This window comes from Candoia aspera, chromosome 3 (genome assembly GCF_035149785.1).
Source record: "Candoia aspera isolate rCanAsp1 chromosome 3, rCanAsp1.hap2, whole genome shotgun sequence".
Taxonomy (NCBI): Eukaryota; Metazoa; Chordata; class Lepidosauria; order Squamata; family Boidae; genus Candoia; species Candoia aspera.
In genome coordinates, this window is record NC_086155.1 from 5,574,334 (window position 1) to 5,646,422 (window position 72,089).

Genomic DNA, 72,089 nt, shown 5'->3' on the forward strand with positions numbered 1-72,089 from the left:
TCAGTTTGGTGGCAATGGTGATGATTCTTGCCTTCTCCGATTGGAAAACCGCCCCCCATTCCTCCATATAGGCTTTCGCATTCGTCAGGAAGAACGAGAGTTTGGTCGGGTCCCCATCAAACTTGACAGGGAAGTCTCGCATGCCGCCTCCCACCGGGCTGCGCCCCACCACCGGGGCTGCTGCGGCTGGTGCTTCCCTGACTCGGGGCGGCACGGGGCCCCGGGGCGATCGCCCAGGCGATGCTGCGATTTCCATCTGGACCGACTGGTCCCCTTCGCGCCTCCGCACCACCCGTCGCCGTTCCGGGGTCAGCCCCTGGGAAGAAGGGGTTGAATGCCTCTGGCTTGATTCTTCCCGGACCTCTCGCAACGAGGTTACATCCAAGCTCAGCTGTTTCAGGATAGCCTCCAACGAATCCATTTTCGACTCCAGCACTCGGATCCGATCCGGAGTGGGTGAGCCCTCCGTTGGCTGCACCTGCACCAAGTTGGGGGATAAGGGGTATCTCTGCCTCCAGGATGGGCCCCCCGCTGCTGTGGCATCTCCTCGGGTCTCATCCCAGGTGAGCAGCTCGCCCGGAGAATTCACGGTGGTCTCCGGGGCCGTTTTCAGCCCCCCGGCTTCGCTCTCCGACTCGGAGCTCGCCTCCTCTCTGATGGCGGACAGCTCCCCACCTTGGGACGGTCGCCCGGACGGCCTCACGGTCGAGTCCGGTTCCCCTTCCTCCATCATCACGATGTCGGGTTCGGTCATCGCGGGCTCTCTCCCTCACAGGTTAGACGCTTGTCTTTCCTGGACAGGGGCCAGCGGAGTTAGGAACTGAGATTCTCAGCTTTATGTAATGATTGCCCTAGCCCCAAATACTCAGACTCACAAGAGGATGCTAAATGAAATCTGATTTATTAGAGTACTAAAGACAAATACAGAGAAAGCTGAGAATGAGCAAAAGCGCGCCAAATACAAACTTAAACCCTTGCTTCAAACGTATCCCGCCTCCCTCGTAACAGCCCCGCCCGGCACAGGTGCCAGCACTCGTCAGAGTTGCTAGCCTGGGAAAGTAACCTTGAGCGCAGTAGATAACACAAATACATTCCAAAGCAAAGCCAAAAGATAATCGTTCCCATCCTCCCTAGACAAATGAAACACGCATCCAATTAATGACATGCGAAATGTTACGATGCATCAAATACATTGAAACGGCGCACATGACAACAACCCCTCCAGCCACTCACATATAGATAAGCAGGGCTCAGCCCCAGGCAAACAATTAGGCAGAGAACAATACCCTAATCAAGGAACTACCAGGAGAAAACCACACCCCCACCAACTCTGGCAGGGCAAGCGACTGCATATAAACAGGGAGCAAACACCACCCTCCCTCGCACTGATGATGTTGCCTAGTTGGGTCATGAAACGTCTGCAAGAAAAGAACCAAGCTCAGAGAGCCCCAAGGACTCCACTTTTTGGACCACGTGCACCTAAGGCTATGAATAGGTCTGTTCCCTTCCTTTCTTCAGCTCTGTCAGCAATATTGGCCACGTGTTCTGTCTGGATAATGGTCACCACGGATGCTGGTTGATAGATCCCTTGCTTTCCTCTTCCCACCTGTGCTGGAAAGCAAGCACCAATCACTTCCCTTTCCATTGGCCAAAGCTTTAAGGGCCTGTCATTTCCATTGGTAAACCTTTGATATGACCTTCTGTGTTGACTCGGCTTCCAGGATGTCCACCAAATCAAGACTGTGGCCATTGACCGTGTGGCCCACGTTATGTGGGTCACATGCAACAGATATAAAAAAGGTTCTTATGTGGTCCTTCAACTGTGGTCCTTCAATTGTGTGGCCATGGCCACCATCTTGACTTTTTTGACTCTCGCTCCAGCAATCTCTGCTCGCCCTCCTATCTGACACCTTCCTGTTTGGTGTGGCCGGAACTGTGGGGAAGACAGCACACATAATTTTACTTCCACCCTTATCCTTTCAGCAGGAGGAGGAAACTGGCAGAACTCTGGTGAATTTCATCCAGTTAATTTCAGGCAAGAGTGGGAATTGTTCACTCTGCAGAAGCTGTAACTCCCATCATCCCCCACCGTTAGACAAGGATGACGAAAGATCTCAGACTGCTGGGAGATAGAGCTCAACAACCTCTAAAAGACCAATAGCCTTGCCACCCAACTTTCAGCATGTGCTCTGTTTTGGATGGGATACACTTCTGGGCCACAGCAGCACTATTTGCAGGATTTTTATTTATTTACTTTTATTGGTTTATTTCAAGGTATATGGCTACTCACGGCTGATCCATGAAGTCACGAAGAGTCAGAAGCAACTGCACGAATAAACAACAATGGCTACTCGTCTCAAAATCACAACTTTGGGTGGCTAACAACAGTTAAAACTACACAAAAACATAGAACAAAACGAAAAACAGCACAAATACAATCAGCAGTGGTGGTAAAAGGAACCACTGGTCACAAATTAACACAACCACTGCATGGGCTCCAGATCTCCAAGCCTGATGACAAAATCATGTCTTTAAGGCCATGCAAATAGCCAGCAGGGTTGGGGCCAATGTAATCTCTGGAGGGATGATGTTCCAAAGGGGTGTGCGTGCCATGACAGAAAAGGTTCTCTTCCTGTCCCCTGCTAGATGATATTCCCTAATAGATGGGACATGCAGCATGGTTCTCCTGCTGGAACTAATGGGACAGATCGACATAACTGGGGAGAAGCTGTCCCTCAAACTTTGCTGGTTTCATCAGAATGACAGAACAGCACTGTGTCATTATTCTTCAAGTTCTGCCCCTTTCCGGTGCATGTGACATTGTGATGCATGAAGAAAAGAGGTGGGGCTTGTGTTGTCCTGCTGCAACATTACTTACATTTTCCTGACCACATGGGGTCAAGGAGATGCCACTGGAACACAGTGATTTGCTGTGCTGGAATGCTGACCTTACTTTGAAATGGACTACTCAGATAGTAGTGTTTGGATGCAACGATGGCCAGGTGAGCCTCCTTATTAATTATTGAAAGATTGTTGGTTCATTCTTGATCAGGTAGGGGAGAGAAGAAGCCTTGTAAATCTCCTGACTAGGCTTGTGGTTGATCAGTTTGTGGCAGGGAATATTGGATTTGATGGGTCATTGGCTTGATCCAGCTTCAAGGCACACCTAATTTGTTCCAGCTGTGTTGCTTGGCTTTCCCAAATTTAGATCAAACTTAGGTAATGCTTGATGGATTGAATGCCATCAAGTTGGTGTTGACTCTTAGCAACCACAGAAAAAGACCTTCCCCACACAAAGAAAATGAGATGTACCAGGATTCCCATTTTCCTAAGGACATTCCACAGTTTAATATAACCAACACAACTGAAGGCCTTGATTTAATCAATTTAATCAATGAAGAACACATTGACTTCTTTTTGGTATTTTTTTTTCAATTATCCAACGTGCACCAGCAATAATACCTCTTGTTCTGCAGCCTTTTCTCAAGCCAGCTTGAACACCTGGCATCACTATTTCCATTAGGGCTCTAATCTGTGTTGGATGATCCTCCTAAGTGTTATTTTGCAAGGATGTGAAATTAAGGACGTATGATAGTTTGCACACTTTGCTAAGTCTCCTTTCCTTGGAATTGGTACATAGACTCACCTCTTCCAATCAGTTGGCCACTGTGTCATTTTTCACATTTGCTGGCATAGTTTGGGCAGAATCTTTACAGACTCTTTTTCTGCTGCTGAAGAAATGCTAGAGAGACATGAAACCTTGCATGGTGTGGGAAATGTGGAAAGAGGGGCATCTTTCTCCCTTTTGCACAATTTCAGACGATCATGCATTGAAAACTAAACGGGGAGGGATTTGGTAACCGTAAAAGGAAGTTACACTGTCTATGAATGCGTAATTGAATGAGGAATTCACCCATTTGGAGGGTTTTAGCTGGTTCTGGAATTTATTCTTTGTTCTTTATTTCATTGGAAGCATAGCTTGCTCCAATTGAAGCTGACTCTGACTGGCGTACTTTGCAACCATTGTAAATTAGATTAGAAACCTACAAAGTGCATTACAACAAAGTAGCAGCAACCACAATTTGTAACTAATAATATATAGCAACACAGAGAACAGAAAGCAGTCATTCAACAACTGCAAAGTAAAAGAGTTTCTGTTGCTGGAGGGAACAGATTGTACCTTTAAACACGCACACACACACCAGGCCTTATGGAATAGCCATGCATGATGAGCCAGTTTGGTCTAGGGTTAAGGTGCTGGGCTGGAAACCAGGAGGCTGTGAGTTCTAGTGCCGCCTTGGGCATGGAAGCCGGCTGGGTGACCTTGGGCCAGTCGCTCTCTCTCAGCCCAACCCACTCCACAGGGTTGTTGTTGTGGGGAAAATAGGAGGAGGAAAGAGTATTAGGTATGTTCGCCGCCTTGAGTTATTTATAAAAATAATAAAGGGGGGATAAAAATAAAATAAATAAAAATTAGTGATGGACTTCCTAAAAGCCAGGAGAGAAAGTATCATTCAGATATCTGGGGGAAGGTCATTCCAAAGAAGAGGGGCAGCAGTTGAGAAGGTTCACCTCCGTGATCTTTCAAGATGGCCATCTCTGAATGAAGAGACGTGGAGTGAACCTACCTTCTTAAATCTTATTTGATGACCAGATGTCAGCAGGAGAAGGCAGTTCCACAGATATCCAGCTCTTGAACCATGCGAGTTCTTCAAGGTGAAAAACCAACCCCTTGAATTGCATCCAGAAGCCAACCTGCAAGCCCTGAATTTCTTGAAGTAGTAGAGTTTCATGGGGGAATTGGCAAGCACCCATAACTAGTTGAACTGCTATATTCTGGACCAGGTGTTGCTCCTAAATGGACTTGCCAAATACATGGAAGAGAGGGCTGTCAATAACTACTAGTTTCATGCTCTACACTAGACCTAGAATCACAGTAAGCCAATTTTAAATATCAGTGGGTAGGGAGCAATCATGGAAGATGGCTTACCTCCTCATGTTCTTTTTATATGCTCCTTGGATATTCATTCGTTCGTCCATGCATGCATTCTATCACTTCTGTGTTCCTCCATTCTCATGTCTCTGGGCTGTATATTCCAGGGTGGCCAATCTGGAATCCAAGTGGAATTGACAATTTGAATCCATCTGCATCTGATTAAAGCTCCCTTTTCTCAGTGAATTACACCTCTCCCTCCATGCCAGGGGTACAGGGCATCTACAGGGGATAGTCAAAAAAGTCGCAACAGTGGCTGTGACTGTGAGATCAATGCCCCATCACTTTTTATGTGTGTTGCATTGTACCTTTAAACACACACACACACAACCCAGGCCTTATGGAATAACTATCTATCTATCTATCTATCTATCACATTTCTATTACCACCCATCTCTCCTGAAAAGGGGACTATGATGGACTTCCTAAAAGCCAGGAAAAAAAAAGGATCATTCAGATATCTGGGGGAAGGTCATTCCAAAGAAGGTAGAAGGAAGCATGAGAAAGAAACTCAAAACATCCCTGTCTTGATTTTGTTTAGCATCAGATGGGACAGGAAGAAACTTGGACTCACTTTCAAGATTCTGTTAATATCCCTTACAACAAGGGAAACTGGGATTGCAAAAATGGGTCCATATATGTGGCACATATAATAAAAGGGATGGGGCTTTGCTTACATGGTTGCAGCTGTCATCTTGATATTTTAGCCCCACCGTACTCTGGATACCCCTGCAAGGTGTTCTTGCATCTACTGCAGACACTGAGCCTTGAACCTTATGCCCCACTTGGTTGATTCCACTTTTTCTGCAGCCTCCTGTATCAGTACAAATCAAAACCGACAGGTGCCACAAAATGAATCACCTCTGTAGCACCGTTATCAGCTGCATGCATTTGCATCTAATGAATACTGATAAGCTGATGGCATCCTTTCAGGTTGTGAGGTGATCCAGAAGCAAAAAGACAAAAAAGTACAGCCAGCATTCTTCTTCTGCTGCTTACAATCCCTTCCCATTTCTGGGAAGTTTCTGGCTCTGGAACATTGATTGCTGGCAGGATCCTACTTGGAAATCCATCCGGCTGATTCTGAAAAGCCCTAACAATCTGACATGTGATGCATTGGATTTCTACAGGGCATAAGTTGCAAGGACTCAGGAGTCTTCATCTGAAGGAGGGCACCAAAATGCCTTTGGAAACTGCAAGCATGGCTGGGGGAAGAAACAGCATTTGAGGCAATGCATTAAAGCTGTCCCTCCCACAGACCAGGGTGGCTGAGTGTGGATGGAGTTTGCATCATTCTCCCAAGGTCCTAGAAAATTTTAATTAAGGCTGGAAAAAATGGACTGAAAAGAAGCAGGAGATACGCGGGCTGTGTTAGCACAATGCATTGAGCTTGGTTCCTGAATTAATTTATTTTCTGGGTTTTGTAAAGGAGTGTGAAATTGACCTTGGGGAAGGTGTAAGAGAGCCATTAAGTTGGGGGGTGGGTGGGTGGGGAGGAAGGTGTGACCAGATAAAGAGGGACTTGCAGAAGAAATTACACACTCCAGAGGTAGAAGGAAGCAGGAGAAAGACACTCAAAGCATCCCTGTCTTGATTTTGTTTAGCATAAGATGGGACAGAGAAGAACGTGGACAGCCTTTCAAGATTCTGTTAATATCCCCTCACAATGAGGCATTTGTATTCTTCAATTTAAAAATGCACCCCCAAATTCATACTTTAGGGGAAATGGGCAGAAAAAAATATGTATTACAGACAATGGGATTGCAAAAATGTGTCCATTTGTGGAAAAGCGTGTATAAAAAATGCATACAAATGTTGGTGAAGAGATCTTTAAAAAAAAAAAAATCACAGGGCCAAACTTGCAATGAGCAAACTGGTACCCAGGGCTGCAACTAGAGTCTGTGTCACCCGGGGCAAACAGGGATCCCACGCGCATTTTGGTGCCCCCCCCACCACTCATTTTGGCACCCCCCCAGCGCGGCACCCAGGGCACATGCCCTGGTTGCCCCCCCTAGTTGCGGCCCTGCTTGTACCCAGAAAATGAGAATTTTGTAGAAAGTAACATAGATTGACTTACTATTGGATTGACCTTCTGGCAAGGCATGTGTAAATATATAAAAAAGGCAGGATTAAAAAATATATAATAATAATAAAAATATAATATAATATTATATTATTATTATTATATAATAATTTATATGATTATAAATATATAATATTTAGAATAAACAATTGGGTCAACTTTTAATGCAGGCTTCTATGATTTTCTATTTTTGAGGCTTTACCTGAATAAAAACTTAGCTGCTGTTCAAAATGTGCATTTCTCTGAATGTTGCAATGCGGATGGGCCACAGTTAATAAACATTTATATTTAGGGAGATGTCTATACAAAAAAAAAAATGCATACATTCATTGAAGTACTGTAGAAAAAGGGTCCACGCTGGGTGGGGGAAGAGGCACGCAGGCTGGAGGACAACAGAAGGCTGATATTGTCTTTTGGGACACAGAGGTGGAAGTAACTTGCAGGCAAAGCCATCTTCTGGAATGTCTTCCACCTGGGGGCCATTCTTACTTGAGTCTAAAAATAAAAATAAAAAAATAAAATGGTTTTGGAGGGGCTCTTTTCTCCCCAGCAGCCAAAGCTTAAATGTCTATTGTTAGCCTTACCAGGTGGACCAGACAGGATGCATGACCAGATAAGCTAGTTCTACTTTATTGTAAAGCTACATTGACAGAATCTTGCAAGTCTGACAGTACAGATCTCCTGCTGTCTCCTTTACAGCCCCAGAAACTAGGGAGGGTCCCTTCTGAGCCTCTTGCCCCACCCATTATGCAGCTGCGGGCTAAGCTGCCTCTTATCTGACCCTTCCCTTGGCAGCATCTCTGGGCCCCATCTCCCAAGGTCATTCCCACATACTATTACATCTATAGAGGCTCAGAGCCCCATAGTTGGATGGGGGAGGTCCTGAAGGAGACCAATTGGACCAATTGGAGCCTGGTTCCAGTCCCACCTGGACTCTCCTCCACGATGTGGAGGCTCTGTGGTGAGAACATGTCCACGACAGACAGTAAGCAGGCCATCGCAGTGGCAAGCAGTGGCATCCAGGGGGATGGGTGGGTGGATGCTCAAGCTGACAGCCACAGCTCTGTGATTACAGCCCAATCCCTTTCTACAGTTGTGCAAATGTGGCTGCCATCTTGACTTTTTGCTTGTCCCCCCACCCTGGGGTGGAGGCTGTTGGCACCAAGCCAAGGAGGGTGCGTGGATGAGTCTGAATCCTCAACACATGGGCTCTGAAGTGAACCCACGACTTGAGATGGGGACTGATCAGTGCAGAATAGAGACAAACGGTTGCCTTCTTTTGTTGATGGGCATTTACCATTTGGCAAGCCTGTCTCGCTGCTGAGTTATATCAGGTGGTGGTCCTATGGGTACTGCAGAGCAGATCTCTACAGAGATCTACTACAGAGGTCTACTACAGAGACAGTTGGTTTCGTTTTCCTAAGTGAGGAAGCCTGCATTTTACTCTATTTTCATGTTCACTCTGCAACTGGTTCTATTGACCTCTTGTTTTGCACTGAGAAAATTCACTTCTAATTCCATGTTGTTTTCTTTAGAATGCTTGCTGTGTTAAGGCGGGAGGCCATCATTCCATGTAATCCTCAATTGTTTTTGGCTTCTCCAGGTAGCCGCTCAGAAGGAGTCCAGTTTGGAATTCTAGGGAGCTACTCAGCGGTAGATTTTGATTGAGGAAGTCAAGATGGTGGCTGTAATGGTTCTACCTGGGGGAATGCGATCTAGGCAGACAAGTCTGCCCATGTTTGATCTAGTAGCTCCAGGGTGTCCACAGGGTATGGTCAAAAAAGTCAAGACAGCAGGGGGTGATCAAAGCTGCACATAAAAAAAAGTCATACTGAGAGGCAGGAAGCTGGCCATCTCAGTTCCAGGCAGGACTGTCCCAGGGGGTGGAAGGTCAAAAAAGTCAACCTGACAGCCACAGCCATGTGATTAAAGCCCAGCCCCTTCCTTCAATTGTCCAGTTGTGGCTGGCCTCTTGACTTTTTTTGGCCATATCCTGCGGACACCCCTGGAGTTACTAGATCAAGCACGGACAGACTTTTCTGCCTCCAGTTGCATTTCCAGGGCAGAATAATCTGTCAACATGTTGTAGTGGTAGGCAAGGCAGAAACAAAAGGAAAACAGAGAAAGAAAAGTCTGCTTTTAAGGGATTCTGGAATTAGAAGACTAAGAAATGCAGACTGCTTTTCCTGCACTGGTTGGATCAGTGTTTCTCAACCTTGGCAACTTTAAGATGGGTGGACTTCAACTCCCAGAATTCCCCAGCCAGCATGAATTCTGGGGATTGAAGGCCACCCATCTTAAAGTTGCCACTGTTGAGAAACACTAGGCTAGGCAAATGTGGTAGAATGCAATATTCCTCCCTGGCACCCCACAGGCCCTAAGTTATCTTTAAATTCTGCTGGAGCTCTTCCAGTTTAGGGCTGCTTCCAGCCCCTTCAGCTGAAGCCCTCAAGATTGGAGCCAAGTTAGAGCCAGTTGGAAAAGAGGTAAAGCCCCATCTCGTTCAAAGCTTGGCTCTTCACCTGGTGACTTGGGAGAAGGTTTCCATTTTCCTGTCCCTTTGGAACCCACCTCCCTCCCCTTTCCCCAACGTGGCTTGCTAAGGAGGCTGGTCAAGCTGTGATGCCATCCCTTGGTTGATCAAAGCACCCATTGCACCAAACATAATAGAAAGAAGGGAAGGAAACAAGAGACCACCTCCCCCCCCCCTCGTTTTCCTTTCCTCTCCCCACCTCAGGTATCTTACACTTGGCTCCAAATTTACTCTCCAGCTGAGCCGGGCTGAAACCGCAAGGCAGCCTCTCTGCAGGAAAGCAGCAATCACCTCGCGAGCTGCTTTTCTTTTGATTGCTAGCAATCCCAGCATTGCTTTGCAGCTTCCCATCCTCCTTTGCCACTTAGGTCAGAAGTGTGTGTGTGTGTGTGTGTGTAAGAGCGAAGCTGTGCATGCGTTCCTCTTCTTGGCATTCCCCCAATACCCCTCCCTCCTCGCAAGTTGGAATTTTCTTCCGCATCACATCCAGATCTCACTGAAGCATCCTTGGAGCCGGCGAAAGGCAGCCGGAAAGGAGATTTCTGTCTCCCGCCTCAATTCGCTTTGTTTGCCTCGGTTGCCTTCTGGACAGCATGGGTGGACTAAAGCGGCCCCGCTGAGAAGAGCAAGCGCGGGGACCTGCGGACCTGCTTTTTCTGAAAAGAAGCCTCCGTCAAGGTAAGGAAGAAGCTGGCGTGTCCTTTTAAGTTTACCCTGGATTGATTTGTCGGTGCAGAAGACCAGACAGGATGCCCCTTTTGCTGCAAATGCACAAATCCGGGCAAAGGAGAATAGCGATTAGTAATGTTCCTTCCTCGACCCTTGTCCGATCGGATAATTTACCTGCTGGCATTGAAAGATGCTGGCTCAGCTGCAGGGAGCGGGGGGCGGGGGGCGGGCAAGGGATGCATTCTGCACATGTACAGATGGAAGGAGGGTTGGCCGGTGAGGGGGCTCACCAAGGCTGCCAAGCTTCTCTCCCCATCCCCCCAAGATATTTGCCATCTCATCCCTTGTGCAAAGGGGTGTGCAGTGATGGCAGGGCACACCGTCCGGCTGTAAAGTACCTTTGGATTGTCTCAGCCAATCCAAGCATCTCCCTTGGGGTCAGCTCAGTGAAGCGGGCAGAAGACCGGTCTTCTGCTGATTGCGCAAGAATGGCTTGGGCTTTGCTGGTGTGCTTTCCTCACACCTGGCCCCTTATGGGTCACTGTGCCTGAAAACTGGTTTATTGTATCCTCCTCAACTCTGTCTTTTTTCCCCTTCCCCCAGTCTCTCTTCCTTCCTAACTCCAGAGCTGACAGTCGTGTGCATTCAGGATGGACCCGTTTTTTCACACCCAAGTTGGGGACGTCCTTTACATGTCCAAGCTGGTGAATGACTCATCCCTGTGGAACTTCAGCTTGGGCGACTGGTTCCACAACAGGACAACTGACGGGTTCCTCCCCATGCAGATCAAGGTCACCATTGTGATTGTTTACTCCATTGTCTGCATTGTGGGACTCGTGGGCAACTGCTCGGTCATGTATGTGATCATCAGGTGAGCACACGTACGCGGGACAAATTCAGGATGCGCGCCGGCTTGGACAGAGCTCCCCCAAAGTGAGGGCACACTAAAGTTCACTTCCGGGATTTTTTCTCAGTGGAGAATTTGCATTCCATGCAGAGTGATTAAAAAGACAAGGGTGCTTCAGAGTATGTGCAAAATTCTTTCCTCTTGCTGCTGAGCAGGGGCAGCTCAGCTCCAAGGCACCTAGACGCCGCGAATGGTGGTGGTGTGGGGGAAGATTTCTCATGGAGTAATGCTAATTCTAATACAATGGAAATAATATGAAATGCTGCTGTAGCTGTAGAAATATAAACATTAGTTCACTGGCTGTGTCTACTCCCAGGTTGTGCTTGAGTTCAGTGGGCGGGTCTTTGTGTGCAAGACCACTCAAATGGAACGGAGGAACAAGGGAGGTGTGAATACCAGTATCCAACTAGGACAGATCTTTGGGGAGGAGGGGGCGAGGGGCCAAAGAGGTCAAGTGCAATGCAAACCAGTAGCGGCCTTATCCCTGTTTGAATCTTTGGACATTAATGTGATGAAGGCTGTTAATGGGTCCCAAACATCTAACCCCAGTAGGAATACTAGAAGGCCATTCCTAATGGGAATGATCAACGCAAGGGACGCATTGCTTCCTGGAAGTCGCACCCCAAGTCTCTGGCTAGACAGGTGCCTCCATGCCCTCTTGCAGTTGACTCCATTAGTTGTCTCCCACAGGTGCTGGATAAAACCTTATCTTTTATTCAGAACAGCTTTCTGGAGCTGCGTGGTTCTTGTGCAGCAGAAAAGGCTCTCAGATGCATGCCAGCCTCGTGGCTTTGCTAGGATCAGAGGACAGTCCTTGAAATCTGTGCTAAAAGGCAAATAAAATCTCGCTCGCTTTTTCATTCACTCACTTTGGTTTGTATGCATCTGTCTCTGTTCTCTTGCTTATCGGAACTGATAGGCAAGCTTTTCCCCCCGTGAAAGTCTACATTCTCTCACGGTTCATTCTTGGGGAGGGTGCATGGATGAAACAGCCCGTGGGTGGAGCAAAAGCCACATTGGGCAGGGACATCCCTTCTTTCTTGGGTACATCCCCTTATGTCTTCTTTGACACTCTTCGCTCCCTTGCAAAGCAGCAGGCTGCAAGGGTAGGTAGGTTTTACTGAAGTTGTGAACCGATTTCTTACAAAGGGATTGGGAAGAGGTGAAATGTCATATGACACTAACATGTGGCTCTAGTTATACTGACATTGTTTTCAAAGCTCATTACTTGCATCTGGCAGTGAGCATAGACTGCCAAAGGATTTTTTGGGTTTGTTTTTTAATGCCTTCAAGTCAGGACTGACTTCAGTGACAGTCCATGGAGTTTTCTTGGCAACGTTTTTTGGAAGACATTTACCACGGCCACCTTCTTCCTGTGGCTGAGAGAAGGAGACGGGTCCAAAATCTTTGGCTAGCTTTGTGCCCAAGACAGGATTAGAACTCATGGATTCTTGGTTGCTAGTTCATCCCCTTTAACCACTACCTCACACTGACTCTACAACACAAGATTAGCCAATTCTATACATCACGAGCAAAGGTATGAATGCAGTCTCTTCAGTAGCTAAGGCTGCACCATTTCTGCAGAAGAACGAGATGGAATCATAGCACCGTCGGATAGGAAGCGGACTTGGCAGTCTTCTAGTTCAGTCCTGTCAAGGGTAGAAATCCTCAAACGATCCCAGGAAAAATGGCTGCCCCACTTTTGCTTGAGAAATTCCCATGACGGAGATAGGCTGTTCCACTACTTCACAGCTCTCACAAAAAATTCCTCCTTTTTCAAGTTTGGATCTCCCTCTGTGAAGCTTCTACTTATCGGTCCTTGTCCTTCTCTTGGGTGCTGTGGAGCATAAATCTATAAGGACTTCTTCCTTGTCATACCTCTTCCAAGAGTAGAGGTATGCTCCCATGGGTCTCCTCAGCCTTGTTAGAACCCTTTTCTTCTGGCAACCCAAGTTTTTGCAGAAGAATAAAAAAAAATCTTTACTCTTAAAATATATATATATTTTATAAAGAAATAAAATTTCAAGGGGAAAAGAGAGGAGTGAAAAATGTCCTAGATGAACTGAGCAAGCTCAAGAGCCATAGAAAATGGATTGTTTTAGTGAGGGAAGAGACAGAAGAGGATGTGGGAGACAAGTAATGGAGTCAACTGCAAGAGGGCATGGCTGCCTGCTTGGGACACTGAACAGGGCCTGTACAATGCAACATCCCCGCATGGGATCCCCAACCCTACCTCTCGAGGGTAACTATGCCCAGCCCCTTCAATTCCTCTCTGTAGGACTTAGCTTCTAGCCCCACTTAATTTTCGTTCTTTGCATCTGCTTCAGTTTACCTGTATCCTTTCTTAAGAAATGTGATGCCCCAAACTGAAGAGAGGTACTTGAAGAGAGGCCCAACCAAGAGAGCAATAGAGTGGTGCTAACCCTTGCTGGGATTCAAAACTCTATTTCTATTTATGAAGCCTCAGTGATTTTGCAGCTGTGCACACATCAGATGCACATTCAGCTTCTGATCCACTGCAGTCCCATGAGCCTTTTCACACATGCACGTAGTCCTTGCTTAAAGACCATTACCGTTTAACATTTGGAATGTGCTAACTTTGGCTCAACTTCAGTCTATGAGAAATAATGTTGAACTTTCCGGTGAATTTCAGGAATAAACAATAATTTGTAAGTACAGGTAGTCCTCACTTAACCATCACAATTGGGACTGGAATTTTGGTTGCTAAGTGAAGCAGTCATTAAGCAAATCTGACCCAATTTTACAATCTTTTTTTGCGGCAGTCCTTAAGTGAATCACTTCAGGTGTTAAGCGAACCACATGGTCGTTAAGCGAATCACGTGGTTCCCCATTGATTTTGCTTGCCAGAAGCCAGCTGGCAAGGTCAAAAATGGTGATCACGTGACCACTGGATGCTGCGATCATCATAAATGCGAACTGGTTGCCAAGTGCCCAAATCGTATTCACGTGACCATGGGGAATGCTGCAAGGGCCATAAGTGTGAGGACTGGTCATAAGTTGTTTTTTTCATCACTGTTGTAAGCCCAAACCATCACTATGGTTGTTAAGTGAGGACTCTCTGTACTCTCACTACGAATTACAGATGTTTCGTTTTCAGATGCAGTGCCCCCCCATCTCTGGAATAAAGCAGAGGAAGAAGTAGCGTGGTGCTGGTTCTGTAGAAGGAAGTAATGCCGTGTTTCCAAGGGTTTGGGGCAATTCTCTTATTTGTCCCAGGGGTTTAATGAGAGAGATGGCTGCTGAGCAGTTTTCTGGTGCCTCCTAAAAGAAACTAAATTAATCCAGAAATTGAAATGAGAGGTAGACGAATAATTCTCATGGGTCTCAATAGGATGTCATGCCTTGAATTTAGAAAGAAATGAAGAAATATGCAGGAGGGATATAGATAGTTTGGTCCAAGAATAGGAGACATACTGTGAATTCTCTGTTCTCGTAATAAACCAACTTCATATCTATTTGTACGTAGGGAATTACACCATGTAAGTGCGTTTAGCTTGTAGCATTAGATAACAGTACTTGCCCATATGCAGAACATGCACACTGAGGAAGGGGGAAGAAAGAGGTACAAAACCAAGAATGGTATAAGGGTGGTAAAGAAAAGATGGAAAGGAAGCATATATAACTAGAACAAAATGGTTTTTAATCAATGGTTGTAAACCGCCCAGAGTCCCCGAGGAGGAGATGGGCGGGGACAAATTAGATAGATAGATAGATAGATAAACAAATAAAAGGAAAGCAAAATTATGTTGCTCCTTTTCCCGTGTTTCTTGCAGTCTTCCACAATCATGGAATCAAGAAATCTGTTCAAACAGAAGCTGAGAGCTACAGAGCTCTGTCTATATTTTCCTTTTGACAATGCAGTAGGACAGGGAAGAGTAACATGTAGCCCTCCGGACCTTGCTGAAATGGAACTCCCAGCATCCCTCATTCCTGGCCATCCTGCTCGAGGGCTGCCTGGTGTTCCACTTCGACAATGCTTGGCAGTCTCTGCCCTGTCTTCCAGCCCGTTCCAGTGTTGTTCCAGTCCAACCAAAGAGACCTACTTTCATTCCAGAATCCGAACCGCATGTCCTGCTGCAAGGTTCCTCTGCGTCTTCCTTAGCCTCCAAAATGAGTCATGCAGCCACGCAGGCAGATAAAACACCGCAACTAATCAAGCTGGGTTTGATTTTACCTACACAATATTCCATCAGTTTTGTGTAGTGTTTTACCGGTGCACACACGTTCTCCCGTGCATTTATCAAGCCTTGGTGCCGTTTTATCAAATGTGCTGTTTCTTGCTGTCCTAGCAATGCAGGAGACAAAGGGACTTCTGTTTGGCTGTTTACTGATGGCCATAATAAAAAGTGCTACAGCATTCAATAAATGGTGAGTGTTCAACATGAAGATGATACTCAAGTCAAGATAATCAGTTAAGTTAAGAGTGCTGGGCTCAGTTAACAACATATTAAACAGAGAGGGAGCCATCTTTTTCTCTTAACTGAGCTTTAATCTTAGCTCTAAGGGGAAAGGGTGGGGGGATGAAAGAAAAAAAAATCACTGTTCTTGAATGTTATTTTTGCCACAAAACTTCCATTCTATGTGCACGTTATCCCAATATATACCATTTTGTATGCCATTAAAAACAACAACTGAGAACTATATTGCAGACCTGGGAGGTATGGAAAAGCTAAGCTCTAACTATATTAATGTTCCTATATTATTCCACAGGGTGCAGATCAAGCTTAAACATAGGGACAGAAGGTATCGTCAGACATCCTTAACATGAAATGCTAGTCTAAATCAAAACAGCTTTTTGCATGCTTCCTGCCAACAAATTCTCTTTTCAAGGCACCAAATACATTTCCTGCAATCTCTGGTGCCTGTACTAATCTGTTTCATTATACGCAGACAGAGGGAATTTGCAAGTGCAAATAAAGAGACAGAGACCGTCTTTATTGTGGGAGCAAAATGCCAGAGGCTTCTAATGGTAAAATTGTACAGTCACTGTGACCTGGTTGGTGTATGATTGTCAAAGGTAGAAGCTTATGTTTACAAGTGGATCTAGTGTTCTTTTTCAACAAGCAATTGGAAAATGAAGGCAGCTGCCTTCACCAAGTTGTATGAACAGCCTGTAAAGTAGCGGTACCATGCTATGAATAAATTGTCCTTTTAGGTATAATTTTCCCATTAAGTTGGGGAAACTTGCTTCAGAGACAGCTGATTGTTTATGCTGATCATCTTTTCTGCTGGTATACTTTTCTACTATACTTTTTCTGTCCCTGCTATACTTTTTTCAAAGCCAATGACGGTGAAAACTGTTTTTGAAGGTCAAAGGAAAAAGATGAATATTATTTTGGTTTAAAAAAATACTCTTTTCTAGACTGCTAGTAAGTGGTGGATTTGTCCAGGAGTGTTTGGACAAAGCACTTGGTGACCACTTGTTCCCTGGGATTGTATTGTGTTGTTGATCATCTGTTATTCTCCTGTGAGCTGAAAATCCTTCATGGTATCCAGGTTTTTGGCTATGGAGTTTCTTTAGATGTTCAGTTTGTTTTGTTCAGGGTTCCAGTCTTTTTGTTCCCTTTTGATAAAAGCAATGAAGTGTAAGGGTTTCCATTTCAGGAGCAATGGTGGGAATGGAAAGTTCTCTCAAGTACCAGAACTTTGAAAGATTTATGATCTGGTCATTGACTGTAAGAAAATTGACTAACTCACTAAATAATTAACTAACAGCCTAAATCATCTTCAGCTTTGGCCAATGGGAAGTCAACAGCATAGAAACCTTCACCAGCACTGTTTTCTTGGAGTGATCTTTGCTTGATATAAAATGGGGATGGGGAATCATTACCCTTTCAGTTACTGTTGGACTACAGATCCAATAATCTCTGAGCCACACGACTGGATAGGATGGGAGCTGGAGTCCATAGATGAAGTTAAGCCACAGATCCCTGTCTTAACTTCCACCCCACCCCACCCCACCCCACCCCATTGTAAAACCCAAGGTTCAAACCAAACCATAACTCATGGCAGCCTGTAAACCTTTGAAAAGAACCCCACAACCTGTTTCCCATTAGAATTCAGGTGCAGATTGCATAAATATTTTGTTTCTCAGGTTTTTTTAAAATTATATAAAGCCTGCTTTTGGATAGTAGCAATGGTTTCTATTATTTTTATGGATTATTTGGCAATCATTGTTTGCCAAAAAAAAGTTTCTCTTTCCTGGTGTCTCTGGGTCAAGTGGCAGGAGGCAATGTCTTATCAAGAGATGAATTATGCCTTCAGATTTCTGACGATGGAAAGAAATGGAGAAAACTTGCCTGCCTCCTTCTAATCCCCCCTCCTTTACAATAGCTGCAATAAAATAATTAGATGAATATAGTTTTATGAGTTGTATTCATTTCAGGGGCATCCGGGAGTTGGGGTGGGTTTAAAAAAGTCAAGGTGATGTCAGCCTTTTATACACAGGCCATGCTTGCAGTGTTTGTAAAAAAAAAAAAAAAGGTGGGTAGGATTCACTTGCTCAGTTGTGACTGCTTTTTTGACTTTTTTAAAGCCCTCCCAATGAATGCCCCTGGCTCAGCTGAAAATCCTCTAGCTCAAATACTGTAGAACTGAAAAAGGAGGGCTGAACCCCCTTTCTCTCAAGCAAATGTTGCCATCTGGCACAATTAAGGCTGGGCGTTTGCTTTTTATTTATTTATTTATTTATATTTATTTATTAATCAAATTTATCACCGCCCATCTCTCAAAAGGGACTTTTACTGCTAAAGGAGTTCATGAGCACTGAGAACAGTCTTTGACATCTCAAAATGTGGGTGCACTAAAAATGTGACTCCAATTCACGGGACAGGGGTTACAGGTTGGAAGGCATTTCAACTTGTCGAAACTTGACGGCAGTGAGGAATGTTTCTGGTCACATAGAATTAGTCTTCAGGCTCCGAATGTCTCTTTCATTTCTCCCAAATCTTGACATTTCATCAGGATTTAAACATTAATTTTGGAACGGTAGCCTATGGAACTCATAGCTCTTGCATTGTACCTGTGACTTTCTCTCCTATCTTCTCAGGCCCTGATGAAATATCCCTAATAAGGGTGGGAATATTCAGTTAGCAGATTTGGTTTCAGATTGTTTCAGTCAAATCTCCAATCCAGTTTGGGTTTCCAAATGGAACCTGCTCTTGGATCTCAACGGTTGAATTGTTGATGCTTCCAAATCAGTTCAGGCAGCTTGGATGACTTCTGAGCCTGATTACCCAGTTCGGGAACCCAAAATTAAATCAGGTTAGTCCTTCAAAGAGTAATAGAGGACTGAACCTGGTTGTAAACCCACATGGAATCAACTATTCAAATTGGATAGCAAACCCACATTGAGTTAACAATTTGATCAGATTACACACCATCACTGGAAGAAGGAGGAGAAGGGGGTGATTGTGTTCCTTTTCCATCTTTCCTGTCTCTTTTGAACTCATATTTTTAAGCTACTTTACAGAGCCACATTCTCCAAAAATGATTTTGCAACATGCAGCAACCTCAGAATCGTTACAGGAAGCACAGAAGGGCAATCGACCTTAAAATATGGGCATAACTGCATACTGTAGCTGAACAGCTACCCTATTCCAAACCTGAAGACTTTAAAAACAAACACCAGCCCTTTCAGTTGAGCTTGGAAACCTTTTGGTAGCTGGGATGCAATGCTTTATCCCTGCATTTACATCTACCGATGCCATAGTAAAATTGAGACAAGGGACGGTGATGATGAGCATCATCTTCAGTCACCCTGAGATTGCTTTGCGTGTGTGTGCACACATTGTGTTCTTTTAAATGGCTGCATTTAGAGAGGTAAGTTGGGACAGAGCATAGGGACAGAACAAATTATAAATGTAATAAAGTACCTGTGCCAAACTGTTGTAAAATTTGGAAATTAAAAAGCAATGGAACGGCAGAGGATTTGTTTCTTTTCTACTTTAGAAACAGAGAGAGAGAGAGAGAGATTCCTGGAACCTTTAAGACAAATCAATGTTATTGTATCATAAGATGTTTTGGATCAAGCCTAAGTCGTCATATGAATGGAGTAAATTAGAGAGATTTTAAAAGAACATATAATTCTAGAATGTGGGAGAAAGGGGAGAAAAAAGAGGTGGTGGGAACAAAATAGCTTAGCAAGAGGTCGTCAATAAAATATTGGTCTGTATCCTTGTCTACTGTAAAGTCATCAAAGAACCCTGTGACCCATTAAAGATTTGGAACTCTATTATGAGATTTGTAGTCTTGATAATGTTCGTATTTATGTCATAGTTGCAGTCTGGAGGGGCAGGAAGGGAGAAAGGTGATGTCATGCATGATGTCACTCATCTCCCCTTTCCCTTCCCCAATGGAGGTGACCAAGCATGAATAGCATAACATCTGATATGGAACTTTTAATACTAAATTACCATTTAATATTTCATTTAACATTTGGAATGTGCTAAACTCAGCTTCAGCCTGCGAGAAATAGCATTGAATTTTCTGGTGAATTTCAGGAATAAACAAAAATTTGCAAATATAGCTGCATCACTTTGTTGTTGTTGTTTATTCATTCAGTTGCTTCCGGCTCTTCATGACTTCATGGACCAGCCCACGCCAGACCTTCCTGTCGGTCGTCAATACCCCCAGCTCCCCCAGGGACGAGTCCGTCACCTCTAGAATGTCATCCATCCACCTTGCCCTTGGTCGGCCCCTCTTCCTTTTGCCCTCCACTCTCCCTTGCATCAGCATCTTCTCCAGGGTGTCCTGTCTTCTCATTATGTGGCCAAAGTATTTCAGTTTTGCCTTGAATATCATTCCCTCAAGTGAGCAGTCTGGCTTTATTTCCTGGAGGATGGACTGGTTTGATCTTCTTGCAGTCCAAGGCACTCTCAGGATTTTCCTCCAACACCACAGTTCAAAAGCATCTACCTTCCTTCGCTCAGCCTTCCTTATGGTCCAGCTCTCGCAGCCATATGTTACTACGGGGAACACCATTGCTTTAACAATGTGGACCTTTGTTGTCAGTGTGATGTCTCTGCTCTTAACTATTTTATTGAGATTTGTCATTGCTCTTCTCCCAAGGATTAGGCATCTTCTGATTTCCTGACTGCAGTCAGCATCTGCAGTAATCTTCACACATACAAATACAAAGTCTTTCACTGCTTCTACATTTTCTCCCTCTATTTGCCAGTTATCAATCAAGCTGGTTGCCATAATCTTGGTTTTTTTGAGGTTTAGCTGCAAGCCAGCTTTTGCACTTTCTTCTTTCACCTTCATCATAAGGCTCCTCAGTTCCTCTTCACTTTCAGCCATCAAAGTGGTATCATCTGCATATTTGAGATTGTTCATGTTTCTTCCAGAGATTTTAACTCCAGCCTTGGATTCCTCAAGCCCAGCATGTCGCATGATGTGTTCTGCATACAAGTTGGATAGGTAGGGTGAGAGTATACAGCCCTGCCGTACTCCTTTCCCAATCTTAAACCAGTCCGTTGTTCCGTGGTCTGTTCTTACTGTTGCTACTTGGTCGTTATACAGATTCTTCAGGAGGCAGACAAGATGACTTGGTATCCCCATACCGCTAAGAACTTGCCACAATTCGTTCTGGTCCACACAGTCAAAGGCTTTAGAATAGTCAATAAAACAGAAATAGATGTTCTTCTGAAACTCCCTGGCTTTTTCCATTATCCAGCGGATATTGGCAATTTGGTCCCTAGTTCCTCTGCCTTTTCTAAACCCAGCTTGTACATCTGGCAATTCTCGCTCCATGAATTGCTGAAGTCTACCTTGCAGGATCTTGAGCATTACCTTACTGGCATGTGAAATGAGTGCCACTGTTCGATAGTTTGAACATTCTTTAGTGTTTCCCTTTTTTGGTATGGGGATATAAGTTGATTTTTTCCAGTCTGATGGCCATTCTTGTGTTTTCCAAATTTGCTGGCATATAGCATGCATTACCTTGACAGCATCATCTTGCAAGATTTTGAACAGTTCAGCTGGGATGCTGTCGTCTCCTGCTGCCTTGTTATTAGCAATGCTTCTTAAGGCCCACTCAACCTCACTCTTCAGGATGTCTGGCTCTAGCTCACTGACCACACCGTCAAAGCTATCCCCGATATTGTTATCCTTCCTATACAGGTCTTCTGTATATTCTTGCCACCTTTTCTTGATCTCTTCTTCTTCTGTTAGGCCCTTGCCATCTTTGTTTTTGATCATACCCATTTTGGCCTGGAATTTACCTCCAATGTTTCTAATTTTCTGGAAGAGGTCTCTTGTCCTTCCTATTCTATTGTCTTCTTCCACTTCCACGCATTGCTTGTTTAAAAGTAATTCCTTATCTCTTCTGGCTAACCTCTGGAATTTTGCATTTAATTGGGCATATCTCCCCCTATCACTGTTGCCTTTTTCTTTCCTTCTTTCTTGGGCTACTTCGAGGGTCTCAGCAGACAGCCATTTTGCCTTCTTGGTTTTCTTTTTCTTTGGGATGTATTTTGTTGCCGCCTCCTGAACAATGTTGCGAACTTCTGTCCAGAGTTCTTCCGGGACCCTATCTACTAAGTCCAGTCCCTTAAATCGATTCTTTACCTCCACTGCATATTCCTGAGGGATATTAGTGAGCTCATATCTAGCTGATCTGTGGGTCTTCCCTAATCTCTTTAGTCTGATCCTAAATTGTGCAAGAAGAAGTTCGTGATCAGAACTACAGTCAGCTCCAGGTCTTGTTTTTACCGACTGTAGAGATGTCCGCCACCTTTGGCTGCAAAGGATGTAGTCAATCTGATTTCGGTGTTGTCCATCTGGTGAAGTCCATGTATAAAGCCGTCTCTTAGGTTGTTGGAAGAGAGTGTTTGTTATGCAGAGTGAGTTGTCTTGGCAAAATTCTATCAGCCTATGTCCTGCTTCGTTTTGTTCTCCCAGGCCATGCTTACCTGTAATTCCAGGTGTCATTTGACTGCCCACCTTAGCATTCCAGTCTCCTGTGATGAAAATAACATCTCTTTTAGGCGTGTTGTCCAGTAGGTGCTGCAGATCCTCATAGAACTGCTCTACTTCAGCGTCTTCAGCATCTGTGGTTGGGGCGTATATTTGGATCACTGTGATGTTAGATGGCTTGCCCTGAATTCGAATTGAGATCATTCTGTCGTTTTTTGGATTGTATCCAAACACTGCTTTAGCCACTTTACTATTAATTATGAAGGCTACTCCATTTCTTCTGTGGCCCTCTTGTCCACAGTAGTAGATCTGGTGGTCATTTGATGTGAAGTGGCCCATTCCAGTCCATTTCAGTTCACTGACGCCCAAAATGTCTATCTTGAATCTTGACATCTCACCAATAACCACATCCAATTTGCCCTGGCTCATAGATCTTACATTCCAGGCTCCAGTGGTGTGTTGATCCTTAGAACATCGGATTCGCCGTTCACCACCAGCACCGTCGGCCGCTAGCCGTCGTTTTGGCTTTGAGCTAGCTGCGTCATCACGTCTGGGGCTAGTTGAGCTCATCCTCTGTTCCTCCCCAGTAGCATTTTGACCATCTTCCGACCTGGGGGTCTCATCTTCCGATGGTATACCGACATATCTCTGGTTGTACTGATCCATTTAGTTTTCACGGCAAGAATACTGGGGTGGGTTGCCATTACCTTCCCCAGGGATCGCATTTAGTCTGACCTCTCTGTCATGACCTTCCCGTCTTGGGTGGCCCTTCACGGTTTAGCTCATGGCATCATTGAGGTGCTCAAGCTCCAGCACCACGACAAGGTAACGATCCTTTGCTGAAGAGCTGCATCACTACAAATGCTTTTTCCCAGCTTCCTTGTCACCTGAGCAGACTTGCTGTTATTAGACAAGCTGCCAATAGACTCACCTTCTGTCTTTCAATTGTCTGTCTCTCTCCTCCCTTCCATTCTTTTCTCGGCCTCTGCGCCATTTCTTGCATCAACCTTCCTTCCTCTCCTGGTCCTGTTAGCAGCTTTTGATATCATTGGCCACGGCATCTTTCTGGGTAGACAACAAGGATTGGGGGCTGGAGGCCATGTTTTGCAGTCCTCCTCTTCCTTCCTTAGTGAAGAGTTTCAGTCAGTTGTTGCACTGGAGCTCAGCTCACTGGCCATTCTTTGGTGGGGTGCCAGAAGGTTAAGTTATTTTCTTCCTACTTAATATTTACAGGTAGTCCTCGCTTAACGACCATTTGTTTAGCAGTGGTTCGGACTTACGATGACACTGAAAAAACCAACTTACGACCAGTCTTGCACTTACAGCCGACTCAGCGTCCCCACAGTCACGTGCTCACCATTTGGGTGCTTGGCTTCTGGCTCGCATTTACGACCATCCCAGCGTCCCACGGTCACCATTGCCATTTTCGACCTTCCTAGCCACCTTCCAGGAAGCAAAATCAATGGGGAACAGTGTGATTTGCTTAATGACCATGATTCGCTTAATGACTGCCACAAAAAGGTCATAAAATCAGGTTGGATGTCCTTAACAAGCACATTGCTTAGCAGCTGAATTTCCAGTTCCAACTGTGGTTGTTAAGTGAGGGCTACCTGTACATGGAACTGCTGGGAGATGCCATCTGTTGATTTTTGCTGAGGTGCACTGATGAATTCAATTGTGTATCACCATCCCAGGTTAATCTGGAAATGCTATAGAAGTCAACGCATGGAAGCTTTGGAGCCTGGATAGGAAACAGGTGGAAGTTCAACTGTAGCAAGATAGAGGTACTATATCAGAGAGGTTTTCTGTCGGCCCTGGTGTTGACTCTGGATGGGGAGACATTGCCTCTGAAGAAACAGCTCCATAACTTGGGGTCCTCTTAGACTCATGGCTACTGCTGGATGGAGGCTGTGGCCAGGGGGTGGTCTTCACTCCCTGGCTGGAGTACAAGTGGCAGCCCTATTCAGAGGAGGAGGAATTTGCAATGGTAACATACATTGACCCCTGTCTGGGCTACTACAATGCATTCTACATGAGGTTGCCTTTGAAGACCACTTAGAAATGGCAGTTGCCACGGACCAATTGATTGATCATTTGGTTACATTTATTTATAAGGTGGCCCATTTACTGGGGGCATGCACCATCATGAACTTGTTATGTCAGATCATGGAATCATGGACTCATGGACTTGTAGAATCATAGGGTTGGAAGGGAACTTGGAGGTCTTCTAGTCCAACCCCCTGCCCAAGGCAGGAGTGCTCATGCCATCTCGGACAAACGGTTGTCCAATCTCTTCCTGAAAACCCCCAGCAATGGAGCACCCATAACTCCGGGAGGCCAGCTGTTCCACTGCTTCATAGTTCTCGCTGTCAGGAAATTCCTCCTGGTTTCCAGCTTGGATCTCCCTCTGATGAGCTTCCACCCATGGCTCCTTGTCCCACCCTCAGGTGCCATGGAGAATAAGTCAACGCCCTTTCCCCTGTGGCAGCCCTTCGAGTATTGGAAGATGGCTATCACGTCCCCACTCTGTCTTCTCTTCGTTAAGCTAAACACACCCAGTTCCTTTAGCCGTTCTTCGTAGGACTGAGCCTCCAGACCCTTATCATCTTGGTTGCTCTTCTCTGCACTCTTTCTAGGGCCTCAGCACCTTTTTTTTGTATTGTGGTTACCAGAATAGGATACAGGATTCCAACTGGGGCCTCACTGGTGCGGTATAGAGTGGTACCGTCACTGTCACACTAGATCAATGAGCTCTGCCTTGGTTTTCTGTAGGTTTTGTAGGTTTCTAGGTACGGTTCAAAGAGCTGATGTTATTTATTTGTTTGTTTGTTTGTTTGTTGCATTGATATGGCCTATCAATTACCCTATCCTATAAAGCCCTCTATGGCTTGGTGTCTAGATATCTGCAGGACTGCTTTCTCTGACCAGAATCGATATGTGAAAAATGCTTCCCGGGGGAAACGGCTTGTGATCTCCCACTTTCATGACATGAGGGAAACAGGTATGGAGGCACTGCTCCTCAATGTGGGCCCCTGTTTTATGGAAGCTGGGCCTCCAGGTGTGTTGGAGTCGCAGCTTTCCAACATCCAGCCAAATGTCCAAATTCCGTTACTAGTTGGGAATTCCAGAAGTCACAGTCCTAATGCACCAAGTGTGGGAAGACTGCTGATAGCAGATGTCTCTTTTTATACATGTGGGTATGTGTTAAGTCATTTTACTTTTCCTGAGATTAGTTTTGCACGGTGAGAATTGTTTTCTCTAAGCATTCAGAGGTCATCCTTAAACTTGCAGTGATGTAATCATTTCATTTACAAACAAACTGTTCATCTGTTTGCCTGAATACATAGGTAATCATCCCCTGTTTCTTTCCCTGGTTTCTAAATACATTCATGAGAAGATAGAAATATACCAACTGCAAGCGTTCTCACTTAGTGGCCGATGCCCAACTTTCTGATATGGTCATTTGACTAATCAATAAAGTTATTCATTCATTCATTCACTTAACAGGGGCAGCTCAAACTGATTCCTCAGTTTGACTCCATAGGTCCTTCCTTCCTTCCTTCCTTCCTTCCTTCCTTCCTTCCTTCCTTCCTTCCTTCCTTCCTTCCTTCCTTCCTTCCTTCCTTCCTTCCTTCCTTCCTCTGTCTTTCTCCTTTAGTCTTTTTAGTCAGGTCTTTAACTAAGTTATCTTGGAAGCAGGCATTGCACTGATGGAATTCTTCTCTTCCAACCTATCCAGCTTGATTGCTTGATGATGACATTTTAGAAGAAGTGTGATCAGATTTATCAGAATAAGGAGCTGAATCTTAAAAAAAACAATTATCTTAGAAAGAAAAAAACATTTCAGTCTCCAAGAGGAAGTAGGAATAGTGTCCAGATCTGGGTCTTCCCAAAGTCTCATGAGTTTGTTCTTCAGTGGGTTGTAGAAAAACAGGCAGGCCATCTAAAAAGTTTCATTAATTTGGTACCAATTGAAGAGAGTATCTCTAGCTCAGGGCTGAACTGTGGAGTCCCTGGTGCTCTCTGAGCCTGGTTGTTTTCTTGCAGACGTTTCATTGCCGGACTAGGCGACACTGAAGAGGTTGCCGAGCCTGGCAATGAAACGTCTGCAAGAAATCAGCCAGGCTCAGAGAGCACCAGGGACTCCACAGGATCATTAATTTGCTTTCACATTGGCGTATATGGAAAATACAAATGTGGATATGAGGAAAAAAAATGAATGGCCCCTAGGGTTACTTTCTAATTGGAGAAAATGGGTAGCAGCGTCTCTCCAGTAACAGTGCTTTGAGATGTATATTTTGCTTTTGCCACACTTCATTTTCTCCTCTCTATTAATTCTGTCTCATCTGAGTTTGATGGATTGGAGTGGGTGAGAAAAAATTGTGTCACTTTCCTCACTTCTTGTTTTTCCAACCAGCCCTGTTTCTCCTTTCAACTTCACTAACATCTTCCTTTTTCCATTGCAATCCATTAATTTGAGATGTTAAATCCCACATGGTGTTGCTTTTTCATCTGTCTTGGGTATTCTTAGTTTTATAGGCAGTGCTATTTTTCCTTCACCCATAACTAAGCGTATAACATCATGCATGGCCTGGAAAAAGTGGACAGGGAGAAGTTTCCTCTCTCTATATTAGGACTAAGCTCACCCAATGAAGCTGATTGGAAGGAGATTTAGAACAGATGAGAAAAAAACACTCTTCATGCTGCCCATAATTGACCCCTGGAATTCACTGTTGCAAGAAAGAATAACAGCTACCAACTTGGATGGCTTTTAAAGAGGATTGGAGGCAGGTCAGTTGAAAGCTATTTGGTGTTGTTTCTTTTTTTTCCCCCAAAAAATTATTAAGTTTCAAGAGAAGGGTAAAAGCTACGAAAAAACAAAAAACTACAAAAAAGCACTAAAAAGTGTGAAACACAAGAGCATTTTTTTTTTCAAAATTACAGAAAGATGTGACTTCGACTTTTAACAGCAAGGATATACAAAAATGTCCATAATCAATCTTACTCTATATTAAACCAAAACCACATTATTTCTAAAAATCATTCCACTTTAGCACAGTATAAAAACCACTAAGCACAGTGACTCCCCCCTTATATTAAAATAAAGAAAAAAAATCATATAGACCCCTAAACAACTTCCCCCCGCAAAGAAGATAATACTTATTTAATTATTCCCTTCCTACTACTATTCTATATATTTCTGTTAAAAGACTAACACAAACTAAGAAAAATATAAAAAGGAAAGAAAAAGGAAAAGGGCAGAAAGAAAGAAAGAAAAGGATAAGGAAAAAAGAAGAAAGATATATAAAGGAATGAGTCCCCCTGCCAGACAGGAACAGACCACTTCAGTAACTTATCACCTTCTCTAATATTTCAATAAAAGATCTTCCCATAACTCATGTCTTATCAATAAACAAATTATAAAATCCCATCATTCAACCCTGACCAGCAAAAGTCCATTAAGAGTTACCAGGAATTATAACATATATATTTTAACCTTAACCAAATCTATCTATTAACCCAGTGACTTACCACTTTCTCTAAAAGTACAGCAAATTAAAAAAACCAACAACCTCTTATTCCCATATCTTATCTGTTATCTATAAACTAATTTTAAAGCCTTGTCGTTCAGTCCTAGTTAAACAAAAAATCCATTAAGAGCTACCCAAAACACCAACATATATATATTTTAACCATGATCAAATAAGTCCACTTTGTATGCCTTCCATTTACTTTTAAGAATCTTAATCTTTAATCCCTTCAAATGGTGTCCCACAAATTGATTTCTTATCATTTTCTCTTTGTCTCTTCTCAGAAACTTCTTTACAAGTTTTAAGATGTCTCTTTTGTAAATCCAAGATAAGAAAGCTATCCACATCACTCTTCTGATTTATTACTTGTATGTATCCCCATTAATTATTAAGACATCTCCATTAATTATTAAGATATCAGCCAGTTTCATTTGTAAGTCCATTGCAACATTGTTTTCCATGCCCTTCTTGTAGCCTGACCTTTTAAAATCCATTTTCAGATCCACATTCAAATTGGCCTCAGTCTGTTTACCGAGTAAAATCTGCTCCTTTTCCATAACTGCTTTTGAATCCATTCTTATAATAGCAGACATTCTTAAAAACAATTTCTGAGTGCACTGTTCCCAAATATTCTTGAATTCTTCCACAGTCAAATATGTTGCTCCATTCTGTATTTATAGGTCTCTTCTTCTTTAATTATAATCTTTAGCTCTCTCTGGTTTCCTCTAGTCAACCTTCAAAGTCCCCTCTTATCATGTATTTATTTTTTCTAATCAACAACATTTTCCCATGGGAAAATTTCTTGCAGTTGGTTTCAAAATCTTCATATAAATTCTTATAAAATTTTTAACAACCCACAGTAAGTATTCTTCTAATTAATTTCAAAAACTTTTCAAGTCCATCTGGCCCCTTCATCTCTTTCTAGCTTTCCAAAATCAACGTTCTAATGACCCTTTTGCTATTTATTCAAAAGTAAAGTTTTTCCTTTTGAAAGCCTCAAACTTGCATAAAACTTCTTTCATCAAGGATAAAGGGAAACTCACCTGGTGTAATGAAACTTGCCGTTCTGAAGGTTCTTAACACCCAAAAAGCCATTAACAAGCAATTTCCTAAGGTGGTTAAGAGAAGTGGCATGATAAGCTGTCTAAAATGTATAATGGGGTATGAAATGTCTGTGGGAAATGTTTACAGGGTGAAGGAACTTTCTATCATTTATGGTGGACCTGTGGAAAAGCTAAGAAATTCTGGAATCAAATATGTATTATTATTCAAAAGGTTCTCAAAGTGGAATTATAATTGAAACCGGAGCTGTTTCTCTTGGGGTTGATGGACCAACAGTTTGAGAAGCAACATGGAACTCTGTTCTTATATACAGTATGATAACAGCAATGGTGTTCCCCGTAGTAACATATGGCTGCGAGAGCTGGACCATAAGGAAGGCTGAGAGAAGGAAGATCGATGCTTTGGAACTGTGGTGTTGGAGGAAAATCCTGAGAGTGCCTTGGACTGCAAGAAGATCAAACCAGTCCATCCTCCAGGAAATAAAGCCAGACTGCTCACTTGAGAGAATGACATTAAAGGCAAAACTGAAATACTTTGGCCACATAATGAGAAGACAGGACACCCTGGAGAAGATGCTGATGCTGGGGAGAGTGGAGGGCAAAAGGAAGAGGGGCCGACCAAGGGCAAGGTGGATGGATGACATTCTAGAGGTGACGGACTCGTCCCTGGGGGAGCTGGGGGTGTTGACGACCGACAGGAAGCTCTGGCGTGGGCTGGTCCATGAAGTCACGAAGAGTCGGAAGTGACTAAACGAATAAACAACAAAATGATAACAGCAGCAAGGCTCTTAGACGCTCAAAGATGGAAGGATGCACAAATTCCCTCAATGGAGGACTGGATGATTAAGTTGACGGAATTGGCACAAATGGCTAAACTGGCAGCACTGGTAAGAGAAAAAAGTGTAACTGGATTTGTTTCTATCTGGAAGCTGCTTTTGGACTACTTGCTTGTAACGCAAAAAAATGAAGTTCTGATTTTGGGTTTTGAGGATTAAAAAAAAAGAGAGAGAAGAAGTGGGCGAACCCAGTGTCCGATCGAAAGTGCCAAACCATGGCTAAGGCAAGATGACTTTTCCCCAGCATCCAGAGAGCTAAATACTACCAGAGACTGTTGTCTTATGGTCTCAATGTGGGAAGCCTCTGTATGGAGCCCTTGTGGGTGAACCTGGTCCCCTCCTTGCTCCAGACAGGATTTCCGAGGACCCGATCCATTTACCAGCTCCTCTTCTGCCGCGCTGTCAGCTCTGCTCTCCACGGAGCCGCCTTCAGTCTGCCACCGCTTCCCCGGAACTCCCTGGTTGACCATTCTGAGAAGCAAAATGCTGGGCGAAGTTGGCCCTGGGCCTAATCCAGTGGGGATTCTCTTGATTTCTTATGCTCTGACTTCTTGCGTTTGGGCCCACAGCTTCACTTCTTTGTTTTTAGAGTTTATGTCGATTCCAATTTGTAGAATTTGAGGGTACCTGTTGGCTAATTTAAGGGTTGATGTTTTGAATCTTGTTTTGTTTTAATCATACAGCGGATATTTTACGGTATAGGCTCAATTACTCTAAGCAGCCAAAAGCATTGCAATCTGGGTGGGTACACATTTGATCAATCAATCAATCGTGCACAATGTTCATTTTTTTCTTTATTAGATTTCTAAATGTCCATTTCAGGAGGAGGCCAAGGACTCAGTCAAACCAACCTGGAAAAACCCTCAAGTTCCTCCTGGAACTCTGCAAGGTCCATTAGTTGGCTGGGGCAGGCTGGTTTAAACAGGTCCCTCCCTGTTGGGACTGGGTAGCACCGGGGAGGCAATCAGAGAATGATCTGACTTGGCAGAAGACTGACAGTAATATCCTCCACTCTCAGATCTCAACTACCCTGAGACAAAAAACTGGTCTAATGTGTGACACCCCCCCCCCCCCAGTCTGTCTTAGGCTCTTAATGACTCGGGTCAGATCCGTGGTCTCCATGCTGGCCACAGACTTCTGAGCTGCTCAGAATCCATGTGACCTGTGGGCAGATTGAGGTCCCCAAGAACGATAAGTCTTCCGCAGCACATATACTAAAATTGGAACGATACAGAGAAGATTAGCATGGCCCCTGCGCAAGGATGACATGCAAATTCATGAAGCGTTCCATATTTTTTATAATAAGTAAATAATAAAGAACGATATGTCTTGGAGACTCCGTTGCCAACTTGCCAACCGAATCTTGCAGCTTAGACAGGGATGTCACTGTGTATCAGGGAGGCTAGTACAGCAGCCACAAACTCAACAGCTTCCTGGAACTCAGGTTCAATCAGAAGGTCTCCTACAGGTAGTCCTTGCTTAACAACCATTCATTTAGTGACAGTTCAGACTTACGACTATGCTGAAAAAGCAGACTTACAACCAGTCCCCACACTTATGATCATTGTAGCAGCCCCATGTCACATGATCACGATTTGGGTGCTTGGCAACTGGTTCACATTTATGACCATCGCAGCATCCCATGGTCATGCGATTGCCACTTTTGGACCTTCCCGGCTGGCTTCTGGCAAGCAAAATCAAGGGGGAACTGCGTGATTTGCTTAACGACCACATGGTTTGCTTAATGCCTATGGTGATTTGCTTAATGACCGCTGCAAAAAAGGTCATAAAATTGGGTCGGTTTTTCTTAATGACCACTTTGCTTAGCAGCCGAAATTCCGGTCCCAATTGTGGTCATTAAGTGAGGACTACCTGTACTAAATTATCTGTAGACCATCAAAGTCTCCTGGATATCATGTGCTACCCAGCCCCACTGCTCTGGGCCTGCAGCGATGCCAAATGTGGTCCTTTCTGTGAGAATGGAACGCCCTCCTCCAGGCCCACTCAAGTCTTGGTTCTACATGTCAGGTCAGCTGCCTCATCTGCAACTAGATCATGGATGCACGTGGTCATAGTACATACAACAACAGCAGCTGGGGGCCGAGTCCACCAAGGATCTGATGCCCTGGCCTTATGGGAATTGCAATGAAACCAAGCACATCTAATCCGTATCTGTGTGGGGGTCAGAATGGAGGAGTCAATAGCTTTCCCCATAGAGATGCATTTTCCCATAGGGAGAATTTTCCTGTTTTAGTTTTTCCCCAATAGCTCCCAGCCCATTTTCATTGTCAGTGAAATTCATCCATCCATCCATCCATCCATCCATTCATTTCAAAGTTTCTTTTTTGGACTTCTCCTGGCACACAGCCTTTGGTCCTGTTCTTTCAGCTTTGGAGAACTGATGGGCAGACAGACAGAGTCCTGGGCCCCTTGACATAATTTTTTCTAATATTCCATGGGGTTGGGAATAATAATAATAAATTTGGAGAAACCTGTAATGCTGGAATTCTTTCCAAACACTTAGAAATAGCTTTGCTCTGGGTCACATGACTGGGAAGGAAGAGGGAAGGGCTTAGAATGAAATGGTCGGCAACATTCTGAGTCCCTGCCTGACTGTTTCTCCTATAGAGATGAATTGGGGGGGTCTTTTGGAAATCTTTTTTTCTCCACAACCAGTCATGGTTCCCAAACAGGCAGAGGGCCTCTTAACATATTTTTTCCCCACCAGTCTATTAGCTTTCAAAAAAATAAAAATAAATAAATGTTTTGCCACTGCTGATTTATATGACGCACAAGATATTCCTAAAATGCTTTTTCCAAAATTTAAAGGAATGTTTGGGAGGTTTGCCTGGAGGAACGCCTTACTTCATTTTTCACTCAGGAATCTTCAGTCCTCAGAGGAGGTTTTAATTTTCCACCATCACGTTTACACCATAAGGTTTATAATCTTTGAAGCTCAGTGCTTCAAAAGGAGATGTCTAGTCTCTAAAGCCTGTTGTTCCTCTTTTCTTAAAGATTTAAGTTTTAAATTTTTGAATTCTATGAATTGGGACCTTCAGCGTATCGAGTGAAAACCAGATCAAACTGGTGAGCCAAAAATTTATGACCCCTGAGAAAGGAAGGAAGGAAGGAAGGAAGGAAGAGGGAGGGAGGGAGGGAGGGAGGGAAGGAAGGAAGGAGGGAGGGAGGGAGGGAGGGAGATGGATATGTACATGTACCCCAGTGCCTTTAACCACTACACCAAAGTGCTCTCTTTAGTCTTATGCTAATGTAATACTCTGGGATGATGCAAATGTGACTTTGGCAAGGCAATCTGTTGGAGAACCTGGCTGATTGTGAAATGTTTACTTAAAATCAATTAATAGTCTCAGATAATGATTTTTATTGTTATACGAAGAACTGCAATAGAAGTATCATTTGCCAAAATGTGCAGAGCAGAATAATATTAGTGTGATGCCTAGATATGGGCTGGCAGCTCGAAAACCCTTGTTAGCACTGTAGAAATTAAAAGATTAAGTGCCACCTTGTGTGCCTACAATAGATATTTGTAAATGGCTGTTTATAATAGCTATTTACTCTAAACAGATTAGAAGGAGGCCAGAATAAAGAATTGAGATGTTTACAGTAATATTAATATTGCTGCAAGGCATTATGTGTCATATTTCTATACAGTAAAATTATCATTAATGCAACTAAAATCATTATTTTTCATTTCCTGAATATTCTGTGTCTTTTTAGAAAGAAAAGAACTTGGTTATTCAACTAACTGATGGCAATGCACGGCTTTGAGTGTAATATTGTTTCTGGAAGGTGATTCCCATCTTTATTTGGACAAAATTATTTCACACGTTAATTCAGTTCCAGAAAACAAATTGGCTTTGTTGGTTTTATATACATTCTTTCAAATTATTTGTCTTTTTGTTATTAAAGCTTTATTATTTTTTTAAAAGTATAATTAAAATACAAAATATAGAGTACAGAACTGATAAAATGCAAGACTAAAAAGAAATAAACTATCTATTCCTGCACTGTTTTAATTCAAATTATATGCCATTTATGTAGAGCTGAACTGTATCTGTCTCAGCCCGATCATGCCTATACAATGTACCAGTGGCACCTTTTGGGAATGGTAAAAAAAATCAAGATGGTAGCTGTGACTGTGTGTCTGAAGTCCCACCCTCTTTTTATAAGCGTTGCATTAAAAATGAGAGGGGCTTCAGATGCACGATCCAGCCAGCATTTTGACTTTTTTTTAACCCTCCCCTGCAGACTCTCCTACAGACACCTATCTCTCTTATACTTCCTTATTTCTTTACTGCACATTTTATTTTTTTTTTGTTTTCCTTTCTTTACTCTTCCACTATATTATTTTATGCTTATCTTTTATTTCGATGAAATTTTTTTAAATAAAATTTAAATTAAAAAAGAAAGGCATATACATTGTTCTAACCATTTCCAGACCGTTGCGTAATCCAAACATATTAAGAACTTCTACATTTATTATGTTATAAAGTTCAGCAGATACAAGGACTACTGGTTTAAGAGTCCTGTTTTAAGATACATAATTTTACAAGTTTGGGTGACATTTCTAAAAAAGAAAAAAGAAGAATTGATAGGGAACTGAAGTACAGAAGGTAGAGACAGTGGTAATTATTGTAATAAAGGGACATTAACAAAACCATGGTTAGGAGTGGGAGAGCATTCTTGCAGAGGTGAGCTGATTTACAGATGGGTTCTGTGTGTGTGTGTGTGTGTGTGTGTGAATAAGATGTTCAGTACAAAATGTTCTGGTCTTGGTTTCATAGAAACACTGCAAAAAGAGCAGGTGCTTCTTTTCATAAAAAAAATGGCTTTATTAAATAGTTAATGTAAGAGTTAATATGTGCCATCTTTATCCAGCAGCAGATACCAGGTTATGGCTTCCTTCTTTTCTATCAATTATGTCTCCCCCCCATTTCAATCCTCACTGCCCTCTGATGATGCAAATAAAAAAGGCTGCCATCAAAAGGAAGACAAATGAAATTAATATTCTTTCGATAATCGGCCAGCTCAATGAAAGGCCAGCGAACAGTAAAAAAATGAGCTAGCAATCAGCCCAATATAAGGATTAAATTAAATTAAACTAAACTTGAGTTTAACACAAGATAAATACTTTATGTGAAGCTTGGGGAGCATTGTGAACTGATCCTGCTTTTTAACTTGCATTCCACGCAGATTCAGACAGAGAACCGAAGGAAATGTAATCAGCACCAAGAATGTGTCTTGATGCCAACTGATCAAAAGTTGGACTCTGGGAAGTAACCCAGCAGGGACAGCATTGGCTGGCCTTGTTCAGACTTAGAAGTTCAGCAAGGATGGACTTTGTTGATTAATCTTTGGATGGGACACCACCAGGAGATCTCAAGATGGGGAAGTTGAAAAAAAAGTCTTAGAAGAAGTCAGTGGCAAACTCTTTGCATATCATTAGGAAAGAAAACTACATGGGAATGACCATATAGCCATCTGGAGTCAAAGCAGTCTTTACTTTTGTTTTTACAAGCAAAATAGTAAATTTATGGCAGTCTAACCATGGAGAAACGAACTATTTTTACATAAGATACCTGAAGGTATTTTCAGATGAACAATTGTATTAGGAAATTAGATGTATGGAGTCAGTGAAAATCATTCAAAGTCTTTTGAAGTTTCTTAGGTATTTCTCCTGGGAAGAAGTCCCTGCATTCATTTCATATTTCATTAAGGCAGCATTTCTCAACCTTGGCAATTCTAAGATGTGTGGACTTCATCTCCCAGAATTCCCCAGCCAGCCTCAGAATAGGAGGTAGAAAAAGACAAGCTGCATTCACAGAGGGAAGAATATATTTGAGAAATGTGAGACAGAGTTTGGCACAAAATCACCAAGGGGTCATATATCCCTCAAGCTGGCCAACCACAGCGGGAAGGAACTCTAGCCCTCCGGCCCTTCTTTGTGGGCTTCTCAGATGCATCTGGTTGACCACTTGACTCAATTAGATGGGTTTTGGAAAGATCCAGCAGGGTTTATTTTCTGGTCTTACAATCAAGTTAGTGGCACCCTGCAGAGCGGGGTTTCTCAACCAGGGTTCCGTGGCACCCTCGCGTTCCATGAGAGGTCGCTAGGGGTTCCCTGGGAGATCACAATTTATTTAAAAAGTCATTTGGAATTCGGCCAACTTCACATAAAAGAGGAAAGTTTCATTCTTTATTTTCAGTATAAGAGCACTGTTAATGAATATATACCATCTTACACATGACACAAAGATAATAATTTTGTAACATCTGGCCTATGTCTGAGCCTGAATGTGCAGGGGTTCCCTGAGTCCTGAAAAATATTTCAAGGGTTCCTCCAGGGTCAAAAGGTTGAGAAAGGCTGCTGTAGAGACTATAGACAGAGTTTGAACAGAATCCATGCCATGTTCTTCCCCAGTTCTCACCTATGGCAGGTAGCCACCATATTGCTTCTGAATGTTCCAACTTTTAATTATAATGATCGGACTGCTGTCATTTCATTTCATTCTGGCAAGAAGTCAAGGCAGATTACAAAATTTAAACCTAAATGAAACGTAATAGTGTAATGAAGACTAAAATCCATGAAGAATTAAAAGCACGATCAAAGAGAATGGCTTAGGAGGGAGTACAGGCCAAATTTAATTCCCAAGAGAGGGAAGGAAGTGATTGGACTAGGATGGAAGAGACCAGATTCAAATCCAGGGATATCTGGAGGGTCAAAAAAGTCAAGATGGTGGCCATAACCATTGTGATTGAAACCCCACCCCTTTTTTACACGTGTTACTTATGCAAAGCATCTAAAAAAGGGGCAGGGCTTTGATTACATGGCTGTGGCTGCCATCTTTTTTTCTTTTGTTTGACACCCCACGCAGACATCCCTCTTCAAATCTCTGTTGAGCGATACTAAATCTCAGCCTATCCTGTCTCTCAGAGTCGTGGTGAGAAGAAATGATGGGGTGAAAGAATTTTTTATTTTCTTGATTTGCTTTATCTCGTACCTTTCTACTTAAGTGAAGACTGGAGGTGGCTAACAACGATCAAAACGCAGAATACAAAACCGCACGTGAAAGGGGAAAATAAACTCAATTAAAAATAATAATAAAATGCAGCCTGGTGATAAAGATGTCCTGGAGACCAGTAAAGGGCTGTAAAATGCATGCATGCATGCGTATCTATATACGTAAATACAGATGCCAGGTTTGGCCATAACATATGCTCGTTGGAAGAGAATTGGGGGATGCGTTTCAGCTGGCAAGATCACAATTGCTACTGAGAGCCAGTAAAGGCTCCCTCCATGGCTGCTTTTGCTGCAGCTAAGCGGCTGGTTCCAGCGAGCTTAGAACCAGGAGGCAGAGTGGTGGCGATGATGCCAATGTTGCAAGTTGCCTTCTGAGGGGGCAAAGCTGCCCCCTCAAATCTTTCAAGCTGGATCTGCCGGGAGGTGACCCAGGCCCCTTCGTACGTGCCAAACATGTCCTGGGCTGTGCTTCCCCCTCCCCTGGTCCAGCAGTGATTTTGCTGGATGACTCATCTGCCTTTTGTTGCTTCCCATATAGATGAACCAGTCAATGCTTATTCTGGATTCAACGAGCATCTGTCATTATCAACTTGGAAGCCGTTTCAGAAAAACAGCCACCGCCAAGACAACATCTGCATACTTATTCTAAGATGCAGCCCTAGGTTCCCTGTTAAATAAACTACAGTCACAGTTGGAGCTGACCCAGAACAAGCATCGCTGAGATCAAAGAGGGGACGAAGATGTCTTCCAGAAATGGCTATGCTTGCTTCCACATTTAAAGAAGCTTTACAAAATACTTTAGGATCAATGCTGCAGAAGTTAAAAGCAAAGCTATTCACGGCCAGGCATAGATTCAGAAGCCGGCTCTCTGCAGCGATGATACTAAGGTTTCTGGAAGCTTTGGATCATGCAGATGAGTGGTGCATGGTTACCTGCACAAGACCTCCAGTTTTTCCTTCTTCATGTATGTGGTCCCTTGGAGTTGAAAATGACTTGATGGCACATAACCAATCAAGCAATCAAAGAGGACCATCATTGGGGCATTTCTATGCTAGAGTTTTCCATAGGCACACCAACAGGTCTTAGACAGGACGTGCATTTTCCGGTGTCAAGTTTCCCTCCCTCCCTCCTTCCCTCCCTCCCTTCCTTTCTTTTTCCTGATCTTCAGCCAGCAAACATAGAATTTCTGCCGATGCTTTGGTTTCATATGTTTTCCCCAGGAACTGTCATTTCGTCATAACAGTAGCGATTACTCAGAGGTTTCTCACCATTTGAGGCCTCAGTAAATGAGAATCCCAGTAACTGTTACACAAGGGAATTGTGCATCTTGAGTGTGTGTCAATGTGTTGAAAGAAATTCCCAACTGATGTGATGCAGGCAACAGTATATAAGCTTGCAAGATAGCCTCTAGATTAGAGATCTTAGCTTGCATAGAATAGCATTGACATGCTTAGATTAGAACTGGAGTTTTGAAGCCCTTGTGGCACATTGGCCAAAATATGCCAGAACTGGCTAGGATTGTTCTTGAAGTTAGCTTGTTGTGGCACAAAGATGATTAAGGCTGTTAACCTGCAGTCCTTGTCCTCTATCCTATTAAAAAGTATTATGTGAAATCCTCAACTGATCAAAGCCACAATGGGTGGTGAAGGTCAATAGCTCTGGGCTCATCTGGTGACAACCTCAGCATTCAGAAGATCACGGCTTACAATGTAAGAGGAGTAAACGGTAAAGAGTTTCAATGAACTAATGAAATGAAAGAAAGGGAGCTAGATGTGTGTGGGGGTGTGTCTGAAACTACCAAAAAACTTGAAAGCATAGGTGTAATTAATTCATTCTTTGGCAAGTCATTGATAAATGTATGAAGCTGTGGAGGTTTCCTCTATGTTTGTTGATTTGAAGGTTTCTTGCTGAGTGAGATAAGAGTGATATATGATGGAAGTTAAGTATACGTAAGAAAAAATGGAATGCTTAGTGGTTCAATGTTTAGAAGAGAATAAGAAAATGATGAATAACCTCCCTTAGCTGTTTAATGTGTTGTTGTTTATTCGTTTAGTCGCTTCCGACTCTTCGTGACTTCATGGACCAGCCCACGCCAGAGCTGCCTGTCGGTCGTCAACACCCCCAGCTCCCCCAGGGACGAGTCCGTCACCTCTAGAATATCATCCATCCACCTTGCCCTTGGTCGGCCCCTCTTCCTTTTGCCCTCCACTCTCCCTAGCATCAGCATCTTCTCCAGGGTGTCCTGTCTTCTCATTACGTGGCCAAAGTATTAGTTTTGCCTTTAATACCATTCCCTCAAGTGAGCAGTCTGGCTTGATTTCCTGGAGGATGGACTGGTTGGATCTTCTTGCAGTCCAAGGCACTCTCAGGATTTTCCTCCAACACCACAGTTCCAAAGCATCGATCTTCCTTCGCTCAGCCTTCCTTATGGTCCAGCTCTCGCAGCCATATGTTACTACGGGGAACACCATTGCTTTAACTATGCGGACCTTTGTTGTCAGTGTGATGTCTCTGCTCTTAACTATTTTATCGAGATTGGTCATTGCTCTTCTCCCAAGGATTAAGCGTCTTCTGATTTCCTGACTGCAGTCAGCATCTGCAGTAATCTTTGCACCTAGGAATACAAAGTCTTTCACTGCTTCTACATTTTCTCCCTCTATTTGCCAGTTATCAATCAAGCTGGTTGCCATAATCTTGGTTTTTTTGAGGTTTAGCTGCAAACCAGCTTTTGCACTTTCTTCTTTCACCTTCATCATAAGGCTCCTCAGTTCCTCTTCACTTTCAGCCATCAAAGTGGTATCATCTGCATATCTGAGATTGTTCATGTTTCTTCCAGAGATTTTAACTCCAGCCTTGGATTCCTCAAGCCCAGCTTGTCGCATGATGTGTTCTGCGTACAAGTTGGATAGGTAGGGTGAGAGTATACAGCCCTGCCGTACTCCTTTCCCAATCTTAAACCAGTCCGTTCTTCCGTGGTCTGTTCTTACTGTTGCTACTTGGTCGTTATACAGATTCTTCAGGAGGCAGACAAGATGACTTGGTATCCCCATACCACTAAGAACTTGCCACAATTTGTTATGGTCCACACAGTCAAAGGCTTTAGAATAGTCAATAAAACAGAAATAGATGTTTTTCTGAAACTCCCTGGCTTTTTCCATTATCCAGCGGATATTGGCAATTTGGTCCCTACTTCCTCTGCCTTTTCTAAACCCAGCTTGTACATCTGGCAATTCTTGCTCCATGAACTGCTGAAGTCTACCTTGCAGGATCTTGAGCATTACCTTACTGGCATGTGAAATGAGTGCCACTGTTCGATAGTTTGAACATTCTTTAGTGTTCCCCTTTTTTGGTATGGGGATATAAGTTGATTTTTTCCAGTCTGATGGCCATTCTTGTGTTTTCCAAATTTGCTGGCATATAGCATGCATTACTTTGACAGCATCATCTTGCAAGATTTTGAACAGTTCAGCTGGGATGCCATCGTCTCCTGCTGCCTTGTTATTAGCAATGCTTCTTAAGGCCCATTCAACCACACTCTTCAGGATGTCTGGCTCTAGCTCACTGACCACACCGTCAAAGCTATCCCCGATATTGTTATCCTTCCTATACAGGTCTTCTGTATATTCTTGCCACCTTTTCTTGATCTCTTCTTCTTCTGTTAGGCCCTTGCCATCTTTGTTTTTGATCATACCCATTTTTGCCTGGAATTTACCTCCAATGTTTCTAATTTTCTGGAAGAGGTCTCTTGTCCTTCCTATTCTATTGCCTTCTTCCACTTCCGCACATTGCTTGTTTAAAAATAATTCCTTATCTCTTCTGGCTAACCTCTGGAATTTTGCATTTAATTGGGCATATCTCCCCCTATCACTGTTGCCTTTTGCTTTCCTTCTTTCTTGGGCTACTTCTAGTGTCTCAGCAGACAGCCATTTTGCCTTCTTGGTTTTCTCTTTCTTTGGGATGTATTTTGTTGCCGCCTCCTGAACAACGTTGCAAACTTCTGTCCATAGTTTTTCCGGGACCCCATCTACTAAGTCCAGTCCCTTAAATCTATTCTTCACCTCCACTGCATATTCCTTAGGAATATTAGTGAGCTCATATCTAGCTGATCTGTGGGTCTTCCCTAATCTCTTTAGTCTGATCCTAAATTGTGCAAGAAGACGTTTGTGATCTGAACTACAGTCAGCTCCAGGTCTTGTTTTTACCGACTGTACAGATGTCCGCCACCTTTGGCTGCAAAGGATGTAATCAATCTGATTTCGGTGTTGTCCATCTGGTGAAGTCCATGTATAAAGCCGTCTCTTAGGTTGTTGGAAGAGAGTGTTTGTTATGCAGAGTGAATTGTCTTGGCAAAATTCTATCAGCCTATGTCCTGCTTCATTTTGTTCTCCCAGGCCATGCTTACCTGTAATTCCAGGTGTCATTTGACTGCCCACCTTAGCATTCCAGTCTCCCGTGATGAAAATAACATCTCTTTTAGGCGTGTTGTCCAGTAGGTGCTGCAGATCCTCGTAGAACTGCTCTACTTCAGCTTCTTGGGGCGTATGTTTGGATCACTGTGATGTTGGATGGCTTGCCCTGAATTCGAATTGAGATCATTCTGTCATTTTTTGGGTTGTATCCAAGCACTGCTTTAGCCACTTTACTATTAATTATGAAGGCTACTCCATTTCTTCTGTGGTCCTCTTGTCCGCAGTAGTAGATCTGGTGGTCATTTGATGTGAAGTGGCCCATTCCAGTCCATTTCAGTTCACTGACGCCCAGAATGTCTATCTTTAATCTGGACATCTCACCAATAACCACATCCAATTTGCCCTGGCTCATAGATCTTACATTCCAGGTTCCAATGGTGTGTCGATCCTTAGAACATCGGATTCGCCGTTCACCACCAGCACCGTCGGCCGCTAGCCGTCCTTTCGGCTTTGAGCTAGCTGCGTCATCACGTCTGGGGCTAGTTGAACTCATCCTCCATTCCTCCCCAGTAGCATTTTGGCCATCTTCCGACCTGGGGGTCTCATCTTCCGATCGTATACCGACATATCTCTGGTTGTACTGATCCATTTAGTTTTCAGGGCAAGAATACTGGGGTGGGTTGCCATTACCTTCCCCAGGGATCGCATTTAGTCTGACCTCTTTGTCATGACCTTCCCGTCTTGGGTAGCCCTTCACGGTTTAGCTCATGGCATCATTGAGGTGCTCAAGCTCCAGCACCACGACAAGGTAACGATCCTTTTCTGAAGGCTGTTTAATGTATTTGTGAATAAAACTATAAGTAATATTTGTGATGGCAGTTGAGGTCTGTTGATCAGGGACATGCAGCTATGTGTATCTTTCTATGCAGATTGTTTATTGATTGATCATGTTTGATAATGCTGTGCTATAGGCTGAGAACCTGGATAATCTGCAGTGAATATTAGTGGGATTGTATGATGCAACGAGCTGTGTTAAAACATCACAGAAAATAAGTTGTGTTGGACTGGGGAAATGGATTGAATGACTGTAAGTTATGCAGAAATGAAGAAAAACATGAGCAAGTAGATGAGTTTGGATAGCATGGTAGAATATTTACTGAAGACAAGAAAAAGGGTGAGGATATTTTACCACATGCAAATGCTGCAGGTGGGTAAGAATGAGAGTTTGTCAGAACGTGATAATTTAAGATAACCAAACCAAGATCCCACTCCATGATACCCAAATGCCTGGTGAAAAAACCCCAGGTCTTAACCTGGTTTTAACCACTTTCTAAATGCCTTAGGATAGGGGTCCTTTCTTCTCCTAGAAAACCCCAGGCTAATTTACATTACTATAATAGGAAATAATAAGTTACAGAGAGAAGGGCAGAACTAACAAACTGCAAAATTACTTGTGATCCCAATTCTCTTTTATTGGGAAAGGGAGGCAGAAACTCTTAGGAGCCCTGCAGCCTGGATTCCTAATGTCTGCATGCTACAAGCAATGCTTCGTCTATCATTAATTGAGGACTCAGCCAATGGGGCTGACGCCCCCCCCCCCCATGGGGGGAGGCTTCAACTTTGGAGGAGATGGGCTGCACGTGGTCAAAAGAAGAGATCTGGACTCTAGCTCATTATAAACTGGGTTTAGATCCATTCAACATTTACAGTATGTATCATGGTCTAATAATGGGCTTGCCCCACTGTGTAACTGTATGTGGGAAAGACCTTGGGAGATGGAGCGAAGGGACGATGCCAAGGGAAAGGTCAGATAAGAGGGGGCTTAGCCCACAGCTGCATAATGGATGGGGAAAGAGGCTCAGAAGGGACCCTCCCTAGTTTCTCAGGCTGTAAAAGAGACGGCAGGAGATCTGTACTGTCAGACTTGCAAGATTCTATCAATGTAGCCTTACAATAAAGTAGAATTAGCTCATCTAGTTGTGATTCCTATCTGGTTTACTCCACGAGGCTGACAACTGTGACCTTTCCCAACTCTTGCAAAGAAACAAAGGAGATGGGTCAATATTAATCATAATTATTTTGGGCAGATGGCAGGGAGAGGCGGCTGGAAATGTTCATGGTTCGCCGTGTAACCTTCTGGTCCCTTCACTTTTAGCTGCTGTTTGTTCGTCGTTTGGAAATGTTCTGGCAAAGTGAGAAAAGCTGTTTGCACAAAGCTGTAGTTAAGATGGTCTGTTTAATGTGTTATTATGCAAAAATGTTCCAAACAATTAAGAAAGCTTTCGGTGGAAACGGAAATCTGTTCCCATTGGCATAAATCTCTTTGTTGTGGTCTGTAAAATATGTTATGGGGAATAAAAACTGCCATTCGTTGCCATTCCTTCCCGTTCCTGCTCAAAGATACCTCTAAGTGGCATCGTTTCTCTTTTAACCTTGTAAGCTGCCCAGAGTCAAGTGTTTGAGGTGGGCAGCTATAGAAATCAAGTAAGTAAGTAAGTGGTTGTTGAGTGGTACCAGGGCATCCCTTAACTCAAGGGTAGGCCATTCTGGGGGCCAGGGACACAAATGACCCCAAAGCAGAGCCACCAACCATGTTGTCATTGTTAGGGATGACAGAACTGTCATGCAGGTCCAAAAAAGGCTTCACATAGTTTTAAAGAAGTTTAAAGATGAACTACAACCAGATGAGCTAATTCTACTTTATTGTAAAGCTACATTGACAGCATCTTGCAAGTCTGAAAGTACAAATCTCCTGCCATCTCTTTTACAGCCCAGGAAACTAGGGAGGGTCCCTTCTGAGCCTCTTTTTCCCCCCATTAGGCAGCTGAGGGCTATGCTGCCTCTTATCTGGCCTTTCCCTAGACAGCATTTCTTCTTACTTCACATCTTCCAAAATAGAAATGTGCAGCTCTGCTCACATATATGACATTTAATTAATTAATTAATTAATTTTTACCCCACCTTTATTATTATTATTATTATTATTATTATTTTTTATTTGTTTAATTTATATCACCGCCCATCTCCCCCCAATGGGGGACTCTGGCCGGTTTACAATAAAAGATAATAAAAAAGTATAAACCTAAAATTACAATCTAGGAGTATAAATAGAATAAATAGATATAAAACCCAAGAGGAGCTGGAATCCCAATCGGTAGGGCTTGCTATGGTGCCAACCATCCCCAGGTGGAGCTGTTACCTTTCCCATCCCAAACAAGGTGGCAGAACCAGGTCTTCAAATTCTTCTGGAAGGCCCGGAGCAAGGAAACCTGTCTCAGTTCCAGAGGCAAGATGTTCCACAGGGCGGGCACCACTGCCGAGAAGGCCCGCCTCCTGGACCCCGCTAGATGGAATTCCTTTACTGATGGGGTCCATAGCATGCCCCCTCTGCCCGGCCGGGTGGGGCAGGTCAATGTTATGGGGTCCAAAAAAGTCTTCACGTCGTTTTAAAGAACTATTATTATTTTTATATATAGCCTCATGCCACTCACCTTGGCCTGAGCAACCCCCTCCCCACAATTATCGCATTGTGGTCACAATAGTCAAGCCTTGTTGCATTAGACTGTTGATACAGCTTGGATCACACTTTGTAACTGCTTGACTTCAGGATGCATGGAAAATGTTGCCTCCCTGCATCCTAAGGCCCCAGCTAGGTAGGTCACAAACCACGGGAACAGTTTTGACAATGGTCCTTTTCAGTCCAAGAAACTTGCAGAACCCTTCTACAGTGGAACAGGCTTTTCCCAGGTTGGGGAAATCAAAGAACAGGACCGGTAGCTCAGAAAGGTTGTGGGGGTGGGGTGGGAGATTGCATAAGGTAAGTAAGGGGAATCCTTTTTTATGTATCTATTTATTTTAAAGTATTTTTAATCCAAATTTCAGTTCAAATGCTTCTCAGGTGAATTTATCTCTGCCTCTCATACATACCATTCTCCCTAAACACAAGTATTTATTGTGTATGAGCTTGCTGAGCCACTTCAATGCTCAGGAAATGTGCTGGAAACTTATTCTCGTCTTAAAAGTTGAAGGCCATTTCAGCAAAGACTGAGATAATCCAGGAAAGACTGAAGATCAACATTTCAAATATAAGTATTTTGTCTAAATATCAAGATTTATTACTGCATTGAATTCAAGTGCTAAATTTTCATGGTGGGCACATAGAATCCTGATATAAATTTATGGATGCTGTTCCTTAAATCCCATCAAATTTATGTAGCCAGTCTCATAAAACTAACCGCATAAAAAGAGAAAAATCCAAATTCAATGCTCTGCATAACTGCAACTAAAACATTTTTCTTTAGCAGCTTTGGTTTGTTTAAATTCAAAGTCATTCTGTGAGTGCCTCTTTTTAACTGGGGACATTGCATCAGTTTCTGTTAGCCTGTGAGCCCTAATTAGGTGATTTGCATGCAGCACTGTTCAATAGATAGTATACTGAAAGGTATTTTTATTTGCTATTTATTTGTTTATTTATTTGTCATATTTCTCTACTGCCCATATCGCATGCAACAACCCTGGGCAGCTTATAGATGATAAAATGACAGATCACTAAAAACACCACAATATAATATAAATATAAATATAAGTATAAATATAAATACAGATAAATACAGATACAAATATAAAAATACAAAATATAAAATATAAAAATCAAAATGGCAATAAGATCTGTGCACATATGAATATATTTAAATACTATATATGCCATAGCATTTAGCATTTGGAAGCATCTCATGATGGCATGCAAAGGAATTAGCTACTGAGAACAGATCCTTTATGGTGTATTTTTACTGGCTGACATTTAAGAGCAGAAAACTTGGTGACATGATCTTGAAGTCTACCAAAACTAAGGATGAGGAGAAATGAAAAAAAAAAAGCCAGCTTGAGCTTCTGATGTGAATCTACTGTCCCTTTGCATGCAAACTTATGTCCCATTCCAACATGGGTTCCATTGTAAAGCCAGATGTGGATGTCAGAATTCTGCAGTGTGGATTTTGTTCTATATGCTTTGCTTCCTGACTTGCAGAGAGAAAAATTGGAAGGTCATCAATAACAGTTGGTGTAGACCATGAATTTGCAGGCTACTTCTGCGCATACTTCTTTTGGTCACTAGGAAGTGATTCTAAGCTATTCTTGCTGGAAAGATGATTACCTATTCTTACATTAGATGATAGAAATGGAGTAAATGCATTTTTCCATACTGAGATGCTGATTTGTACGGTTGGGAAAAGTTGGATCTAAAAAATTTGTCCTCTGCTTCCCCCCAACATTCCCAGTTATGACTTTTCAAGTGGAGGTGACACAATGCAATTAATTTAGCCCATATATTATTGTTTTCCAATTATCAAGATACATTTAAAAATAAAAGAGGTCAGCTTTTAATGAGTGGAATTTGGTAGTGCTTGAAAAGGAAGGGATGTTGACCACAGTTGGTTTCAGCTCCATCTTCTTACTTCTTCCTTGTTCTCTCTCCAGATTTACCAAGATGAAGACAGCCACCAACATCTACATCTTCAACTTGGCCTTAGCTGACACATTGTGCCTCATGACCTTACCTTTTCAAGGCACGGATACCTTCTTGGGCTCCTGGCCATTTGGAAATGCCCTCTGCAAGATTGCTATCTCCATTGATTATTACAACATGTTCACCAGCACCTTCACCCTGACTATGATGAGCGTGGACCGCTATATTGCCATTTGCCACCCCATCAAGGCACTGGACATCCGTACTCCCCACAAGGCCAAAGTAGTTAATGTTGGCATTTGGGCATTAGCTTCTGTTTTTGGCATCCCGGTCATGGTGATGGGCTCAACAGAGAAGGAAAATGATGGTGAGAAACATGAAACTCAGAATGTTGGGTGGGCTGTCTTTAATCAACAAAAACCTATGAACTTAGTTCTGAATTTGGTCCAGGTTTCCGTAGCCATGCCTAACATACCTGAGGCAAAATACTAAAATGTCCATTAATCTTAGCTCAGTCAATAGATACAAAAGATTACAGTCACAGCTAAAAGTCTAATAATAACAAGGTGGACTGAACTTTCTGCTACTTGTGTAGATAAATAAGCACATATCTAATTATTCAAAAAAATATCTTTTGGAATTTCAATTCTTTTTTTTCACACAAAGAAAACCCTCCCTCCCTCCCTCCCTAGCTATTTTCATCATGTGCCTGAAAGACACACAGGGGCCATGTGCTCTTTCCAGACTGTTTGTCAAGTGTGAAATAACACTGACTAATCTTGAGCTTATACAAGTCTGGCTGCAGTTTTAATACCACCCTTGACATATCACCCAGGTTTCCAGCAGGATTTGGAGAATTAAGGGGATAGAGGAAGTCAGTTCTGGTGCTCTTATAAAGCCCAAAGCTTTGTAGATAAAAGTCTACAGAGGATTAGGCCTTGGGTGGGATATTAGCTAAACATCATCCACATGTAACTCAGAAGTAGTTCTCTTTCAAATCAGGAAGGGACAGTGACATCTACAGCAAGCCACAGATAACCAAAAACGATGACATGTATGCAATGATGTCATTGCACCAACCCTGCCCTTATATACTTGTGCCCCAACATCTGATGCAAGTATGGAAGTCATGTGAGGAAGTCATGATACCTCACACCTGTTCTGTCATGTGTTCCCTGCGCTTCGCCCCCCAGTAGCCACTGGTGACAGAGATTCCTGGAGGTTGGGGAATAAATAATAACAGCATCTTTGTGTCATTGCACAACAAGCTCCACTTCTTCACAACTTCATCCTGAGGTTGCACCCTGCAAAAACATGATGGATCTTGCCGTGCGATGATGTCATGCTGCTTTCATGATGTTGATGGTCTGGCAGATGCTTATGGCTGTGAGTAGACTGCAAGTAGAATTGCTTCCAGAGGCATCTGCAACGGATAGTGCCACAATCTGCACGTGAACGAAAGAGGGAGGGGGGCTTCAACTGCAATGCCACTACTGCAGATTTTGAGTCCCCCCCCATGGGTCCCCATAATTGCTTCCTACTGAACTTTATAGGCATACTGTCTTTAAAGAGAAGGCTTACATGCAGCCACCATAATTAGCCTTTGTAAGACTTGTCCTCCATGAAGGTTCTTCCTCCTTCCTCTTTGAATAATGCTACTGCTAAGGTTGATCTAGGGCCCAAGCAGAGCTCACATAAGAGATTAGCATTCATGGGCTGACGCAAGATAGGAAAGGCAGGGCAGGCAAGATGGAGTGGAGGATGATCCACAAGACAAGAGTCAAAGGGTTGATAGCCCTGCTGGCAGATCTGGCATTTGCTTTGGTGTTGCATTTTGCTTCTCAGAAACCAAGGATGAGAAAGGCAATAAGAGAAAAGTTGGTGCTCCACTACTGAAGAAACAGCACCATCCCTTCCAAGTATTCATTTGTGTTTCTTTGCCCCTGCAGAAATTGACTGCCTCATTAGACTTCCAGAACCTGAGGATTACTGGGAACCCATTTTTGGAATCTGCATATTTCTTTTCTCCTTCATGATCCCTGTGGTGGTGATCACTATCTGCTACAGCCTAATGATCAGGCGCCTGAAGAACGTCCGGGTCCTCTCTGGATCAAAGGAGAAGGACAGGAACCTCCGGCGCATCGCTAGGTTGGTCCTTGTAGTGGTGGCTGTCTTCATTATCTGCTGGACCCCAGTCCATATCTTTGTCCTGGTCCGAAGTCTTGGGGCCAAGGCCGATAATGAGTTAAGTTTATCCATCCTGTACTTCTGCACCGCACTGGGCTATGCCAACAGCTGCCTGAACCCTGTCCTCTACGCTTTCCTAGATGAGAACTTCAAGACATGCTTCAAGAAATTCTGTTTCCCGTCAGCCTTTAGGAAAGAGCTGCAGATGTCCAACCGCATGTGTAGCATTGCCAAGGATGTGGCATATGCCTGCAAGAACTCCGACGGGACTAACAATCCAGCATGACTAGGCGTGGAGCTCCCCATGGTTCCCGTCAGTCAGCAGAGCCCAACAACACCCACATCAGAGCTAACGCAGATAACAGCTCTTTGAAGGGCAAGTGTCTTGACCCAGAAATGGAGACCCATGGGAAGCTGGAACATTTTAAAGCCTCACTCCCATTGTTCAGCAAAGTGAGTCAGTGGGAAGCCGAATTCATCGCTGCTTCTTCAACGATTGTATTTGGGTTTTAACTCCTGGGATGCTTCCAGGTGATGGATTCCTGGAGTTATCTGTTGAAAGATGTGCAATTACTCAGTCTTTTCCCCCTTAACTGTGCGTGTGTGCTTGCCTGCTCATGCAAGCGTGCCTGTGTGTGTGCCTGTTGAGAAAAGACACTTAAGAAGAGGTGGGAAAAGATGAGAAATGTACTAATAGAAGACCCTAAAATTGGGACTCCATGTCAACATCTGTAAATGAGACTGAGTGATGGTTGGCATTAACACCTTGTCTAGAAGCCTCCATACCTTCTATGAACACCACCGATTCTGCAAGTTTTGCACATGTCAAGCCAAGTTTAGAGATTCACCGAAAACCTGGCTGCGCTGGGCATCCTTGTCACCAACACAGCAGCAAGGAACTGAAAGAGCCATTGGCCAAAGGAAAGTGGGAAATGGAGAAGAATTTCTTGACGTTTGTTTTTAATGCTGTTTTCCAAACAGTGGAGGCCTAGGGGGATTTCTCTCTTGCATTGGACTGGCTTAATTTTGAAGACTACCATCTTTGGTGGTTGAGTAAGCTGTAACACGTTCTTTGATATGACAGTCAGGATCCAGAAAGCAGCGACTCTTCAAACGTTGATGGACAGTTGGATGCAGCTACAGACTCCAGACCTGTACAGTGATCAAGCTGGGGAAAGTAATCCCTTGGGTTTCTTTCTCCGCTTCGCAAAAGATTCAGACATATTTCTTCACCTGGTAGTACTCTAAAGTGAGGGGCAAGAGGGAGCATGCTGACGGATTAATCTAATGTGGAACAATTGCAACTCGTTGATGCAGGCAACAGCGTCAAGGGATAAAAATCAGGCGTCCCAAAAGTGAGTGCAAGGGATGACTAAAGAGGGACGAAAGACAAAAATGAAATGCCTACCCCCTTGCTCTTTACGAAGAGCTCAGCACCTGAAGATCTAAGGACAGCGCTCCTGAAAACAGACTTTTCTGCTTTTGAACTGCTAAGCGGATTCAGCGTTCCTGGCAGAAATCTGAGAGGAAGCATTTAGTGAATTAGACCTTTTCGAGTAACTTGAGGTGAAAGGAACAAATACTGCCCGTTCTTTGTGGGGGTGGAGGCCAAGAAGTGAAAACAGACAATTAAAGGTACTACTACTCTGACCAAGCATCTGATCTGGCCAAACAAGCCTGATTCCACTCAAACGGAATATTCCTTTCTGAATAGCCCCAAGCCACTATTGTTTTGGGGAGTTTGTCCCCCTGTTCTACAGCTCCAAGATTTGGAATTTGGAGGTAGACTTCCCCTGCACGTGGAGGTTCTGTAGAGCTGGCACGCCGGCTTTCTGTTAAGGAAGTCCACGTGTGGCAGATGATATTGCAAAAGGAATGGGAATGGAATTTGTCTTCTCCACCCACAGCTAAGAAGAAAGTGCTCAGGGATCAAGCTATCTTCCTGATCAATGGTCACAAACACTTTATAGCTACTTGCATAGATTTGTATTTTTGGCAGATCCCCTCCCCCCCCCCCAAAGAAACCCCTTTTGCATCATCTGTGCTTTTATTTTCTTTTTTACATAATTAGAAATCGAAAGAGTTTATGATGGACTCTTAAATTGCTCACATTTTAGGGGCAGGCTTGGTCTGCCAAAAGGCCCAGTGACGTTCCCCCCACCCCAAAAGAGAAACAGCTTCCAGAGGGGGCAGTTTGGAGCAGAAGGATGGGCGGGTTGCATGTTTTGGTGTTCAGATCCAGTGGGTCACCAGCCAGATGAGGAACGTGCACTGTTTGGCACTTTACCACTTGTGTGTTGGACCCTCCTTCTTGCTCAAAGCATTTTTTCAGTCTTTCTGTGAGTCGTCCCAGGTCTCAGCAGCCTTCAAGGGATGCCCAACGGAAAGGTGCACGGATCAGGGGCAGACCTTCCCTGTTATCGTCCAGCAAAAACAGCGACTTGCAATGGGGCGCACTTAATCCTGTTCACATCGCTCATATGTCTGAAGCCATTGAGTCTTCTTTCAGTGACCATTTTCCCCCTTCAAGGAAAGGAGGCCCAGAACGGCCTTTCGAGATCCCCCGTCCTATTTGCAGGTGAAGAAATCTCTGCATCTCTCCAAGGGGAAGGGAAATTCCCCTGACAATTTCTTAGGGCAGGCTCCCTTCTTAGAACAGCTGCTAAAAATGCCCCACGCTAGAAGGAAAGCAGAGGACATCAAGGAGGCTGCAGAGTGATGGGCAGAAGAGGAAGGAATGTGCAAGGTGAAGCTACCAGGACGAGACTCAGCCAGTAATGGGGGAGAAACCAGAAGTGCAAAACTATTCTCCTTCTCCTGCTGAAAGCAGCTATGAACATTCATTAACTCTATTGGTGTGAAATGCAGAGCTAGGCTCTCGGTGTGCCTGAGAAAACAGCATTTCTTTCATTACCGTGCCTGAGGAGAATGGATTAAAAAAAAGTTGGAAAGAATGAAGACACTGAAACTCAGCTCAGCAAAGCAAAACACGCGCTTCGCATTTGATTCCCACAGCAGGAAAAAAAGTCTTTTCCTCGGACTGCTGCTGATTGTATAGATTTCTTATGGAAAATATTTCTTATAACCGAAAATGAATGATTACATATATATGTGCATACATACATACATACATACATACATACATACATATATATATATATATGAAATATATATACACACACACACACTTAATATACTGATTTTGCTGGAAATCTCAACACTGCCTATCCACCATAGGACTGCAAGCTGCTGTGTCTTGGTGTTTTGTTGATCTTCTTTCTCGCAGGGGGGCTTCAGGAACAAGGAGCAAGGGCTGCGCAAGAGACAGGGAGCAACCTCCTGCATGTGTGAAATATGACAGGGGAGAGGAGAAGCAGAAGGAGCAACCTCTTGACCCATATTTCAGGAATGGTCAAGGTTGGGTGGAGGAGCGGCTCGTTTCTTGGAAGGCAAAAGGCAGAGCTTGCCCTGAGAAGGCATTCCATGTCCAGAACATTAGAAACCTCCAACAAGACTAAACTTCCAGTGGGTTGGGATGGGTCTGATCCATCATCTCCTAAACGACATTCCCCAGAAGCCATGTTTCAAGTTGAAGTCCCAACTCATCTGTAGAAGGCCAGATTGGGAGGAAGCTAGTCTGATGGAGCCCACCTCATTCAGGTGAGCGTGGATCTTTCCAAAATCAAGAGAGTAAGTGAGTTATGACTTCAAGACATTCCACCCCACGTAGCACAAGTCTCCTTGGGCAGCTGAATGTCCTTTCTTCCCCTCTTCTTTCCCAGCCTCTGAGCCTCCCCAAATTTGGCTCCAGAGATCCCCAACTTCCAGCATGGAAAGAGAAGTGTAAGGAGCTGCATGGAGCCGACAGGAGGGGAGACAATGAGCCATTCCCATTTTATGGGAAGCCTTTCATAGGTGAAGCTACCCTGATTGGAATTCACCATTGGTTTTTCACAGGGAGAACACCTTGCAGATTAGTCTGAGATTTGCAGTCCTCCTTTCTTTGGAAATGACTGGGGCCAGCTACACATGATTACCTGGAATTAAATAAAATAATATTATTTCTGAACAGAATATGCTGTTCGTAGGGCTGGCCAGGGCTTGGGATTTGAAGACGAAAAGATACTTTGGGGTGATCATGTCAGACCTGTTTGAAGCTCTTTAAAGCAGCTGTATCTTTTCCCAGGATGGTGTGGCTTTCTCAGTCCCAGGACAAGATGCGCTTGGGGTAAGAAGTTGAGACAGGTGCTACCTATGTCCTCCTGTGCCCTCTGAAACACCATTTTGCCTTCACATCCCAAGCACTGTACATGCCTATAATTATTTTTTCACACGTGCGTCTTCATATTGCCACCACCATCTAACTATTTTACAAAGATTTTTTAAAACATGAGTCCTGGTCATGGCTGTTCAGTGTGGTAGGTGGGGGTATCCCTTCAAAGCAACCCTGTGTGGTGGGCCAGGCTGAGATGCAGACTTGATTCCAGGCTTCTCTGCTCTCCACTGGTTTAGCGACTATACCATATAAGCTTAAAGTATTATTGTCTACACGCACACACATAGAGAGAGGGAGAGAGACTGAGCATTGAGGACTTCTGCAAATGTCATGCACACATCTGGGATGCACCTTAGAATCTCACTCTGCATCACTGTGACAGCAATGGTGGGATGATGCTTCTTCCTAACTGTTGCACATCAGTAAGCCTTGAGCCTCAGAATTAAAACTCTAAGGGATTTTCCCCATCCCAAGACATGTAGTGCTTTCTACCCAGTTGCCAGAAAACAGTCCCAGCATCAGATGGGCTGCCCCATTGTCAGTCCCTCTCCTGCTTCAATTGCCTCTGTCCCCAGGCACTGACAGTTCCTTCAGAGTGACCAAACACAACAGATTTGGCACACCTCGGATGGAATATGGGAGAAAATAGAAACACATACAGCTAAGGATGGCTTGGCCCTGTCTCGTCCATGGGCTGGGGATAAGATGAAGGCAGCATTGGATCCAGCAGAACAAAAGATATTTCCAAAGTGGGTTTGTCTTGATTTGATGCAAATGGGGATATGGCCCAAATCTGCTTGAAATCAGATTTCAAATACAATCAACCTTTTCCTTGTTGCCATGACACTCGGTGAACCTTTAAAGATCTCCAGGCGAGCAGAGTTTCTGAGTTACCTATTTGTCAGAACAGAATGCTTGCTGAGTAATTTTCCACCAATCCTGCACTTTACTGAGAATTTAGTATTTTTGCTTTAAAGGCCAGGGGGATGGTGGGAAGGCTGGACATCGCTAATGTAAGCCATTAAGTAGATGTTGAGGGCAGTTTCTGGTTGCTGATCAGCCAAGAGAGCAAGGCTCTTACAAATGCTTAATGTAGCCTTCAACTTACAGGGTACATTATTGCAAAAATTACTTTTTCTGCATAGGATGATCAGATATAACCCAGCTAACAAGCATCCTCTTGAGTGGGAGTATTTGTGTGTACATGTAGAGAGAAAGGGAGGGGGAGGAGAGAATTTAATTCCTGTTCACCAATTTAATTAGAATTGTCATTTATATGGGAAACTTGGAGCTAGGGACATTAAAAACTGCAGCTTAGAGAAAGAAAACACCATGCAAACTTCCTGGCTGATTAATGGCTTGGAAGTCATAACCTTGTGTGGTTAGCAAAGATTGATCACATCAGATGAGTCAAGAGCCCATAGCAAAAGGGTCTAGACCAGGGTTCTTCAACCAAGGTTTTGTGACACCCTAGGGTTCCATAAGAGGTCACTAGGGGTTCCCTGGTTGATCACAATTTATTAAAAAAATTATTTCAAATTCAGGCAACTTCACATGAAAAAGGTAAGTTCCATTCTTTATTCTATATGCATTAATGCATATAGACAGGCCTACCCATGAAACACACATAATCATTTTGTAACCTCTGGCCTATCTTTGAGCCTGAATGTGCAGGGGTTCCCTGAGGCCTGACAAATATTTCAAGGGTCCCTCCAGGGTCACAAGGCTGAGAAAGGCTGCTCTAGATAAGAGCTGAGAGAGCAACTTAAAACCAGAGGACTTCTAATTGCAAGCCTTTTGACACCAGCTGCTTTTTAAAATATGGCTCCTTTATATAACTTTATATAAGTTTTTATAAGCCTGCCTATCCCCCAGGTTACCTGTAATTCCTTCTTCTTCCCCCTGTCTCAGACTGGCCTAGAGTCACATGGAATTAAGGGAAATAATTTGTGAACTGATGTAGGTTTAACAATGGAGGGGGTCACAGTTCAGCCACAACTTTTGCCTATTGTGATTGGGGGGGGGGGATCTAAATCTTTATTTTAGTCACCCTCAGTGATACCATTTCTCACTCGTTTAACACGCCCTTGAAGTTTGAAAAATCCAGTCTGATATTTTAAAGAACATTACTAGGTTTCAGTTCTAAAAATAGATTTTGAGGTCCAATTTTTAAAATACCAAATCTTAAATCAATGTGTGGGTTCTTTTGTTTTGTTTTGCTTTTTACAAAATTGCTTGTTCAGTGATGAGTAAAACTTGCCAAATCCATGTTTCATTTCCTTTCTGAAATGTATTTATCCAACTCAATTCCAAACGGTTCTAACCCTGTGGAAGCTGAATATTTTCAAAGCTCGTTGTTTTAAACGAGAAAGCAGAAGACTGGGTTGGTTCTCTCTCTCTCTCTCTCTCTCTGAAAAGAAGGAAATTTCAAAATATTCCTTTTGGATGGGTGAGGCCCAATAAAAATTTGTGCTGTTAATAATAATGCCTGCCTGGAGGATTGTCCATTCCACCCCAAATTCTTCTAGACCTGCCTCAAAATTTACAGAGCTGGACAGAAAGCACAAATCCACAAACGGACATGGCAGAAATTTGAAATATCTACTCTGTCAATCCTTCTGTACACCAACGAGTTTAATGGTTGAGCTTGGGTATCTTCATTCAGCCTCACCTATTTCACAGGACTGTCGTGAAGCTGCAAGAACCTCAGCCTGGGCCTTGATCGCCTTGAGAAGGACTGACTGCAAAGGAAAGTAAAGCAAGGGCATATTGGGAGATGATAGGGAGCGTTTTAACCATGTCGCAACATGTAAGAATCGGAGGATTTTTCTTATAGTTTATTAGGTGCCGTTTACTAGGCCATGCTGAAAGTTTTGCCTTCTGGGATATGGAGCCCATGGTCATTCTCCTCCTCCTTCTCCTCCTCCTTCTCCTCCTCCTCCTTTCTCCTTCTCCTTCTCTTCCTCCTCCTCCTCCTTTCTCCTTCCTTCTGCTTCCCCTTATCCTCCTTCTCTTTCTTCCTTCTCCTTCTATTCCTTCTTCTCTTTCTTCTTCCTCCTCTTCCTCTTTTCCCTTCCCTATCCATCTTCTGTTCCCTCTCTTTCTTCCTCCTCCTTCTGTTTCTCCCTCCTCCTCCTCCTCCTCCTCCTTTCTCCTTCCTTCTGCTTCCCCTTATCCTCCTTCTCTTTCTTCCTTCTCCTTCTATTCCTTCTTCTCTTTCTTCCTCCTCCTCTTCCTCTTTTCCCTTCCCTATCCTTCATCTTCTGTTCCCTCTCTTTCTTCCTCCTTCTGTTTCTCCTTCCTCCCCCTCCTCCTCTCCCTTTCCAGGAGTGCAACGAGACATCAAAGATGGAAAACCTAGCTTTATTGCCCTGTGTCTGTGGAATTAAATGGACTGTGCTTGACTAGCTGGTTGAAATGCAATGTTCTTAATTATGTATTGAAACATCTGTGATTTTGATATGATATGACCAAGCTTTTTATGACTAGCTCTGTGCAAGCGGCTCTTTTCCTAGGCAACTATTTGTGCTGTGAGACAAATAAAATCCTGTGTTTGGGGAACTGGGGTTACCTCTGCATCATTATATGACATTATTATCCATCATAGATAGAATGTCCAGTTATTCTTATTATTATTTCTCTGCCCTGAAAAATTTGCCTAGCACTCAGCACTAAATCATTGTCATATAGATTTCAGTCCTGGCCTTCATCCCTTTAGGACTTCTTTTTTTTATTATTATGATATTCATTACTATAAATGTATGAGTGTTACAAATTTACAAACTTACTATCTAAATACTAAATACAATTCTTTTTGGAGCTATAATACTATCAGCAGAGTTTCGAACTATTCCATAATGCTCTAATAAATATTGCACAGGAAAGTGCAAACCCAAAACAATTTACTGTTGGAAAGATTTATACCGTTGAAAAAATCTCCAGAGTGGCGAACAATTTAAAGGGTTAGCAGCTACATCTAAAACCAACAGGCTTCAAATACACCACGTTTCTGCCATTAATCTTGGGACAACTGGTATGATGTACTGATTTAAGTGTTGGATGAGCACCAGTCAAGTCCACCCTTAGCCACAGGTGACCCTGGGTGACTTTGGGTCACTCTAACTAAGCCCAGCCCAGCCTACTTCACAGGGCTGTTGTTGCAGAGAAAAAATGGGAGAAGGGAGCATTATGTACACTGCTTTTAGCTCCTGGAGGAAAAGCTGGATATAAATCTAACACATACACACACACACACACATGCACAAACACATGCACAAACACATACAAACACATACAAGAAGCAATTAGTTTTGAAGAAGCCCTATGACATTCTAGACTAAATGTTTCAAACAAACAAATTTAAGGAGTTTAACTTAACTATTTAAAGATCTCATGATGGAATCCATGGCTAATCCTAACCTTATACTGAGGGTGCAAGAGAATTGATTCAAATCATAGAAGTTCAGCCTAGTATAAAGCTATCTCAGCTAGCATAACTGAACACAGAAGGTACCTTTTCACCTTGTCAAATATACAATACACTGACTGCATAATCCTATATCCATGAAGTTAGTTCCATTAAATTCAATTGGTTCTCTTCCCTGGTAAGTGGAGAAATCAGTACCTGTGTTTGCCAACTGGGCTGACATTCTTCTTTCACAGTTGGTGGAGTTGCAAGGAAATGCCAGAATATGAATTACCTGTCTTGGTGGGGGAAATTTTGAAGGAAGTCTCACTGAAATCCTCCAGCTGGTTCACAGGAGTCCATCATAAGCAGAATATGCAGGTGTGAATAACACCAAGACCATTAAGAACATCTAAAGGTGTATCTGTATACCAATAACACTCTCATTGTGTTTGTCTGTTTGTCTGTTTGTACCCTCAAGTTAGCCCGAACGGTGCATTATGCTGCAAAATTTTTTGAATCAGGGTACCTAAAATCCGCTAACTTAAAGAATGTGTAAAAAATCCGGGACCCGTTACTCCTGTGGAACTGAAATTTCCATGATGTTTGGAGCAGTTTTATTTGCAAAGTTGTGGCCGTTGCAGTGTCCCTGCAGTTACGTGATCGTGATTCCCAATGCTCCCTGCCAGCTTCCCACAAGCAAAGTCAACGGGGAAGCCGGCAGGAGGTAAGAAGTTGGAAGCCGCTCCCACTCCCGCTGCTTTTTTGCCTGCCCGTGGTCATTCTGTTTCTCTGTTTAGGTAAGGAAATATTGACTTATCATTGAAGTTCGTTTTCCACTACAATTATTTAGCTATTTGTGATATGTACTCCTCTTAGATGATCATGGGACTGTCGAAAAAAATACAGTCAGCCTAAAATTTAATATTCATTCTGGTCACATCAGACTGTACTACCTTCCTCTCAAAGGATGACCCAGCATGCCACAGGGCTGTCTAGTTATGATCTAAAAGAATATTTATTCAGGAAGTTCAAGGCTTTCTAGAAGATCTGAAGGCCTGCCTTGGAAGTTTCCACATATGTCTTTTTGATGCTGCTTCCATCTCCTCTCTAACCCACAGTGGAGCATCTTAGCCATCTTTAGCAATCCCAGTTTTCAAGTAATTTTTAATTTTTTTCTCTCTTCTCTCCTTACAATTTTTCCTGTGGATCTAACCAGCACATTTCACTGAGAGCTGGTTGCTGATGTGATCAGGGCTTGGGATCTATCCAGCTCCTATTAGCTGTTTGAGGCTGCTGCAGGAACTCCCCTTGCCTTCCAGCTCCTCTCTCAATGGTTACAAGTAGTCCTAGACTTACAACCATTCATTTAACGATGGTTCAAAGTTACAATGGCCGTGGAAAAAGTGCTTTATGAGCTGTCCTCGCACTTACGACCATTGTACCACCCCCGCAGTCACGCAATTGCAATTTGGGCGCTGGGAACCAGCTTGCATTTACGACTTTTTGCAGCATCCTGCGGTCATGTGATCGTCCATTGGGGAAGCTGAATTCGCTTAATGACCATTGTAAAAATGGTCATAAAATTGGGTCTGGTCACTTGGTGAGTTGACTTAACAACCGCAGCAACTTACGATGGGAATTCCAGTCCCCATTGTGGTTGGAAGTGGAGGACTACCTATATTTGTGCTTGAGGTGCAAGATTTAAAAATAATAATAATAATAAATTCAAAGGAGGAGAGACATTGCTGTTGCAGAGGCATTTGTCCACTTAATTTCTGACTTACATTTTTTTAGTGCTTATCAAGTCTAGCACAAGCATCTTAATGAGCATGGGTTTAGCGTTCTTTTGAAAGAGCGCTAGAGTGGTGTGTTGAAAATTCAGGCGTTAACATTCTCTGGAGAAAGGGTTAGTTCTGTGCTACACAGAAGGTCAGTTTGAAAGGAAAAAGAGCCCAGGCCCCCCCGGAATCAGTTTCTGATCAAGTTAAGATGCAACCTGCAGAAATCAGCAGATGGTTCCCTTCCTTGGGTGAATGCAACTCCCAGAGACGAGTGCTCTTTTGCTAAGGCTGTGCAAGAATTGGGAAAGGATGGGGTGGCCGGGTTACAAACTACAGACCAGGAGGCTGAATGTTTTCCCTCTGATAAGTACACAGTGTTGATTTTTTATACCAAATGTGCCCTACTGATGTGTAAAACCTAATATGTACAACCTATCTACTCATTGGTGCCTAATGACATATTTGTAAGTGACAATGTTATATCTGTCAGTGACAAGTGACAATACTTAACCAAGTTACAGGTTTCCCTTTGGCCCTGTGTTCTTTAACTGCCCACCTTTTCCAGCAATAAAGATCATATTGCCACAGCTCTTCCCTAGCAATTTAAGCATGGGGGACTCTCTTCCTTTTACCCAGGGTTTAATGTCCTTTTACCTTACACTTAGCGTTCTATTATCTTCCACCTTCCAGCCTGTACACTTCAGTAGGTCCTTTGACGTTTGAAATAACCTGGTAATTGCTCCCTTTTACTGGGCTGATTCTCTGACACTCTGGCCTCATCACTTTGTAGGAGGGAGAAAACACTTGCTGCTGGCTGACTGCTGGCTGACTGTCAGTGGTCTGCATCTTCAGAAGGCTTGTGAAGCTGTAAGGTCTAGGGGTTAAGGTGCTGGGCTAGAAACCAGGAGGCTATGAGTTCTAGTCCTGCCTTAGGCACAGAAGCCAGCTGGGTGCCCTTGGGACAGTCCCTCTCTCTCAGCCCAAGAGCCAATCAGGCGTGGTAGGAGAGTTCTAGTCCCGCCTTAGGCATGAAAGCCGGCTGGGTGACCTTGGGCCGGCTGGGTGACCTTGGGACAGTCCCTCTCTCTCAGCCCAAGAGCCAATCAGGCGTGGTAGGAGAGTTCTAGTCCCGCCTTAGGCATGAAAGCCGGCTGGGTGACCTTGGGACAGTCCCTCTCTCTCAGCCCAAGAGCCAATCAGGCGTGGTGGGAGAGTTCTAGTCCCACCTTAGGCATGAAAGCCGGCTGGGTGACCTTGGGACAGTCCCTCTCTCTCAGCCCAAGAGCCAATCAGGCGTGGTAGGAGAGTTCTAGTCCCGCCTTAGGCATGAAAGCCGGCTGGGTGACCTTGGGACAGTCCCTCTCTCTCAGCCCAAGAGCCAATCAGGCGTGGTAGGAGAGTTCTAGTCCCGCCTTAGGCATGAAAGCCGGCTGGGTGACCTTGGGACAGTCCCTCTCTCTCAGCCCAAGAGCCAATCAGGCGTGGTAGGAGAGTTCTAGTCCCGCCTTAGGCATGAAAGCCGGCTGGGTGACCTTGGGACAGTTCCTCTCTCTCAGCCCAAGAGCCAATCAGGCGTGGTAGGAGAGTTCTAGTCCCGCCTTAGGCATGAAAGCCGGCTGGGTGACCTTGGGACAGTCCCTCTCTCTCAGCCCAAGAGCCAATCAGGCGTGGTGGGAGAGTTCTAGTCCCGTCTTAGGCATGAAAGCCAGCTGGGTGAACTTCAGGCGATCTACTGAAATTCCTACAGAGGATGGAGGTAGATTCTAGATTAGAGAGTGACCACAATCCTGTAATTTTAAACTTGACATCCCATTGGAAATCTCTAGGAGCTAACTCAATCTGCCCGGCAACGCTTGGAAGTAATAATACCCAGGTGAGAATTAAATGGACGGAGAAGAATGCAACAGAAGCTGGTAAATGGATGCTAGTTCCCAAAACTTTAGAAATTCATGCTCACCTCCTAGATAGTAAATCCCATACATCATATTTAAATTGGTTCGAAAGTTTAATTGCCAATCTTAAAACGGTTCTCATTAAGGGCATGCAGCTTTTCCCTAGAAACAGGGTTATAAAAAATAAAAAAATGGTTTGATTGGGATTGTGGCATCATGAAACAACATCCCCCCCGCCCCCGTCTGCCTTCTAAAGTCTTTTCCCCACTGCGTCCTTCAAATGCTTGTCTCCTGGGTGTAAATGGTGGAATGGTGAAAAGCTGGATTTCTTTTACAAGTTCCTTGATGGAAGAAGGCAACAGTAGAACTGCCCTTGCAGTTTCTTCAACCAGGTGAAATTGACAAGGGCTTTGCCCTTTCTCTTTCCAGCCCAAAGGTCAGCACCTGATCATTGGAGCATTCATACAATCACAGTCAGGAGGCTGGGATTCCTTTAACTGTTTTAATGAAGCGTAATGAACGGTACAGAAGGCAAGCTGCGAATAAAGAGTTCCCGCTCAAACCTAACTTAAAAACTACGTTCTCCTAGTTAGTCCCCTTTCCCATGAAACCATGTCACTCCCCCTCCCCTCCAGATGGTATTCCTAGCATATCTCCACCCCGTGTCCTTGATGTCCTCCATAGCCATAATAAACCACTTCATACTCCAACCTCACATCCCCTCCCATCTGGCAACACGGATTCCATTCCATGAAGAAGGAAATGATGGGAGATGCTCCAATAAGGGTTTCTGTGAAACCTTTGATCGGGGGGATCTGACACCAAGCTTCAGGAAAACTTGCTCATTCATTCATTCATTCATTCATTCATTCATTCATTCATTCAACTTGCGTGGCTGCCCATCTCAAATTCATGACTCTTGGTGGCTAGCAGTACTTAAAAAAAAGATGAAAACATGTAACAACATTACAGCAAAATATACAACAGCTAAAAAAACCCAACCAATGACAACAATCAAAACCAATCAAAATGGTAAAAAATGGTCTCCTTCTCCTCTTTCTTCTCCTCTTTCATCTTCTTCTGTCTCTCCCTGAAGGTATCTGCCCAGGTCAGGCAGGGGTGGCACACTCCAGGTCCCTTCCCGTAAATGTTGCCATCTGCTGAACCCTCAGAGTTGAGCCTTCCCCATGGCTGCCCCAAATCTTTGGAACAGCCACCCCCCTGAGATCTGGAGGTCTCCCTACCATCTCAGTCTTCTGGAAGGTTGGGGAGACCTGGCTCTTCACCCAGGTTTTGGGCTTGGATGGAAATAGATCCAGCATATGCAAGAGGATTTGGTCAGTTATATTTATTCTGTTTTTGCTGAATGTCAATTTGAGCCAGGTACAGTAGGATTACCACATATATGATAGGAGGCCATGTAAGTATAATTAATAAATAAATAAATAAATAAATAAATTCTTTTCCTTCCTGGATTAGAAAGCAAAAAGAAGCAGAGGAATCCCCTGATCAGGGCCTTTTTTAAACCCGGTCACACAGAATGTCACGCCAACAAGCAAAGAAAGGAATTGACATCTGGAAAAGGCTTTCTAAACTGGTTTCATTTCCAGCTGGTTTCAATATTGGAGACAAATATCGGAAGGCTGCATGGCAGAAAGCCTTGTATTCTCCCCTGCAGACCCATCGCAGTGTCTTTTGGCCCTTGCCAACACTTGCAGAATGATGCAAAATGCTGTTGGAGGCTCAGAAGAAGATCCTGGAAGTTCTGCTGAAGCAAAGGATGATGACACCGCTACGTCTTGAAGTCAGGAATCCATCATTTCCTCACTGTAAAGCTTTCTGTTGAGGAATCAGAAGGATCCTGGTCACCCCTTTTTCCAGCCAACAAATTTTAGCAATCTGCATCTGCATTTCCCCCACCTCATCCCAATTTAAATCCATCATGAGTGAAGCCACCCTACATCTGGTGAAGGGAGTTGCGGTTCATGAATGCTTTTGCCTTTTAATAAAATTTGGTAGTCAGAAAAAGTACTACCAGAGTCCTGATTTTTGGCTACTGTGGACTAACACAATTCTTTCCTACAATGTATTCATTGAGAAGATACCAAGCTGTCTTGGATGGTCCTAGCACCTGATGATATCAACAATAGTGTTGATGTTACAGACTACCAATTCTCCACCAGAATCACCTAACACTATGCAGGGCAGATGTTGAAGGAAACAATGGACCAACAGATATGGTCTTCCCTCCTTCTCTTCCCTTCCCTTCCCTTCCCTTCCCCTCTCCTCTGATTTGGGAAACTACAAAGGCTGTGCTTTACCAACAACCTCCCTCCGCATCAGCTCTTTTGATCAAAAGGACAACCTTTAAAACTGTTTCTGTCTTTCCTGACAGCAGAAAATTCTTTGTCTTGTGAACCACATCTGTATTACTCATCATTTCAGTTCTGTTTACAGCTCTTTCTCTCCCTGATAATGACAGGCTGATTATCTGCTGGCAACCAATTTCATCACAATATGGCTTTAGCTACAATGAAAGGTCACCAGCTTCTCCCGGTCGCTTAAGTATTAGCAAATGAATGTGGCAAGTTGCTATGTAACCTGCATTTGGTCTAGAGTGGAATTATTCTGCTGGATTCTCATGTGCAATTATTGGAGTTTCCAGCTTTAAGGCAATGAATTGGTGGAGTGTGCGTGTGTGTGTGTGTGTGTGTGTGTGTATTTCATTGGAGTAAATTGCTAAGATTCTGGTCTCTTATTCCACTTCTCTGCTGTTGCTATAAACATTTCATACTTGTGATGACAAGAAAGAAGCAATTAAATCTCTGTTATGAGGACCCTGATTATTTGTCTCAAAGATCTTGGTTTGTGAAAAGAGCCGGGGTCTTACAGCTCATGTGCAATGTTTGGCATGCAAATGATCATGAATCCTCATCCCTCCAGGTCATTATTTCAGGTAGTAGATGATAAGGGTAGTAGAAGATAATCAAGAAAAGAAAGGAAAATGCCAGAAGATGTTGCCAGTCTGGGGGTAGTGTCAACGGCAATCGGCAGAGGTTCAGTTTGCTTGTGAAGTGGACCAGAAGCTACTTCTTGTAATTCCTGGCGTTAGGAATGCCAGTGAATTCTGCCACTCATTCCATACAGCACAAATTCCATGAGGAATGAATAAGAACCTTCAATCTATATTCTCAGCAGCAGGAATGTTAGCCTCGAATGAAGCTAGTATTAGTCCTTCCCAGACTGAAAGCCTGGGGCAAAGAAAGTCAAAATGCAGAAAGCATTTTGGAAAGTTGCATGCAAAAAACAATGACAATATATTTTTTTTAAGTCTGCAGTTTGAAAACAAAAGGATGATGGAATGAACTGCATCAACACAAACTTCTTGACAGAAAATGAAGTACACATTTAATTGAATCGGGAGGATTCAAAAAGGGGGAATGGTGTTGGAAGAAAAATTAACAGAACAAAGAGACAAAAAACATCCTAAAATTAAGGAAACATTTCATCAAATCGCATTTTCCCTAATAGATTACCCTTAGCTGAAAAAACGCTGAGTTAACGTACTGAATATGAATATTACTTCACACATACTCATTTCCCAGTTACACATTTTTCTCTGTTTTTTTCTCTGAAATATCTTTCTCATTCTGAATTGTTATGATTCCCTTTTTGCTGATGTCTAAGGTTTGATTTTCCCTTCGGTAAAATGTATAAATAAATAATTATGCGTAGAAAACGATATATAAATCTTGGGGCAATTATGTCAACAGCCATAACCTGTGCAACCTTCCGTGTTATCATGTTCTGAGACATCCCAAATACAAATGGCTGGACATTTTCTACAGCTAAATATTTTGCTACTCAATAAAACAGGATTTTTAGCAACTTGCAGCTCCTTAATCAGTAAAGGTTGTAATGTTCTTGATGGACCAATGTCCTAATTGAGTAGAAGGAAATTTCATTAATTCACACAGAATTAGAAACAGCTTGTGGAACTGCTGCCAAAAATAGTAATCCTACCTTGAGCTCATCCTTGCTCTGCTTATCCAGAATTATCTTTCATAATTCATTCCCTATTTGGAGAGACTCATAACAGCATCCCCCGTGTAGCTAGCTCAAAGATAGAACTATCAATATTTAGCAGAACCTCCATGTTTAGTGGCAGTATACCACCGAGCACCAAAAGTTGGAAATCAAGGAGGGATGAGGGAAGTAAGCATCCCAGCATCATCAGAAAATTAACAAAATGGTTTTTGAGCAGCGGAGCTTAAATATATGAACTATATTAATTTCATTCAGCAACACCATTCTTATTCTCCAAGAAAACTTCCAAAAGCTTTATCACAATGGCACAAAAAGTCAAAGCAAGCTTAACCCTGTTGGTTTTTGTTTCTTTTCTCAATTCATTTCACTTAGTTTATTTCATTTCACTTTTAGCATGTTGCAGATTCCAGATTGGCAGCTAGCGCATACTGTGTTGAAGGCTCATCCCTCTTGAGGAATTTAGGACAGCAGGTTTGTTTAACAATTTGGGCTTCCTGTAATCTCACTTATTTCAAGCGGATCTGCTTTGTAAGAATGCAGAGCGGATTGCGAGAGATATCACTTTTGCTAAAGGATTAAAGGGAAAGCCAAGTGAATGGCAACATCACATTTATGTCTGGGGAAAGCAGTGTAGATTAATTTCCTGAGGAATGTTTCATGAGATTTGCAGGAGACAATTTAGGGCTTGCAGCATCACACTTCCAACTCTGGCCGCCTTTCTTGTGTCACCTGCAGGAAGAGATGAAGGAAGGTGGGAAATTTTTCAAGACAGAAATGGTACTTGGGGAGGAGGCTGCTTAATGGAGAGATTATCTGCCTGTCTCTCTACCTATTATCTGTCTGTCTGTCTATCATCTATCTATCTGTCATCTATCTGTATCAGTCATCTATATCTTTAAGCCATCTATCAATCACCTATCAATCAGCCATCAATATCTATATCTATCTATCTATCTATCTATCTATCTTCTATCACCTACCTATCAATGAGGATTTTTTTTTTAATCTGTTCAATCGTGTCCGATTCTTGGAGACTGCCTGGACACGCTCCTGCAGTCTTCTTGGCAAATCAAACAGGTATCAATCATCTATTAACTATCAATTATTCTATTATCTATCAATTATTCTATCTAGCTATCCATCTATCTATCATTTATCTATCTATAGCTATCAATTGTCCATCTGTCCATCTGTCCATCCATCCATCTATCACGTCATCAACCTATCATTCAAACAAGGTTTATCGTATTTCCTTGATTACAAACAGCAGCATCTGCGGGGAGGGAGAGGCAGGGAGGGGCAGAATGACAAAAGCTCCATCATGCCACCAAAATCCAAGTTTCACCCCTTTTGAATGTGGGCAGCAACTTTGCACTGCAGTGGCAAAAACTCAGAGAAATCCAACCAAACCAGTTTTATTAAACCTTGCTGGATTTAATAACAGATCACTCTGCTCCCCACCAGCCAAAGCTAAGTGTAGAGAACGATCAGAGCAGATTTTATATAGGGTCCACAGAGAATTGAAAGGGGCATGAACACAGCTTGATCCTCTCCCAGGAATTGTGGATGAATGATAAGAAATGCAGATGGGGTAGCCCAAGGAATCTTGAGCATCCTCCTATCTCCTATGGGAACATCCTTCATTGCTAGGATGCTTAGATTAACAATGCCATAGATGCTATGCTAATTGCCATTTGCTGTCATTTTAAGAGTCTGACCCTCAACCCATTCCTTATCTTTCCTCTTTGAGAAGATTGGGGTTGTAAAGGTAGGCATTTCCCACATCAAAGAGATTTATGACTCAGGGAGGAGATGTGCCTAAGGGAGTTGATTTGAAAGGCAAAGAAAAAGTTGCAAGAATAAGGCTACCTATCAGCACAGAAGAAGACAAGGGAAAAATCAAATTCCAAAGCTCAGCTAATACAAGGTATTGGAACAAATACTAATCAATGCATAGAAACGTAAGATTGCTTATAGGGACTAAATTAAAAAGTCACATAGGCTCAGCTCTGCCCCCACAGATGCATTCATCAGAGGGGAAAACGTTCCAGTTGATGGTACCACACGGCTTTCATCATTTTGAGGAAAACGGTAGGATCCCACGGACACCCAGGCTTACAGATATGAGATTTGGGAATTCAGCTTCCCCAACAATGAGATTTCCACTTTAACTACTGAAGTCTTCTCCAACTAGGATTTTAATACAAATCAGATTTTCTTTCATCCAGCCAGCCTCTTGACCTGAGTTTCTCAACCTTGGCAACTTTAAGATGTGTGGACTTCAACTTGGCACGGCTGGCTGGGGAATTCTGGGAGTTGTAGTCCACACAGCTTAAAGTTGCCAAGGTTGAGAAACGCTGGCATAGATCCTCTTCCAGGAAGTAGATGAGACCATGAAGATGTTTGTCAGCATATAGTCCCACATAGTACAGCAATAATTAACAGCCATGGAAAATGTACAGTATAATCCTATATATAATTGATGAATATAAATAATCTTAGATGCACTCTTTAACTCTTGTATCTTTTCCTGGAAAATCTTCCTTGAGTAGAACAGAGGAAAAACTTGTCATTTTAGGTCAATTTATTCTACTTATGAGAGCCAGTTTGGTGTAGCGATTAAGGCAGCAGGCTAGAAACCAGGAGACTGGGAGTTCTAGTTCCACCTTGGGCACGAAGCCAGCTGGGGGACCTTGGGCCAGCCACTCTCTCTCAGCCCTAGGAAGCAGGCAATGGCAAGCCACTTCTGAAAAACCTTCCCAAGAAAACCACAGGGATTTGTCCAGGCAGTCTTTGAGAATCAGACACGATCGAAGAGATTAAAAAAAAATCTACTTACACTTCCTAAATCTATAGAAAAATGTACAAATTATAAATTTTCCACTTTTTATTTTGCACAAAAATTAGAGGAGGAATGTACAGGTTCCTAAAATCTAGGAGGAGCTAATTGGTAAATTCATTTAAAATAAAACATTTCCCATCTGTCCTGTCCAAGGCAGATTTTCCAAAGTTTTTAGAATCAGCTGGGTGTTAGAGGTAGAACCCCAGATTCAAGCCTTCCAGAAAGATGGCTTTCCAGCATCTGCTCGAACCCATCCAGGGAATGGGAGCCCACCACTTCTCTCATCACTGGTTTCAGCGTTGACTCCTCTTACTGATGCAAGCTTTTCTTTGCATTCAGCTCACATCTGCTTCCCTGTAACTTTAATCCATTATTCCATCTCCTTCCTGGGACTGGAGAGCATGTAATTGCCTTATTATGCATAACAATACCCCAGCATTGGGAGTTGGATTGCTGATGGCCTTCCATTGTGTTATAATTGGCGATTTCAGGAGGGATGATGGCCTGGTACAGTAATGAGGTTTTGCATTCCTAGGGTGACTCCTGAACACCCATATGCTGAAAGGGAGCATGACGATTTCAGAAGAACCGCTTGCAGCATCATCTAAGCTGTGGTAATGCTTCAAAGCAGAACATGTGAGCATCGGAGGCTTTATAGCCTTCTCAGAACCAAGTACTGTCCCCTCCAGGGGACAATGAACTCTGGGATGTTTGCTGACCAAGAGACCCAATCAATGATTTTCCTTGTCGCTCATCTAGAGGTCTTCCTTTGTGTTGCTTAACACATTTATTTTGCACTTGAGAAAACAGCTGAAGCTCATTAAAAGGTGGGGGGAGAAGGCTGAAAATGTTCACCCTCGGGCCAACAACAGCACCATATCCCTGGCTGTGCCTCCTACCACCCTCAGAAGCTAAATTGATAACAACAACAAAGTGCCCCATTCTCTAGCTCAAACTCAACCTGCATCTCTTAAAATATACAACAGAAGCTCCGAAGGGGGAGGGGAAGAAGGACGACTCAGTGATCATGTGAGGAACTTATGGGACAGGACTATCATAGAAGGATCCCCTCTGAAAAGAGAGGAGGAAGGGACAGATGATACCAAGATAGCCCAGCGAGGTTCTACAAGGCCTCCAGCTTTGTCAGGATGGATCATCTGCAATCAGCACAGTCCTAATAGTGGCATCATCAAGACAATCAGTCAATTCTGTGTCAAAAGGATGTTCTGGTGGCATAACAGAACACGCACCCAAGAGATAGTGAGACAGGAGCCAAGGAACAGTCAACCAATAAAGAATAGGATTCTGCTGCTGCAAATTGAGTTCTTTAGAGTAGAAGCTGCTCTGGTTCATCTGCTGGGTCCTGAAAGGACTTGGTGCTTCATCAGCTGATGTAAATTCCCCTCTGCTCGGCACTGGTGAGTTCACGACTGGCGTTCTGTGTATGATTCTAGGCATCACATTTCCAGAAGGATATTGATAGATTAACATGGGTCCAAAGGAAGGTGACAAAGATGATATGGAGACTTAAGGACTGTAGGGCTAGCCTGAGGTTCTTAATCTTCTGCTCCATTATACTAAATAACAACAACAACAACAACAATAATATATTAAATTTATATGCCACCTGACTCCCAGAGACTCTTTATAGGAAATGAGCGTGTTTTTAACAGGAAACATTGGAAAACTGAATTGGGACAATGTAAACTATATGCTCCCTGCTTGAGCTTCCATTCCATGTTCTCTCCATCTCCCAAGGTCTTTCCCACTTACCATCACAGCAGATCAAGAGAGATATGTAAGGGGGTCAGGATGGCAGCACACACACACACACAACAGCTCACATCACTGCAGCCACCATCTTGACTTTTTTGACCCTGCCCTACAGACACCCCTGAATGCCAATAAGCTGGGAGAAGATCCTGGAAAAGTAAAAGAGAGTGACTCCCTAGAAAGACGGGACAACTGCCGCTTTGTTCTTTCAGAGCCCCATTGTCTTTGTAGTCCTGCCCCACTGCTTCACTGTTGCACCCTAAAGCCTCACTGACCCCACTAGGCACATGATGGGTTGCATCCCATCAAATATTTGCTGTTGTGTATACTCCATCAAATATCTGGCTGGTGCACCCTCCAATTTGCATGAAGCTATAAAGAGAGATTGCAAATCCACCTTTCTTTTTTAATCCTGGCTTTGCCTCCCGCACTGTTGGTAAAGCACTCTGTGCTTCAGTTGACATAGTTAATAAATAAAGACAAATACTTGTTTTCATCACTGTAGGCAACAAGGGATGCAGCAGGAAGAGAGTGACATCATCGGAGAAATAGGGCCAGACTTCTCCCCTGATGTTGGGGTTCGTATTGTTGCTACAAGATAGGTGTTTATTTGATAGCAGTTTTTTCCTTTTTAAGGAGGACAGAAAACTGCTTAGTTTATGCTTAGGGTGCCCTGGGATCTGAAAAAGGAAGGAAGGAAGGAAGGAAGGAAGGAAGGAAGGAAGGAAGGAAGGAAGGAAGGAAGGAAGGAAGGAAGGAAGGAAGGACGAGGGAGGGGAAGGAGGGAGGGAAGGAAGGAAGGACTGGAGAAATAAATACTGTAAAAGAAAGAAAGGCTGGAGAAAGAAAAGGGAGGGAGGGAGGGAGGAAGAAAGAGAGGAGAGGGAGGGAGGGAAGGAAGGACTAGAGAAAAGGAAGGAAGGAAGGAAGGAAGGAAGAGGAAGGAAGGAAGGAAGGAAGGAAGGAAGGAAGGAAGGAAGGAGAGAAATAGTTAAATAAATGAGAGAGAGAGAGAGAAAGAAGGGAGGGAGGGAGGGGAAGTAGACCTTGGGAACCACCTGGGGCTTGTGGGTGTGCACCCTAAAGTAGTCAATGGCCTTTGATATGGAAAAGCATCTGCTACATAACCTTCCTAAATAAGGGGGCAATCTCAGTATCATCTCCTGTTTTCTGATAAATTTGGTTTCCAGATTGCAGATCCCTCCACAGACATTTCAAAGAGGCAAGAAACAGTTCTCAAAATCCCGAATGCTGATTTGTGAATGGTCTGTAGGGCGATATTCCCCCCCCCCCGCCCCCAGCTTTTTTTTTAACAGGAGATAATAGCTGGTGCTTAAAACAAGAAAATGAGCTCACTTCTTTGATCTTCTCTCTGCAGCTTTTCTGTGAGACCAGCAAATGTCAGAAAGCTTCCTTTCTTTAGGATTCATTCTTATTAAGTTTGACACTTCCGTTTAATTAACACCTCCTTGGCTCTTCAGGTCAGAAGGGGAGGGGAACGGTGAACAATTTTTCTGCCCTCTTCCATCAGCATTATTTAATTTAAATTCAAATGACAGCCTCCTTCTTTGCCAGGAGAAGCAAAATCCTTACACCTCATCTAACATCCTGTATTAAATGTAACCCTTTAGCAAATGGCAAAAGAGACATTGCAGCAATCGAATTCCTTAAAAATTATTAAGGACAGGAGTCCTTTCTAGTTATTAATCATTAGTTATCAACCTCTTGCATTGTGGCATTCATGTCTATGGCCCTGCAGTGTTCAGTTGTAAGATTTTCTTCTCTCTTAGAATCCAGAGCTAAAGACTTTTAAGAGACTTTGTTGTTTATTCGTTTAGTCGCTTCCGACTCTTCGTGACTTCCTGGACCAGCCCACGCCAGAGCTTCCTGTCAGTCGTCAACACCCCCAGCTCCCCCAGGGACGAGTACGTCACCTCTAGGATATCATCCATCCACCTTGCCCTTGGTCGGCCCCTCTTCCTTTTGCCCTCCACTCTCCCCAGCATCAGCATCTTCTCCAGGCTGTCCTGTCTTCTCATTATGTGGCCAAAGTATTTCAGTTTGGCCTTTCATATCATTCCCTCAAGTGAGCAGTCTGGCTTTATTTCCTGGAGGATGGACTGGTTTGATCTTCTTGCAGTCCAAGGCACTCTCGGAATTTTCCTCCAACACCACAGTTCAAAAGCATCGATCTTCCTTCTCTCAGCCTTCCTTATGGTCCAGCTCTCACAGCCATATGTTACTATGGGGAACACCATTGCTTTACCTATGCGGACCTTTGTTGTCAGTGTGATGTCTCTGCTCTTAACTATTTTATTGAGATTTGTCATTGCTCTTCTCCCAAGGATTAAGCGTCTTCTGATTCCTGACTGCAGTCAGCATCTGCAGTAACCTTTGCACGTAGAAATACAAAGTCT

At 43.4% G+C, this 72,089-nt stretch overlaps 1 protein-coding gene and 1 non-coding gene across 2 annotated transcripts; both read left to right on the plus strand.

Annotated features, from left to right (window-relative positions):
- Window positions 1-10,922: 10,922 nt before the first annotated feature.
- OPRL1 (opioid related nociceptin receptor 1) lies at window positions 10,923-48,967 on the plus strand. Its single transcript, XM_063300036.1, has 3 exons — window positions 10,923-11,149; window positions 46,478-46,833; window positions 48,416-48,967. Exons 1-3 carry the CDS (start codon window positions 10,929-10,931, stop codon window positions 48,937-48,939), a joined length of 1,101 nt encoding a protein of 366 aa, XP_063156106.1. The 5' UTR covers window positions 10,923-10,928; the 3' UTR covers window positions 48,940-48,967.
- On the plus strand, window positions 30,747-30,848 carry LOC134495089 (U6 spliceosomal RNA). The gene has a single exon (XR_010067766.1). It is a non-coding gene; the product is annotated as a U6 spliceosomal RNA (small nuclear RNA).
- Window positions 48,968-72,089: the final 23,122 nt, after the last annotated feature.

What these genes read in the sequence shown, in the direction of transcription:
- OPRL1 (XM_063300036.1), top strand. Translation starts at nt 10,929, where the DNA reads ATGGACCCGTTTTTTCACACCCAAGTTGGGGACGTCCTTTACATGTCC. An exon ending in GTCATGTATGTGATCATCAG is followed by an intron (nt 11,150 to 46,477) that starts GTGAGCACACGT and finishes TTCTCTCTCCAG; the next exon opens with ATTTACCAAGATGAAGACAG. An exon ending in AACAGAGAAGGAAAATGATG is followed by an intron (nt 46,834 to 48,415) that starts GTGAGAAACATG and finishes TTGCCCCTGCAG; the next exon opens with AAATTGACTGCCTCATTAGA.